Below are 72,089 nucleotides of genomic sequence, written 5' to 3'. Positions count from 1 at the left end.
CCAATTCTCAATTCCGACCTTTTGGTCAAATCAATTCTCAATTTCGACCGCCAGGTCATCCAAATTTGTGACCTTCGGGTCATTCAATTCTCAACAACCAATTTTCTAATTTCCAATTTCGACCTTCGGGTCAATCAATCTCAATATCCAATTTCAATCATTTCCTCTTGCGAAAGACCCTTTTTAGGGAGAGTTCGAGGGAGCTCGTTCTTTCGCATGCTATCCAATTTGTTCACTTAGCCCCTTTTCAGGGAGAGTTTGAAGGGACTCGCGTCTTTGTGAACCGTTTGCAAAACAATTTCCAATTTCACACAAGAAACCCTTTTTAAGGGAGAGACTCGACGGAGACTCGTTTCCTTGTGACCCCCCCCAATTTCATACTAGGCCATTTTTCGTCATGAAGGACCCTCTTTGCAGGGAGAGTGTGATGGACTCGTTCCTTTCATGACCCAATTTTCAGACCTCACTATTATCGGCCCCCTTTCCACAAGAGAAGCCTAATATTAGGGAGCTTTGACGAAAGCTCAATTTCTCTTCGAAAGTTTGTTTTGCAAACACCTCCTCTTTAGGGAAGAGAGGAGTATTTCCCATTTCCCATTCAGGTAAGGGCTAAGCCTGAGTCTCTCTTTTGGGGAAAAAGAGAGGAGAATTTTTGTCACGGATGTATTGAGCCGGATTTCAAATACTCACTTTCACCAAGGATTTCAAGAAAATTTTGTCAAATTTATGAATCAATTGTTGATTTCAGAATCTTTTATTGCACTAATCTCTATCTCAATTTACCTTCAGCATCACTTCCAAAAGAGTGAAGCTTTTGCGAAAAGGGATTCAAACTTCAAATTCTTTCTATTGGCCAACCAAAAGGAGGAAGGATAAGTCCTCGATATGGCCAGAAAAGAAGACTCAATGTTATTGAAAAGTCATAGATGATTGATATTGATCGCAGTTATGGCACATCTTTAAGGATTATTCTTGTAAAGACAAGGCAGTGGAAATATCCTGAGCGCTAGAAAAGAGAGCATTTACCCAAGCCCCGTTTCCTCAAAATCACCTAAACCGTAATTAAATATCCGCAAAAGGGACCTCTCACCTGTCGTCAAGATAAAGGCGAATTAGGCGAGTAGACCCCCGGGGCCAAAGAAGATTCGAAACATCTCTAAGATGACGGAGTTTGTGACGGATCCTTCCAGGGAAAGTCCAAAGCACTGTCGAGATGAAGGCAGATGCGATGAACCTCTCGATAATCCCTAAAAGATATTTAATTTCAGCTATCGCCCAAAGATCTCCGAACCCATCATCCAAGAAGGATCGAAACATCTCCAAGTTGAAGGAGTTTGTGACGTACCCTTCCCAAAAGAGAGAAAGAGAGGAAAAAGAAAGAGAGAAAAAGTAAGAGCATCTCCAAAATGAAGGAGAATATAGCCAAAAAAACTCACAGAGAGCCAAAAGAGTGCAGAAAGACTATCATGAGAGAAGCTCTCAGGATATCAAACTGCCAGATCTATCAAGAATCCTCCTTAATCTTGTGAAATTCTATTATCAATATTCTTTCATCAACTGCTTTCATAATATCAAATTTTCTTTCTTGTTCATATCAAGGAAATTGATAACCTCCTTGAAGAAGGTCAATCGCAAGCAATTTGGATGCTAAATCTTGATTCTACGAAGTGAACCTTATTTGGAGGTAATGCTTTGGGTAGAAAAGAAAGAATATCTTTGCAAAAATGTGCAACATTTTCAAATATTTTGAATCAACAGCAAAATTTCCAACATTTTGATAATATTTTCTAGCTATCCTGACATGAAGTGAGAGCTTGATGTCCACTTTCGATGCATCCTGACACCAATTCTAAATCCCTCCTAAGGACTTGATTCCTTCCCTTCTTTGAGAGCATGAACTCTCAGATTACACACTTCCCCGTGTCTCCACTGTCCCACCATAGACAGTCCCATTTCGGTTCGAGGTCGAACCACCAATCATTTCTCGCAAAAGGCAATTTCAAAAGCTGATTTTAGTCTCAGCAATGAGACGCCCAAAATCAATCCCTTTTCAAGCTTTAGGGACCCCATTTTCCTTCCTTTTGCAAAAACCCTATTGGATTTATTGTGCAAAATCCAAAGGTTCCATCATGGTCTCTTCCTTCGAGGATTCCATCCATTTTCCGTCCGATCAGGATAAGGGTATAAACCTGAGCCTCCATCAACGAGGTATTCCATTTTCCACCCGATCAGGATAAGGGTACAAACCTGAGCCTCAATCAAAGAGGTATTTCATTTTTCGCCCGATCAGGATAAGGGTATAAACCTGAGCCTCCTTTGATGAGGTATTCCATTTTCCACCCGATCAGGATAAGGGTACAAACCTGAGCCTCAATCAAAGAGGTATTTCATTTTCCGCCCGATCAGGATAAGGGTACAAACCTGAGCCTCAATCAAAGAGGTATTTCATCTTCCGTCCAATCAGGTTAAGGGTACAAACCTGAGTCTCATTTCGATGAGATATTCCATTCCCCAATCAGGTTAAGGGTCAAAACCTAAGCTTCGTTCCATGCGAGGTATTTTTGTCCCATCCAGGTCAAGGGCATAAACCTGAACTTTGCTCTCACAGAGCAAATCTTTCCTCTTCATTCTTCGCTTCATATCTACCATCTTCCTCGGGCTAATTTCTTCACACTCAGTCAGATCCTTCTGACTGGGACATTTTTTTATGTATAGCCCAAATTTGGTGTGTTTTCTTTGCCACTAAGCTCGGCCATGGTCCGGCTTAGCAGCAATGAGGGGCATCTGTAAACACCCCAAATTTTTACTCACCTCCCCGACATTTCCACCAAACACCATCATTCAACCTTTGAAATCGCCGGAGGGCAAAATGGTCATTTTCTGAGCCGGAACCTTGCAAAAGTCTAAATTGCATCTGCAACTCTCAAAATTTCTCTAATTTTAACTCAGATGTTCAAAATTTTATTCCTGACAGGAGACAGACAACTCCAAGTCTCGGTTCAAGATTCTATTGCATAAGACATGACATTGCATATCATTGCATGAGCATTTCAAATCACTGCACTGCACAGCATGTCATTTCGAGGTCCAGAACTCTTGATTTTAAAATTTTTAATCCAGATTAGAATTTCAACTCTTCTCAAAATTGATTTCAAAACCCTGGGTTTTCAAAATTATCAATTCTTCCTATTTTACCCCCAGGGCTCTGAATTTCAAAATATTTCCTCAAGAAAACAATCTGGATAGTTTTCAATATGGATTTCAGCCACTTTATCTCAGATTTTGCCATTTTGTCAACAATTTCAAATATCTTCTTTTTACAAAATTGCCCTACAGGGGCCAACTCTTTCCAAAAATTCCTGTTTTACCAATTAGTCTAGATTTTATGAAAATTCCAAAAAGAAGTTGTCATTTTATCCTTATTTCAGTAAAGAAGCAATGTGGGACCCACACTGAGGTGGTGTCACACAAGCTTTTCTTTTGAAAATTTGAATTTTGAAAAACCCAAAAATATAGGAGCCTTGTCCCCTGGATTGGTGCCACTTGTCCTTTCTCTCTCCTCTCATCTACATGCCAAGTGTCAATGTGGGGCTACCTTAAGAAGCCGCCACATGTCATCCCATTTATCTGCCATGTGTCACCCTATCCATCCTGCGCCATGTGTCATTCCAAGATTACCAGAAAATGCCAAGTGTCATAGGTTGTCCTGTCTAGAAAAAGTGGAGCTTGTCTTCTCTGAGGTGGCGCCACTTAAAGTGTGTCTCCTGCAGAGGACACGTGTCAACCTCTCCCTCCTTCTAGAAAAGTAACCTGACACATGTCTCTCCCTACTTTTCTCAGAAAAGTAGGAGACATGTGTCACTCCTAAACTCCTACAGAAAAGGTAGGCTTGTCTCCTCTGAGGTGGCGCCATCTGGAGTGTGTCTCCTGCAGAGGACACGTGGCAAGCTCTCATTTCCTCAGAAAAAGCAAGTGCCACGTGTCATTCTCTGCTTCTTTCAGAAAAAGTAGAGGACACATGTCTTCTCCCTACTTCTTTCAGAAAAGTAGGAGACACATGTCTTCTCCCTACTTCTTTCAGAAAAGTAGGAGACACATGTCACTCCTGGCTTTCTTCAGAAAAAGCAAACCATTCAAAAATTCAAACAGAGCCTAGGTGGGGCAAATCCTGAGCTCTGATTTTTCCAGATGGCCTGAGGTGGCGCCACATGTCCTTTCCCTCCCTCTTGCCACATGGCATTGTAGGAGCCACCCTGAGGTGGCACCACATGTCCACCCTCCATTCCTCCAGGGCCAACCTCCATTTGAATTTCAAACTTCCCCCTGAGGTGGCGCCATTTGAGAAAGCCTCTCCAGACAGCTGACACTTGTCCGCCACATGTCCAGATCTCCTTTCTCCAGAAAAGGTAGAATTCAAATTCCTCTGAGGTGGCGCCTTCTGAGCCCACTGCTCTGACCTTCTGACATGTGTCAAACACCTTTTGAGGTGGCACCATTCCAGGACTCCACTTGGCTCCATTTTTATTTTTTATTTTATTTTTAATAAAGGCACCCCACCATGAGGTGGTGCCACCTGAGGACTCCCTACAAAAGGTGAGTTTGAATTTCAAATTCCAAGAAAACACCCTCTGAGGTGGCGCCTTCTGGGAGTTCCCTGCAGAGAGAATCAAGCAAACTTTTGAAAAATTCCAAATTCCCCCTGCTGAGGTGTCTCACCCACAAAATCTCCATTTTTTTAATTTTCTCAAAAATTAAAACACCTTTTGAGGTGGCGCCACCTGAGGGCTCCCTGCAAAAGACAAATTCGAATTTCAAACCCCTCAGATGGCACCCCCTGAGATGGCGCCACATGGAGGGCTCAGATCGAGCCTGTTTGAATTTCAAAATTTTTCAGAAAATTTATAAAAACAAGGGTTCACGCCCAGCCTGAAGGAGATCATTTTTTTAGCTCTTGTGAACTTGGAAAATCTGACCTAGCCTTCCTAAAATCGGATTTTGAACTGTGGAAATCGTGCCCCCTTTGGCGCATTGAAGAAGGTGGAGTAAAGTTCGTGCAGTGGCTGATTCGATTCAAGCATAGGTCGATTTTTGTGAACCATCCGAAGCCCGGAACGAAGAACGAAGGAAGCTCGTGATAGCCGCCCCTCTCAAGAGCTCCTACGCTGCGTAACGAAGCAAGGTGCACTTCTTTTCCCCTTGATTTGATGCCATAATTCGATTCAGGAGTCGTTTGAAGAAAGAGCTCATCCGAGCGATGGATTGAGCTATTCTCATAAAACGACATATATAAAAATGCTTAATTATGCTTACTTGATGATTTTTAACCTTCATGCATTTAGCTAGGTTTAATTTGCATTTTATTTCATTCTTTTAGCATATTTCATGAATTAATTAGGATTAATTTAGCATCCATTTAAATTCTGCTTATTTTCAATAGGTCTCTATTTTTGTCAGTCAGTCCACACGTCATTTCATGCATTTAGTTTTTATTAAAAATCCCAAAAAAATCACGGAATGCGCCCTTAGGTGTCTCTGAAATTTTGCCAAACATTAGGAGGCATTTGAATTTGTTTACTGCGGTAAACATTCAAAATGGCAAGTCGGGTTTTGTTACCCGGGATGCGTTTTGAAAATCATTTGACGACTTATAAAATCAAGATATCCCTCATGGGAGATCCGATTTTCGATCCGAAAAATGTTATGAACTCGGGAGAATGTCTAGTTTTTAATATGATTTTTTCAGATTTTTCTGAGTTTTGTTTATATCTGACAGAAATCCGAGAGTTCGGGACACGTGTCAGAGCCTAATTTGGGCCTCTGAGATCTTGGATCGATTTAGGGCTATGGTTTCTCTTTGTGTGTTGCTTCAAATCCGAAACTATAAAAAGTGAAAGTGGTGTCCGAGATGTCCTCTGTTTTCATCTGAAAGCCTGTAATTTGTAGAACAGTGTTGAACCCTGCTTCAGATTTTTCTTGTCAGTCCCCTGTTTTGCTACATTTGTCTTTTCTGTTAGTTTAGGCAGAAATAGTTATATTTTTATCTGTGTTTCCGTTGATTAAATCCCCAAGTCATAAACATAAAAATTGTTCATGTAGGTGTCGTGCATAACTCGGATTAATTTCATAAATTTCCATGAATGTTTGATATTTTTTAGCGTTTTACATCATATTAGTGTGATTTTTACCTCTATCAGAACTAAATCCCTGTTATTGAACTCACCATGGCTCAAATCCCGAGGCTGTAAAAACCAAAAATGTTCCATTTCGGGTCTTTTAGCAGTCTGCAAAATATCAGAAGTTTCCATGGTGTAAATCTTGCATTATCATATTAGGCATTGCATTTGGTTCGGATCCATAGGCAAAATCCACCATTTTAGGACTTTCTTTGAATTTTGGCATTTAAATCATATCATTTCATGATTTTTAGCATTCTAGGCTGTTTATCAGAGTAAGTAGATGCTTCATACCGAATTTGGTGCAATTCGGAATCCATTTGAGGTTCGGATTAGCCATAATACCAAAATAGGGTCCCGCAGGACCCGGATCCAAGTGTAAAACAAGCGAAATTCGCTATTTTGGCTAAATTTCAAAATGTCAAATTCTGATTTTACAGTCATAATGTGTTAGCAGCATGTCATCATGCCTCATACTGCATTTTATCATCATTGGATTCAATTTGAATTTCGAAATCTCAATTTTACCTAATTTTCCTTCAAAAAAACCCTGATTTTAAAGGTGTAACTTTAATTTTAGGGGTATTTTGGTCATTTTGACCACCAAATCCGAATTTCAAACTGTTCTCTACTGAATTTCTATCATTTTCATCATTTCAAAATATCAAGGAAGCATGAGAATAGGGTTTATATCCAATTAAATCCAATAATTTCATAATATTATTGGAAAATCTTGGAAAAACCCACATATTTGAGCTAACCCAATTTCAAGTTTGGCAGGAACAATCAAAAGAAGGAGCTGAAGTCTGCAAATTTCTTTTATTTCCTTTATTTAGTGATGTAATGATGTAAATTTTGGAATAAGAGAGTTAATTTCCTGCTTAGACTAGGATGCATGTCATATAGTTTAAATTTATGCAATATCCTGCTTATATGATTCATGCATTTTATTTCAAAAGCACTATGGATGTTCACGAATGGCACGTGCACCAACTCTTAGGGAGTTGATGAACTCGGTGGAATCCATATTTACGGCCCTAGTCGGAGTATGGATGAGACCCAGATCCATCATCTTTCTACTAGTCACATTGAGCCTACACTCTTAGGCTATCTTAAAATGCACATCATATTTCCAATGTTTTCAAAGCTTTGTGCATTAAATCAATTAAACTCTGAACATATTCATGGCCACAGTCAGAATATGTGAAGGATTTATTTTGACTTAATGCACATTTTTCAAACCAATTCCTCAAAAAATCTTTTCAAAGTGCATTCATTTACCCATGTCATTCGCATCATGAAATCATTGGTTTTCCCATGATTTTCTCAAGAAAACTTCATTCTCAAGAAAATCGATTTCTCAAGAAACTCTTGAGGATCTTTCAAAATCGGTTTTCCCAAGTCAAGTTTTTCACAGTTTTCCCTGGAAAATGTTATTTTCTTAAGACTTTCAAAAGGAGTTTTCCAATCTTTCTCCAAGATCAAAATCAATTTCCAAGTATTTCGAGGTTAAGATTCTCAGGTTTTCAACTTCCCAAGTTTCAATTTTCCTTTTCCACAAGGGCTTTCTAACGAATTTCTATCATTTTCCTAAGAAAACTCTCAAAGTCCAGGTTTTCCTAAGAAGTGTTTCCCTTTTCAAAGGTTCATCCTTTTCTCAAGAATCACTTCTATTTTCCCAGGATTTTCAACTATTCCTGATTTTCCCGCACCTTTATGAACTTTCCCGTGATTTCAAAAACCCTTTTTCATCTGAGTTTCCTGAGAAATTGACTTTCCTCTTTTTCCTGAGAAATATCTTTCAACTCCAAATATTTTCCAAGCATACATCATGTTTTTCCCAAGCTGCATTTTCCAAAATCTCATAGCACATGCCTGAATTCTCTGTGCATTTAGGATAGAACATAACTTTGATAATTTAACTAAGTCAAGCACAATTTTGGTCCTTGGTTCGATTACCCCTGTTAAAGGCGGCAGGAACGGTCGAACCTCGTACCGACAGGTCGAGCCCCATCCCATGGATTTTCCCACAATTTTCAAAACAGAGGCGAGTATTTCAAAACAATTTTCCAAAATCCGGTCAAGTTTGAAGCGCGAAAGCGTTTCCTCTTTCTCTCTTCCGCAAGGAAGGGAAGACGGGGGAAAAATTTCGCGACGATAACAAAAACCCATATACATATCAACCCCTCTGTATATCATATGTATATTACCTTTACATTTGCATTTTGTCATAACATATCATATAGGCGTTGTAGGTATTTGTTCCATCATTTAAATATACTCTAATGTATATGCTTCCTCATTCATGACACATTAGGATTTCATTAGCTTGAAACATAGGCATGAGTATTCCATCATTTACATTTCAAACCCAATATGATATTTGTCTCTATATTTCCTTTACCTTGTCCTAACTTGAGTTTTTGCAGGAATTAGGTAGAAAAGGCCATTTTTCTGCTTAATTTAGGAACTTGTGGTGTCAATTCCCTTCAAATTGTAATAAATTAGATATGAATGAAATTTTTTACATTTCATGTCTTAGATTAGAATGTATGAGCATGCATATATCGTAGAAATTGCTTGTTTTCATATCATTTTTCCCTTTATTGCAAAATTTCACAAATGGGAACACGAATGACACGTGCACCATTTTATAAAAGGTGATTAAATCCTAAGTTGATGATTTGCATCAATGGCCATAGTCAAGGTGTGAACAAAACTTATGGTTTTCATCTTTTATGGAATAACATTGGATCCACACTGGGTCTCTTTTCAAAAGTCATCATATTTTCAAATAATTACTTCATTTATTAGAGTTTAACTTAAAATTAACTCAAGATATATATCAATGGCCATAGTCAGGATATATTGAGAGTTAATTTCATTTTAAACCCTATAAAGGCACCAAAATATGTTTTATTCTTCACTTGAATTTAGATATGATTATTATATAATACATTTTATGACCATAGTCAGAAATGTATTATATCTTCAATCTTATTTTAATTCACTTAAAGAATGAAATATGCTTTTCAAATTCAATTTCAAATTCTTTAATTCATTTCATCATTTAAGCTAGAATTACATCATATTTTCAAACGTTCTTTTTCAAAATCCAAGTGATTTTGAGATATATTTTCAAGTATCTTCTTCATTTCTCAAATCAATATTCAATTCCTATTTTAATTCATCCTTTTATCTTATTTCAAAAATTCAAACTTCAATTTCAAAGTCTAATTTGACTTTGAAATTTCAAATTCATTTCCATATTCAAAATCCAAATCCAATTTTAAAGTTCAATTCAACTTTGAAAATTCAAAATCAATTTTCATTTCCAGGATTCAACTTCAAATCCAATTTAACATCTTAGATCAAATTTCAAAGTTCAATTTAACTTTGAAATTCCTAGATTCATCTTCTGGTTTTTAAATTCAAGTTTAATATCAAATTTATTCTTTATTTTTCGAAACCTCCAAAGATTGAGTCTTGATTCTCAATTCAAAATCAAGGTTTTAAGATTGATTCTGAATCTCAAAAATTCAATTTTCTCTAAGTTTAAAGCCTACTTTTAAATTCAAATCTGGATTTCCAAAAATTCTGACTCATCCTCAAAGCCCCATTTGGATTTTCAAAATCCAATTCCACCATGGATTCAGATTTTCAAATCCAATTCCATCTTGGATTCCAGACTTTGGATTCAATTCCAATTAGGATTCTAGATTTCGGATTCAACTACATCTTGGATTCCAGACTTCGGATCCAATTCCATTTAGGATTCCAGATTTCGGATTCAACTCCATCTTGGATTCCAGACTTCGGATCCAATTCCATTCCAGATTTCGGATTCAACTCCATCTTGGATTCCGGACTTCGGATCCAATTCCATTTAGGATTCCAGATTTCGGATTCAACTCCATTTTGGATTCCAGACTTCAGATCCGATTCCATTTAGGATTCATATTTTGGATTCAAATCCATCTAGGATTCTAGATTTCAAATCAAATTCTATTCCAGATTTAAAATCCAGTTTCATTTCTAATTCTCATTTCCAAAGCCAATTTCAAATCTATTTCTCAAGTCTAAATTCAAATTCAATTCTTGTTTTAGGTTTTGAATTCAAAATTTTCTTTTTCAAAATCGATTCTTGAAAATCAATCCAAATTCAAAGTCCATTCTGACTTTAAAAATTCATTCTTATTTCAAAATTCTGACTCTAAATTCCTTTTCTCTTCATCTAAAAGGCTTATCTTTCCAAATTCTGATCATTCTGAGACTTGGGAATTTCAAGTCTCTTCTTTCAGATCTATTTCAAATTCTGAATTAGATTTAAAATCTAACTTTTTCAAATCAATTTCAACCCTTGGAATCATTTCTTCACTACATTCTTAAATTTATTTCAGAATCACTTGGAAAATCTCTAAACTATTTTCTCAAAAGCATACATTTCTGCATTTGCATTGCACAAACATGATTCTTTGTGCATTTAGATTTAGAATAAATTCTTAGATAATATTTAGGCAAAGCAAAAAGGCATAAATTCGATCCTTGGTTGGATTACCCCTGGTAAAGGCACCAGGAACGATCGAACCTCGTACCGACAAACAAATCCCGTCTCTCCATTTTCCCACAGATTTTTAAAACGGAGGCGAGTGATTTTCAAAACATTTCTTTGGTCAAATGAGACCTTGCAAAAGAATTCATCTCTCTTCTTTCTTTTCTTTTCTTTTCTCTCTTCTTTTCTCTCTTTTATTCCTCTTTAAAAAAGGGAATAGAGGATAGAAATGCAAAAAGAAGGAAAAGGATGAATGAGAGGAAAATGTTTTTGCATGATCACAACAAATGGTAGAATGTCGATTCAAAACCCAGGTTTTGAAATTGACTTTGAAAGAGAAGTTTTAAAAACTCGAGTCTGGATCAAATATTTTAAAAACAGGAGTGCTGGATCTTAATGATGAGATGCAATGACATGCAATGCAATGAAATGATATGTCAAATGCATGTCGTGACATGCAGTGACACATGAAATGTGAACACTGGATGAGGGTGAAAAGTTGGGGTGTTTACAGATGCCCCTCTTTGCCACTAAGCCGGTTGGAAGCAGAGCTTAGTGGCAAAGAAAAACACACCAAATTTGGACTATAAAAATGCTCCAGTTAGAAGAACCTGACTGGGTATGAAAGAATAGGCTCAAATGATAGATATGAAATGGAGGATAAAGAAGAAGATTCACCTCATCGAGATGAGGCTCAGGCTTAGCCCTTAACCTGGATGGGACAATACCTCATGGAAAAATAAGGTTCAGGTTTTGACCCTTAACTTGAAGGGGACGGTACCTCATGGAAAAACAAGGTTCAGGCTTCGCCCTTAACCTGAAATGGACAATACCTCATAGAAAAATGAGGTTCAGGCTTAACCCTTAACCTGAAAGGGGATGATACCTCATGGAAAAATGAGGTTCAAGCTTCGTCCTTAACCTGAAAGGGACAATACCTCATGGAAAAATGAGGTTCAGGCTTAACCCTTAACCTGAAAGGGGACAAAAAATGGAATCCTCAAATGAAGAAACCATGATGGGACCTTCGAATTTTGCATAATAAATCTGAGAGGGGTTTGCAAAAGGAAGAAAGGGGGTTCCCTAAAGCTTGAAAATGAATTGATCTTGGATGTCCCATTACTAAGACTAAATGACTTTTAAGACAGATGACTTTTTGTAGAAACAATTTAGGTTTAACCCTTACCTTGAACGGGAACTGTCTATGGTGGGATAGTGGGGAGCACAGAAAAGTGTATGAATCTGAGAGCCCAGGCGCTCAGATCAAAACAAGAAGAGAAGGATCTTGATCAACTCCCGTCATCCGATCCTAAAAAGGGATAAAGACAATACCTGGATACATCAAAATAGACATCAAGCTCTCACTTCATGTCAGGATAACTTGAAAAGATTGCCAATAAGATAAAAAATGTAGTTAATTCAAGAATGATTAAAAATAAGCACATATATATGAAAAATATTCCCTCTTTCTGCCTAGAGTATTACCTCCATCTAGACTTAACTTCATAGAATCAAGATTCGAATTCAAACTACTTGCAATTGACTTTCTTTAAAGGAGGCTATCAATTTCCTTGATATGAACGAAAAAGAAAAAATCCTCATTGTGAAAGCTATTGGTGAAAGGATATTGATAAAAGAATTTCACAAAATTTAAAGAAGATTCTTGGCAGATTCGGCAGTTTGATATCTTGAGATTCTTTTCCCATGCTGGTCTTTCTGCACTCTTTTTTTTTGACAAAATTGAAGCTCTCTTGGGTTTCTGGGGAGTTTATTACATCATCCTTCATTTTGAAGATGTCTTGACTTTTCTCTTTTTTGGAAAGATACATCACAAACTCCTTCATCTTGGAGATGTTTCGATCCTTCTTTGCCTCAAGGATTATATTGACGGTATTGGCTCATTGATGGTCTCTTGATGATAGCGAAAATTAGATATCTTTTAGGGCTTGGCGGGAGGTTTATCACATTCGCCTTCAACTTGGCAGTGATCTGAACTTTCCTTGGAAGGATCTGTCACAAACTCCTTCATCTTGGAGATGATTCAAATCTTCTTTGGCTCCGAGGGTCTAACTCATCCACCAGCCTTCAACTTGACGATGATTAAGAGATCTCTTTTGTAGATATTTAATTGCAGCTTGGGTGATTTGAGGAGATATGGATTGTGTGAATTTTTCTCTATCACCCAGAATATTTTGACTACCTTGTCTTTACAAGAATGATCTTTAAAAATGTGTCATAGCTTCGATCAATATCAATCACTTATGGCTTTGCGACAATATTGAATTTTCTTTGTTGGCCATATCGAGGATTTATTCTTTATCCCTTTGGTTGGTCAATAGAAAGAATTTGGATTTTAAATCCTTCTTCGCAAAAGCTTCGCTCTTTTAGAAGTAATACTGAATGTAACTTGAGGTAATTCTTTTGTATAATAAAAGATTTTTAGAATCAACAACTATTTTTCATGACAAATTGGCAAAATATTCTTGGAATCCTTGGTGAAAAAAATCGTTTGAGGTCTAAATGACACATTCGTGGCTAGATTCTCCTCTCCTTTCCCCAAAGGAGAGACTCAGCCTTGACCCTTACTTGAACGAGTAACAAAAAGATACTCCTCTATTCCCTAAAGAGGAGGTGTTTGCAAAATGATCTTTCAAAGAGAAATAAAGTTTTCATCAATACTCCTTATTTCTAGGCTTCTCTTATGGAAAGGGGGTCGCTAACAGAGGTTGGAAAGGATATCATAGAGAAGCGAGTCCATCACACTCTCCTTGGAAAAAGGGTCCTTGATGACGGGGTGGCCTAACAAAATATATTTAGGGTTACAAGAAGAATGAGCTTTCGTCGAAACTCTCCCTGGAAAAAGGGTTTCTTGTGTGACAATAAAGATTGTTTTGCAAACTGTTCATAAAGCACGAGTCCCTTCAAACTCTCCCTAGAAAAAGGGGTTCAATGAACCAACAATAAAGACATGCGAAAAGAACGAGCTCCCTCGAACTCTCCTTAGAAAAAGGGTCCCTCGCAAGAGAAATGATTGATAATTGATTTTGAGCTAGTTGGTGGACGAATTCAACACAAAGGTCGAATCTTAAAAGACCATAATTGTTAGATGTGACCCAAAGGTTGGAAAGATATGATTGACTTCGATAGAATATGTTAACCCAAACGTTTTTCTTGCTAAAAATTGATGACCGGAGGTCTGACTAACAAAATAGATGACCCGAAGGTATGATTGATAGACTGAACTGACTGTGATCATTGCAAAATTTTTTCCTTTTCCTCTTTCCTAATCTTTTTTCTTTTGAATGGAAAAAGAGAGAAAGAAAGAAAATAAAGGAACTCTTTTGCAAAGGTCTCACTTGACCTAAATTTTGAAAATGTTTTGAAATTACTCGCCTCCGTTTTGAAAATTTGTGAAAAAATGGAGAGACAAAATTCGCTCGTCGGTACGAGGTTTGACCGTTCCTTATGCCTTTACCAGGGGTAATCAAACCAATGATCGAATTTATGTCTTTTTCCTTTGCTAAAATATAATCTAAGAATTTATTCTAAGTCTAAATGCATAAAGAATCATGTTTGTGCAGTGTAAATGCAAAGATGTATGCTTTTGAGAAAATATTTTAGAAATTTTGAGATTTTCCAAGTGATTCTGAAAAAAATTTGATAATGGAATGAAGAAATGATTCAAAGGTTTGAAATTGGTCTGAAAAAGTTAGATTTTTGAATCTAACTTGGAATGTAAAATAGATCTAGAAGAAGAGACTTGAAATTCCAAGTCTTGGAATAATCAGAGTTTGGAAAATGGATTTTGATTTGAAGTAATAAGGAGAGAAGGAGGTTTTTGGAAATTGAGATAGAATTTTGAGAGAAATAAAATTTCAAAGTCAAAATTGGACTTTGAATTTGAATGAATCGATTTTGAAAAAGAAATTCTTAATTTCAGAACCTGAAGCAGGAATTGAATTTGGATTTAGACTTTGAGAAATAGTTTTGAAAATGGTTTTGAAAATAGGAATTGGAAATGGAACTGGATTTGAAGTCTGGAATCCAAGACAAAGTTGAATCTGAAATCTGGAATCCTAAATGGAATTGGATTCGAATTCTGGAATCCAAGATGGAGTTGAATCCGAAATATGAAATCCTAAATAGAATTGGATCCGAAGTCTGGAATCCAAGATAGAGTTGAATCCAAAATCTGGAATCCTAAATGGAATTGGATTCGAAGTCTGGAATCCTAAATGGAAATTGGATTCTAAATCTAGAATCCAAGGTGGAATTGGATTTTAAAAATCCAAATGGGATTTTGAAGATGGATTTGGATTTTGGCACTAATCTTAGAATTTTGATTCTTAATTTCAAAGTGATTTGAAGATTAAAAACTCAGGTGATTTTAAAAGAACTTGGGGATTTTGGGAATTTGAAGTGAAGAATAGGAGAATAGAACTTGGTTTTTGAAATCAGGAAATGAATTTGGGAATTTCAAAGTTGAATTGAACTTTGAAATATGATTTGAATTGGAAATTGAATTTTTGAATCCAGAAATGAATAATTTCAAAGTCGAATTGGACCTTGAAATTGGAGTTTTGAATTTGAAATAAGATGGAATTGAGGATAAAAAGATGAATTTGAATTTATAGATAAGAATTGAAGATTGATTTGAGAGGTGAAGAAGATATGTGAAGAATCATCTCAAAATCACTTGGATTTTGAAGAGAACTTGAAAATAATTTTAAAAAATATGATGTAATATTATCCTAAATGATGAAATGAATTAAAAAGAATCTGTATTGGGTTTTGAAAAGCATATTTCATTCTTTAAATGAATTGAAATAAGATTAAAGATATAATACATTTCTGACTATGGTCATAAAATGTATTATATAATAATCGTATTTAGATTCAAATGAAGAATAAAACACATCTTTGGTGCTTTTATAGAGTTTAAAATGAAATTAACTCTCAATATACCCTGACTATGGCCATTGATATATATTTTGAGTTAAACTCGGATAAAAGAAGGAAATATTTAAAAAAATATGATGATTTTTTAAAAAGATTCAGTGTGGATCCAATATTATTCCATAAAAAATGAAAACCATAAGTTTTGTCTACACCTTGACTATAGCCATTGATGCAAATCGTCAACTTAGGATTTAATCACCTTTTATTGGAATGGTGCACGTGCCATTCGTGTTCCCATTCATAAAATTTTAAGGCAAAAGAGAAAAATATTATGAAACAAGTAATTCTAGAAGATATGCATGCTCATACATTCTAATCTAAGCTAGAAAGAAAATATTGTCATTGATATCTAGCTATTACAAGTTTTGAATGTACTTGAAACTCAAATTCCTAAATTAATAAAGAAATAGCTCTTTCTGCCTAATTCCTGCAAAATTTCAAGTTAGCATAAGGTAAATGAAAGAGATCATATCAAAATGCAGATGCGTATGTCTATACTTATTGCACCGGAGGATGTGTATACAAATCATTATTCTTATGCCAAATCAGAAAATATATATGGGGTGTAATACATGAACTAATGGGAAAATGCACCTATAGTGCCTAAATGCAACATATGAGTTAATGGGAAAATGCATAGGTAACATTTGAGAATTATGCATGAGTTGATAAGAGATGCATAGGTAATCAACACCTATGTGTTGCATATAAACTAAAAATGCATGCATGATACTTGTAAATGGTTAATTGAGTGAATATGAATGATAATGAAGTAAAATGCAGTAAAATGAAAACAACAGATGAAAGTGCTGAATATGAATGATAATGAAGAGAGAGACTACAGTAAATGGTAATTAGGTGAAAGGCATAAATATTGATGAGAGATGCTGTTAGCTATAGTCAAATGGAAGTGTTTCGGCTATTGTGAGAGTGTTGGCAGTGCTTTGAAGCGGTGACAGTGAATGAGAATGTTGTGTGGAGGATGGATAATGCGTATGCTGAATGGGTGTAAGAGGTGACAGGTGTGAAGTATGACCAATGGGTGATCTCAGATGTGGCGGCAATGTTACGTGCATGTGAGTGCTTATAGGTGGGGAAGCAATATGTTTATTGTGACATGGTGACAACATGCTGAAGGTGGTGTATTGGTATGTGAATAGTGCATTTAGCAGAGAAGAGTTGAATATAAAGTTAATGTAATTATAACAGGTATGAAAATGTAGTGAAGAGGCAATGGAATGCATTTAACATGTGGTCGTCGGTGGTAGCTGTAGCAATGTGATGAATTGCAGTATGATGGAAATACAATGTGGTGCAACAGGGGGGAGATGCCAAGCATATTAATACCACAAGATAGATATGCTACAACTAAGTGACACAATAAATGGGATCAAATGCCAATAAGTTATTCAAGTCAGATGCAACATTCAATAATCTGTGAACTGATCTTGGCAAATGCAAGGCGATATTCCAGATGATTATCAGTTAATGACAGGGATTCAAGTTGATCTCTGCTCAGCAAGCTGCTGTGCGACAATACACTTTCAATGCTTTTCAATTTCTTCCACCATGCCTTCTAATTTTACTACCTACATCACCTCTCTTGGGAATCCACATCTAACCATTTTATTTTGAAAGTATCTTTGTGATCTTTCATTGATGTTCTCAAGAAATGGGGACAACCAATCATGGCTCCAACCAAATCATCCACATACTCGACAACTGCCATAATAACTTGCAGAATGTGTTCGAAGGCTCAAGTAAAAATCTTATGAATGCATTGTGATGGGGTATGAGGAATTTATATATGTATAACAGGAGTGAATGACATACAGATGTTCACATGCAACAAGGAATTAATGGTTTTCGCATAGCCAATAGCCTGGATTTCTGCAAAGTGAAATGATGGATCCGAACAATATCACCAAGGGGGTCTTGATGGGATGCAGCAAATGGATACAGAGGTGGGAACAAATATCCATGGAGGAATCCCTCAGATCCCATGACCTATCAGATTGGTTTTCAATAAAAGACATTTCCCTCGAGGTATTTTGCCAGGAGCTGATCTTCATTCTGTTTGTATCAAAATAGTTGAAGGTAGAGAGATCTTTCCTGCAAAAATGTGTTTGATAGGGATATGGTAGACAAATCAACCATGCATCCAACATTCAAACAAAGCATCGAAGTACCAGCCTAACGAAATTTCAGTTACCCATCCAGTATTGATAACAAAATAAAGGGAGCTTAGCACATTTCCATAATTACAACATAGTAAAACACATCGAGTAAAATAATGGCAGTCAGATTAGCAAGGGTTTCAGTGCAGAAAAGATACTATGGATCAAATTAATGTAGACATTAAATGATAAATGCTCATACCACGCACAAATGGCATTATCAAAAGTGGAAATGCTTCTAGAGATGAAATCAACAACAAAAAAAAAGAAAAAAAAAGAAAAAAGAAAAAAAAGAAAAAAGGATCCCAATTATATTCTAAGGTGAATAGAATGTTGGATCACATACAATGCTAAAAACTAGATGCCCCTGAAAACACACAGATGAAACACATCGCAGGGTTTTAGTAGAGATTAACATGATGTTGCAAAACTACTAACGTCGTACAAGTGGTGCTGATGCGTAAAATAGAACATGGAGTTCACAGTAACTTGGAAACAAGAATAAACATGAGAAATGAAGTAAAAAAAAAAAGAAACACTACAAGATGCATAATATGAAATATGTCGGGGACGGAAGTGAATCATTGGCACTGACCTGAAACTAGAAAGCTCGCAGGTCTGATGCTTAATCAATTGGCCACAATGGATGCAGGTGGGAGATCAGCATGAACCCAGGGAATTAAGACCCGACTTATAATGGGTGAACAAAACAGGGATTCAGAAATCAAAAGTGAAAAATAGAAAACCAAAATAAAAGAGAAATTAAGATACAAAATGGTCATCAGACATCAACCAAAAAATTGTAATAAGAAGAGGCAATCAAAGATAATATAGGAGCATATACATAGAAAAAGAGAGAAACGGTGTTAGTTATATCCAATGCAATATATAAAACGAAACAAAGAACCAAATTGAAGGGATTAAAAAAGGAAACATATTGGAATATGAAATCCCATTATTGTATCCTATAGGTGGATCGATCTTGCTATATGCAAGGCGATCATGCCTTTGAGGCTTTATGGTGAAGAGGAAATGAAGGGGAACAAAACTATAGATAGGGGAATGCAATAAAACGAAATTCTTACAGAGAATCAAAATAAAAGAGAAGGTGATAATTACTTACCAGGTTATTTGGAGTTCCTTCGACAGGATTGATTCCCTTTGGTCAATGGGGAAGAAGATCAGAGGAAGGACAGGAAGAAAGAAGGAGGAGAAGGTAATGCGCTGAGATGGCGATGGGATGATAGAGGCAATGGGGGTGAAGATGGGTGATCGGAAGAGACCCTACGCCTCCTGTTTTATAACAGGAGGTCGTTAGGCTCTCTTTTGATAAGGTCCTTATTCAGAAAAAATTTCAAAACAACGACTTTCTATGTTTTTTGAAATTTTCAAAAGGGGCTCCTCTACAAGTTCTTTTTTAAAAAGGGTGGTTTTAGAAGCTATTTTTTTCGATTTTTTTTCTATATATATTTTTGTTCTTTTTTTGTATTTTTTGTGTCTTTGAGATAAAAACTATAGAACTAAGGGAATTTTAAAACATTTTTGTAAAAATCAAAGACATTAATAAAAGAAAATATTTTCTGAGAATTTAGGGTTATTTTTGGAAATTTCTTCAGAAAATGGGTTTGGATCTGGATCCAAATTTGAGTCAGACATAGAAAATGGATTTGATTCCCGTAAATCCGGGAAATAAATGGAATTTTGATGGAGATTGGCTCAATTTTCTCAGAAAATGGAGGCTAGGGGTAAAAAGGGGAATATTTACAAATTTTTTTAAAAAATTTGGGGTGTTTACAGATGCCCTCTTTGCTACTAAGCTGGTTGAAAGCTGAGCTTAGTGACAAAGAAAACACTCCAAATTTTGAAAAATGCCCCAGTTAGAAAACCGAACTGGGTGTGCAAGAATTTATTTTGAAAGACATGATTTCTCAGGATTAGCACCTTATCCTGAATGGCTTTGGAGACAAAATCCTCGAGAATGATATGACTAAATAACAAAGAATGAGGAAATCATAATGGGACTTCGGGCGGAGATCCCAGAATGGTGAAAAATAGGAGTTTCATCAGGCCTCATTACTGAGACGTGATGAGCTTTTCGGCTTGATTCAGGTTTAGCCCTTAACCTGGATGGGATGAAGATATATCAAGATGAATTTCATGTTCTATCCTTACTTGAATGGAAAAGGAATACATGAGGACCTGATGGGATATTTTGAGAAAGATGCCATGTGATATGAAGCTCAAGTATGATCCTTTGCAGAATGGATATACAAAGCATGGATTCCTTGATGGGGAAAACCATGATGGGACTGGGAGGACACCTCGTTGAAACAAGATTCAGGTTTAACCCTAACCTAAACGAAAAAAACCCCGTGGAAAAATGAGGCTCATGCTTAACCCTTAACCTGAAGGGGATGACCATACGAAATCCTCGAACGAAGAAACCATGATGAGACCTTTAGAGTTTGGACCAACAAATCCGAGAAGGGTCTACAAAAGGAAGAAAATGGGGTCCTCTAAAGCTAGAAAAGGGATTGATCCCGACCAGTTATGAGAAACTGGATTTTGAAATCCTGTCCAATTATGAGAAACTGAATTTTGAAATCCCGACCAATTATGAGAAACTGGATTTTGAAATCCCGACCAGTGAAAACAATGGATTTTGAAATCCCAACCAGTTATAAGAAACTGGATTTTGAAATCCCGACCAGTTATAAGAAACTGGATTTTGAAATCCCGACTAGTGAAAACACTGTATTTTGAAATCCCGACCAGTTATAAGAAATCGTATTTTGAAATTCTGACCAGTTATGAGAAACTGGATTTTGAAATCCCGACCAGTTATGAGAAACTGGATTTTGAAATCTCGACCAGTGAAAACACTGGGTTTTGAAATCCCAACCAGTGAAAATACTAGATTTTGATAATCCCGACCAGTGAAAACACTGGATTTTGAAATCCCGACCAGTTATGAGAAACTGGATTTTGAAATCCCGACCAATGAAAACATTGGATTTTGAAATCCCAACCAGTTATAAGAAACTAGATTTTGAAATTTCGACCAGTTATAAGAAACTAGATTTTGAAATCCTGACCAGTTATAAGAAACCGGATTTTGAAATCCCGACCAGTTATAAAAAACTGGATTTTGAAATCCCGACCGGTGAAAACACTAGATTTTGAAATCCTGACCAGTTATGAGAAACTGGATTTTGAAATCCCGACTAGTGAAAACACTAAATTTTAAAATCTCGACCAGTGAAAATACTTGATTTTGATAATCCCGACCAGTGAAAACACTGGATTTTGAAATCCTGACCAGTTATAAGAAACTGGATTTTGAAATCCCAACCAGTTATAAAAAATTGGATTTTGAAATCCCGACCAGTTATAAGAAACTGGATTTTGAAATCCCGACCAGTGAAAATACTGGATTTTGATAATCCCGACCAATGAAAAATACTGGATTTTTGAAATCCTGACCAGTGAATACACTGGATTTGAAATCCCGACCAGTGAAAACACTGGATTTGATATGAAAGGTTTAATCCAACGGTTGAAAATGATTGAATTTGGGAGATTATAACCCGAGGGTTGAGAAAATGATGAAATTTTGAGAATATTTTAACCCAAAGGTTAGGAACTGATAGAATTGAAAAATTGAAACCCGAAGGTTAGGAACTGATAGAATTTAGAGATTTAAATCTGAAGGTTTGGAAATGATAGAATTGAGAAATTTAAACCCGAAGGTTTGGAAATGATAGAATTAAGAAATTGAAACCCAAAGGTTTGATTGTGAAGTAAACAATTGATTTGGGAGTTTGACCAGCGTAGGCTAGAACCTTTGAAATACATCGCCAGCGAGAGCTGAATCTTTTGAAATATATGACCAGCGAGAGCTGAATCTTTTGGAATACATGACCAGTGAGAGCTGGATCTTTTGAAATGCATGACCAACGAGGGATGAATCTTTTGGAATATATTACCAACGAGTGTTGGGTCTTTTGAAATATATGACCAACGAGAGTTGGATCTTTTGGAATACATGACCAATCGAGTGTTGGATCTCTTGAAATATATGACCAATGAGAGTTGGATCTTTTGAAATACATGACTAGCGAGAGCTGGATCCTTTGGAATGCATGATCAGCAAAAGCTGGATCTTTTGGAATACATGACCAATCGAGTGTTGGACCTTTTGAAATACATGACCAGCGAGAGCTGAATCCTTTAGAATGCATGATCAACAAAAGCTGGATCTTTTGGAATACATGACCAATCGAGTGTTGGATCTTTTGAAATAAGTCAAATTTGGGAGTTCAAGTCAGAACTAGAATTTTAGAAGAAACAAACTTTAATCAGAAGATTGAATTTTGAAAGTTCCCAGTGTGAGGACTGGGTTTTGCAAATGAGCTCGGTATATGATTGAAAATTCTGAGGAATACCTAGTGCGAGGATTGGGTTTTGCAAATGAGCTCGATTTTTAAACTGAATTTAGAAAATAGAGTTTTTTGATGAAAAAAAATCTGGATTCATTAGACCCTCATAGTTTACTGCATGTGGGCCACTTTCAGGATTATTCCCTTATCCTGAATGGGTATAGAAGAGAATTGATTATAGGAGAAATGATTTGGTTTTGCCTGCATATGGAAACTTTGAAGTAAGATGAATACATAAAAAATAAAAATGCCCCAGTATAATGGCAAAGAACGTCAGGATAATAGAAGATCATTTTTATTGAAAAAGCTCTTGGAAGAATACAAATGGTAGCATGGACACTTTTTAGGTGTAAAATTTCTTCAAATGTAGAGCATTGATAGGATCTGACAATTCCACCCCATTTGCATTGATCAAACGATATGCATTACGAGGAAGCACTTTCTTAACCACGTAGAGACCTTCCCAATTAGGTGTCCACTTGCTCTGCGGGCGATGCTTCATATGAGCTGTTGATCTGAGTACCAAATCATTAACTCAAAATCTTCTTTTAATGACTGACTTAGCATACTGCCGAGCGATTCTCTGTCGATAGGATTGGGCATGCTAGACTGCCTTGAGCTTCCTTTCATCTAGTAGATCAAGTTGCACCAATCTCTATTGTTGATATTGATCAAGTGACAATTCTATAAGTGAGGCAAATTTGAGGACAGGCTTCTGGACATGTAGAGGTAACACTACCTCGGTTTCGTAAACAAGTTCTAAAGGAGTGGCATTGGTCGGAGTCCGAATGGTAGTTCGGTATGCCCAAAGTGCATCATAAATTTTCTCATGCCAATCACGACCTGTTTTCACAGTCCTTTCCAAAATGCGGATCAAAATCTTATTGGTAGCCTCTGCCTGACCGTTCCCTTGAGGATAGTAGGGAGCTAAGAAATGATGGCAAATTCTGAATTTGGAACAAAAGGTTTTCATCATCTCATTTTTTAAATGACTTCCATTGTCTGAAACAATGTCATGTGGTATGCCGAAGCGGCAAAGAATGCTCTTATGAATGAAAGAAACCACATGGCGGCCTTCTATTGTGCGTAGAGTAACAACTTCAACCCATTTGGTGAAATACTCTGTAGCGGCGAGAAAATACTTGTGGCCGTTGGAATCAGAAGGAGTAATTGGGCCTACGATGTCGAAAGCCCACATATAAAAAGGCCAAGGATAAACCACTCATTGTAGATATGTGGCCGGTGCATGAATGGAAGGTGCATGCATTTGGCACTTAATGCACTTCTTCACGAATCGATGGCAGTTCTGTTGCATGGTTTTCTAGTAATACCCTGCCTAGATGATCTGTTTAACGAGAGTTTGATAGCCAACATGGCTACCACAAATCCCTTCATGTGCCGCTTGGATAATTTTCATAACTTCATCTTTGTCTAAGCATCTGGCATACTCAGAACTGAACCCACGGCGGTAGAAAATATTGGCAAAGATGAAATAACGGGGCGGACATGCGCTGAATTGCACGTTGCTCTCTTTTTGGCATTTCTGGTGGAAATTCACCAGTTTCAATAACATTTTTGATATCTTGATACCAAGGCTTCTCTTTCTGATTTACCTGGTTTATTTCCATGGTTGAAATGAAGGCAGATTGCTCAAGCCTACCAACTTCAAAAGAACAACATGATTCACTGCCCTTAAAGGATAAAATGGAGCCCAGGTTGGCTAAGCCATTAGCTATTTGATTGTGCTCCCTTCTGATGTGATTGAGCTGAAATTCTTCAAAGTCGTCCACGAGGGCTAGGATGATCTTCTGATATGGGATCAATTTTGAATCTTTCACCTGCCACTCAGTGTTAACTTGACTGACGACAAGTAATGAATCGCCAAAGGCATGCACTCTTTTTACATCAAAACTCTGCAGAACTTTGAGGCCTTGTATTAGGGCTTCATACTCGGCCATGTTATGAGTATATTGGAAACCAAGCTTGAGAGAATAAGGGACCATTTCTTTTTCTGAAGTGATTAACAGGATTCCAATCCCTATGCCAGACAGATTTTTAGAGCCATCGAAGAACATGTTTCAAACTGGAGATTGTTGGACATTGTAGATGTGCTCATCAGGAAAATCATCCTCTGCTTTTATTTCTTCTATCAGGGGAAAGTCTGCCAACTGATCTGCGATAGCTTGGCCTTTAATTGACTTTTTGAGAAACATACTCTAAGTCATATTGCATTAGAAGGACCTGCCATTTCGCAATCCGTCCAGTGAGAAATGATTGCTCAAGAATGTATTTGAGAGGATTAAGCTTTGACAAAATTTTGACCTCAGATGCCAACAAGTAATGTCTTAATTTCTGGCACATCCAAACCAGAGCTAGACAAGTCTTTTCTATCTGAGAGTACTTCTTTTCATAATCAATGAAAGTTTTGCTCACATAGTAGATGGCGTGCTCTATCAAACTGCCCTCTTCATACTGTACAAGGAATCCACCACAGGCATTCTGATTGATGGAGATATATAATAACAGAGGCTTCCCTAATTTTGGCAGCTTCAAAACTGGTGGGTTAAGGAGATACTGCTTGATGAGCTCAAGCGAGAGTTGACACTCCGATCTCCATTCAAATTTTACTCATTTTCTTAGCAAATGATTGAAAGGTTCACATCTTATGGCCAAATTGGAGATGAACCTGCGAATAGACTGAATGCGCCCCTGAAGGCTTCATAGTTCCTTGAGATTGGTTGGGGGTGGCATATCAATGATTGCTTTTGCTTTAGCAGGGTCCACCTCTATTCCTCTTTTGCTGATTATGAAACCTAACAATTTGCCAGACTCTACTCCGAAAACACATTTTTGAGAATTAAGTCTCAACTTGTAAAGAATGAGTCTTTCAAAGACTTGACCAAGAGCATCAAGGTGATCTTCCTCTTCTTTAGATTTGACCAGGATGTCATCTTCATAGGCATTCATGTTCTTGTGCATTTGATCCTGAAATATAACAACCATTGCTCTCTGATAGGTTGCTCCAGCATTCTTAGGCCCAAACGACATGATTGTATAACAAAAGGTTCCCTACGGTGTGGTAAAGGAAGTTTTTGACTGATCACAAGCGGCCAGCTTGATTTGATTGTATCCTAAATATTCATCCATAAAAGAAAACATGGCATGGCCTGCCGTGCTATCGAACAAAATATCAATATTGGGGAGTGGATAATCATCCTTCGGGGTAGATTTATTGAGATCTCTGAAATCAATGCAAATCCGAACTTTACCATTCTTTTTAGGAACTGCCACGATATTTGCCAACCAATCTGGATAATCAATGGCTCGGATGAAGCCTACCTTTAACAAATCTTCAAGCCCTTCCTTAACTTGCTGCTTAACTCGAGGGTCTAACTTCCTCAATTTCTGCTTGATTGGTCTGGAATCTGGTTTCAACTTGAGTCGATGCTCAACCAGCTTGGGATCCAATCCTGGCATATCCACATAAGTCCAGGCAAATACTTCTTGATGTTGTTTAAGGAACTGGATGAGTCTCACTTTCTCATCTGCATTTAGGCCCGAACCGATTTTAAGGATCTTCGGATCATCTTCTGAGCCAATGTTGATATCTTCAGTTGAATCTTGAACCAAAGACGATGGTTCATCCTGCTTTTCACTACAAGAAAATTGTTAATTAGCGACGGAAATTAGCGACGGATTTTTCCCGTCGCTACTTAGCGACAGATTAGCTAGAGATAGAATCTGTCGCTAATTTGCGACGGATTAGCGAGGAAACGATTTTTATCTCTAATCTGTCGCTACTTAGCGACTGCATGTTTTTGTCGCTACTTTTGATTACAAGAACACCATTTTAGCGACGGATTTAGAGAGGGAACTCTGTCGTCGCTACTCCGTCGCTAATTAGCGACGGAGTAGCGACAAAATATTTTCCGTCGCTTTTTTGGTATTTGGGTTTCGCGACGGCTTCGCGACGGAATTTTGCCGTCGCTAAGCCATCGCTAAATGTCGCGTAAATCCCTAATCCCATCCCTCTTTCTCTTTTCCCTGTTTCGCTGTATTGCTCCCTCCCGCCGCCCGTCGGCTCTCGCCACCGTCCGGCCACCGCCGCTCACCAGCCGCCGCTCCCCGTCCACCGCTCGCCAGCCGGCGCTCGCCAGCTGCCGCTCCCCGTCAACCTCCCGCCACCGTCCGGCGAAGCGCAGGTAATATTCTTCTTCTTCTTCTTCTTCTTCTTCTTCTTCTTCTTCTTCTTCTTCTTCTTCTTCTTCTTCTTCTTCTTCTTCTTCTTCTTCTTCTTCTTCTTCTAAACGCAGGGGGTACGCCCCTTCCCTGCCGGAAACGGAGGGGGTTTAACCCCCTGCCGTGCTTTCCGGCAGGGGGGGTCGACCCCCTGCGTTTCCGGCAAGGGGGGTCGACCCCCTGTCGGAAAGGCATGGGGGGTCGACCCCCTGCCGGAAACGCATGGGGGGTCGACCCCCTGCCGGAAATGCATGGGGGGTCGACCCCCCTGCCGTAAAGGCACGGCAGGGGGTCAACCCCCCATGCCGGAACTGCCTTTCCGGCAGGGGGTTTAACCCCCTTCCCTGTTTTGAAAAGAATTTTTGTCGGCTGGGCCGGCTATGGCCCTGTCATAGGCTCGCCTAGCACCCAGCCGACTGGGTGCTGGGCCTGGCGCACCTGCCAGCATGCTGGCAGTCAGCCGAGTGCTACTCGGCTGGCTGCCAGCCAGCCAACAGCCACCAACGTGAATAAAAAGATTTTTTTTTTTGAAATAAAGGGATCATACCCAGCCGATCACTCGGCTGGGCCAACAACGAGGGTTCACGGCTTGACTTCGGCTGGTCTGTCAGCCGACACCCATACCACATCGATCGTGCCATGGATTTCTTTTTGAAAAAAAAAATGAAAAACAAGGAAAAATATCAATATAACATAGTGGATTCGTAGATCCACTGATTCGCCATGGATTTCCATCAAAACATGCATGGAAATCCTACCTCTACCCGATTTCTCAAACGTTTCACATAAGAAAATACTCGTACCTTGAGAGAAAAACGCGAAAAGGGGCTATGGAAGGGAGCTTGGCTGAGCACAAGGCCTCCAACCTTCTTAGTCTATCTCTTTCTCTTCCACTCGGCTGGGTTTAACAAAAATTTGTTATGAGATACCTACGTTGCCTATGTGATCTGTTTTGAAAAGAATTTTTGTTATGGATACCTATGCTGCCCATGTGATCTCTTTTTAAAAAAAAAAAAAGTTATTATGTGATCCCTATGTTGTCCATGTGATTAGCTTGAAAAAAAAATTGTAATATGTGTATATAAGATGTCCATATGGTTTTAAGTGTAGTTTGCATATATGTTGTCCATATGGATTTTAAGTTGAAATTTTTTTTGTAATGTATATATACAAGTTGTCCATGTTGTTCAATTTGTTAGTTTGTTAATGTCTACTGGTAGTTAGTTTTACTTCAATTTGTTTTCTTGAAATCTGGTTAGTTAGAGTATTTCAATCTATTGGTCTTTTATAATTATATTTTTCTTAGATAGATTGGTATTTAATGTTCTCACAATCAGTTAGTTAGATTAGGGCTATTTGAATTCTTTATGATAGTGGTGGTTAAACGGAGTTCACATCTTTTCTAGTAAACTAATTGATTGATTTACTATTTTTTTGCTAAGTAGTTCAGATTAGAAATTGTCTATGACTTTATGTTAGTCGACTGGTTCAACATGTTATAGCTGGTTTGTTAAATTAGCATCTTCTAGTTAGATTTGGCTTAACATATATACTATTTTTCTTTTCTCTTCTTTCAATTAGTTAGAGTTGTTTTAATTTGTTTTAATTTTTTTAGTTAGTGTTTCATCTTGTTTCATGATTAGTTAGTTTGTTACTTAATTTGTTTTGTTTTTGTGCAGATTTTTCAACGGAACCAACTCGTGCTCGGCCACCTGTGGTAAGTAAATGACAAAAACAATGCAAATCGGGTAAATACCCGTGGTGAGTAAGTGATGCAAACGTATCACATGTTATTTAATTTATTGAATGCAGCACTTTATTGTTCACACACTCACTTAGTTGTTGATATCTAGGACTGCTTTGTTGGAGTTCGGAGATCATGCTGAGCATGATTTTAATGTAGAAATATGGAAGTGTTCTTATTTTTGGAGTACGGAGTCCATGCTAAGCATGGTAGTAGTTAGTGAGATATTGAAGTGTGTTTGCTGCAGGTACATGTTTGCCATTTATTTGATATGAATGATTATGATGTATTGCAATGTTTGATGTAATTGTATCCATGCTTGCATGTAGTTACTTTCAATTTGATTTTGACTTCCATGTGAAATTTTATAATAAAAGCATGCTTCAAATGATTCTATCATGTCATTAATAGTTTGCACATGAAAATATTAAGTTATCAAATGCATGCATCAAAATTCTTGTTATTGTTTGACATAGTATATTGCATGATAAATTTGATATTTTCTTCATCGTCGCATTCTGATTGTTTTTTTCTTAATTCGTTAGGATACTATTCGTAACATCATACGACAGAATGACTGCAAACCGTGAATGGATGTACCGTAGGATAGTGGACAATGAGTTATCGCATGAATATATGGATGGTGTCGATAGTTTTATTGAATTTGCAACGGCGAGTGTCAGTACGGTAGATCCCACAGGTCGGATTAGGTGTCCCTGCAAGATTTGTAAGAATAATCGATTTGTAGAACCTCATGGCGTTAGACATCACCTATACAGGAAGGGTTTTGTGAGTGATTATCAGAACTGGGCGTTTCATGGAGAAGAATTTAGAAACGATTTTGATGCACGGGTGAATGTGGTGCACGATAATCCATATACGAATTTGATATTTGATGCTGCAGGAACAGAACTGGGTTCTGCTATGAGTTCTAGTGATGTAAGAACTGTCGTAGATGAAGAATCACCAAACGATGCAGCTAGTAGATTTTATGATTTACTTAAAGATGCTGATGAGCCACTTTGGAACGGTTGTGAGAGTCACACTATCTTGTCTGCAGTTCTTCAACTAATGAATTTGAAGTCCGAGTATAATTTGAGTCAATCATGTTTTGACCGTTTGTGCATGATTGTGAAGAGTATGTTGCCTAAAGATGAGAAATTGCCACAAAATTTCTATCGTGCGAAAGTTATGGTCAACGCTCTAGGTATGGGTTACAAAAAGATTGATGCTTGTCCAAATCACTGCATGTTGTATTTCAAGGAGCAGGAAAACGACATATCATGCCCATCATGTGGGCATCCTCGGTTCAAGCCAAAGACAAGAGGCAATGGTAGCACGAGATCAAAGGAAGTTTCATACAAGTCGCTCCGCTACTTTCCTATCACTCCTAGATTGCAGCGATTGTATATGTCTTCAAAGACAGCTAAACACATGAGATGGCATGCAAATAAAGTTCGACACGATGAAAACAAGATCACGCATCCTGTTGACGCTGAAGCTTGGAAGCACTTTGATCGTACTCATCAGAACTTCGCAATGGAAGTGCGAAATGTTAGACTCGGTCTATGTACAGATGGATTTAATCCATTTGGGGGTAGATCAACTCCATACTCATGCTGGCCAGTATTTGTAACTCCATACAACCTTCCACCAAGCTTGTGTATGAAACGTCCAAATCTTTTCTTGTCTCTGTTGATCCCTGGTCCGACCTCACCTGGCCAAAATCTTGATGTATATCTAAGGCCATTGATTGATGAATTAAAAGTACTGTGGGATGACGGTGTTACCACGTATGATGCCCACAAAAAACAAAATTTCAACATGAAGGCCGCTGTTCTATGGACAATCAGTGACTTCCCTGCATATGGTATGTTATCTGGTTGGAGCACACATGGGAGGTTGGCTTGTCCGTACTGCATGGAGGATTCCAAAGCTTTTAGATTGAGGCATGGAAGGAAGCCTTGCTGGTTTGATTGCCATCGTCGATTTCTACCCAGCGATCATCCATTCCGACGTCAAAAGAATGCATTTACAGCAGGCACAACTGAAATGGAAGGTCCATCCTCAAGATTGTCTGGCATAGAGATTTTAAGAAGATTGCGATACTTTCCAGATGTATTAACAGATGCCCGCAGTCCTACACCCTTCCGTGGATTTGGGAAGGAACACAATTGGACGAAAAAATCTATTTTTTGGGAACTACCGTATTGGCCGACCCTATTGATACGACATAATTTGGATGTGATGCATGTAGAGAAAAATGTGTTTGATAATGTGTTCAATACAGTAATGAATATTAAAGGAAAAACGAAGGATAATCCGAAGGCCCGTATGGATTTAAAATTAATATGTAAAAGACCAGAATTGGAACTCAAAGAGTATAATGGCAAAGTACTGAAACCAAAGGCGAAGTACGTTCTCGGACCTGATCAAATAAAACATGTATGTCAATGGTTGAGACAACTGAGATTTCCAGATGGATATGTCTCTAATATTGCTCGGGCTGTGAAGATTGACGATGGACAGTTATATGGGTTGAAGAGCCATGATTGTCATATCTTTATGCAACGATTGATACCCCTAGCATTCCATGATATGTTAGACAAACCTATATGGGGGGTATTGTCTGAGTTGAGCGGATTTTTCAGAACATTGTGCGCATCGGAGGTCATTGTATCAGATGTAAAGAATCTCGAGGACTCTGTCATCACCACTGTTTGTCTGTTAGAAAAGATGTTTACGCCAGCATTTTTCGATGTTATGGAACATTTGATCATACATTTGCCATATGAACTAAGGGTTGGTGGCCCTGTGCAATATCGATGGATGTACCCATTTGAAAGGTATATGTTTTTTTATATTTGTCTCTTTAATGACAGATATTTAAAATTTGAAATGTATATTCTTGTCAGATGCATGCTCGACCTAAAAAAAAAGGTTCGTAATAAAGCAAGAGTAGAAGGCTCTATTTGTGAGGCGTACACTTTAGAAGAGATTTCAAATTTCTCATCTATGTACTTCGAACCTCATATTTCAACACGTTACACATGCCCGCCCCGTAACGATGATGGAGAACAAGTAACTGTAGCTGACAAGCTGTCGATATTTCAACGACTTGGGCATGCATTTGGTAGTTGCCGATCAAGGCTATTGACAGATCGAGAGCAAGATGCAGCACACATCTATATTCTTTTTAATTGTTCAGCGATCGACCCATACATCGAGTAAGTATATGTATATGCAACTCAATTATAAATCCTTTTATGTTCTATATGTGGATACATGGCTCGGTAATATAAGTATTTGTGGTTTGCAGACGATTTGATCTGGAGTTGCAAAGCAAAGTTTCACATCTCACTAATGCAGAAGTACAAAAAGAACGTGAAACTAAGTTTGTGGAGTGGTTGAAACAGTTGGTAAAGAAGCTAACATAAATTTTGTACTTATAAACAACACTAAGTTACTTAATTGATCGTGATCACAATAATTGTTTATGTCTGTGCGTAGGTTCGCCATGGTGATGTTAAAGATCAAGGAATATGTGATTTAGAAAATGGTCCGACCAAAGTTGTGCAATGCTACAACGGGTATATCGTAAATGGTTATCGATTCCATACAAAAGACTACGGTATAAACAAATCAACGATAAATAATGGCGTGTGTGTCAAGGGTAGCAGCTACGGTGAAAATGAACATGATTACTACGGTGTTATAGAGGAAATAATGGAGTTGACTTACTTAGGCATGAATAACAGGGTTACGGTATTCAAGTGTCATTGGTTTGATCCAACTGCAACAAGACTCGACAAAGTTTCAGGCATTGTGGAGGTGAATCATAAATCCAGGTTTGGAACATATGAACCATTCATATTAGCCTCGCAAGCTCAACAAGTTTATTATACTTCATATCCGAGTATAAAAAAGTCAGATAGAAATGAATGGTGGGCAGTTTGCAAGGTGAAATCCAAACTATACCCCGAGTATGATCAGTTACAAGAAGATGAGTTAGCTGAAGACAGTGATTACTATCAATCAGATGATGTCTGTGACTTCGCTTATGGTCACGATGTTGCGCATGATATGCATGTCATATCTCCATTGGCTGATGAAACATTCATAGAGGAATGTGATCCAAATGATGTACCAAGTGGATGGGCAAACAATGAAGAAGAAGAAGAAGAAGAAGAAGAAGAAGAAGAAGAAGAAGAAGAAGAAAGTCAAACTAGTGACGAGGAAGAATTCTCAAGCTAGTGAAAAAAATCTTATACTACAAACCTCTATTTAAATGCATTGTAATACTTGATGTGAGTTGTATTGCAATACTTGGTGTGAATGATTAAAAATTTTATTTCAATGTATTGTAATACTTGATACGAATGATTCGAATGCATTGTAATTTATCTGAATGTATTATAATTTATGCAATTAACGAATGATTTGAATTAGTGCAATACTTGATGTCAATGATTTGAATTATTTGAATGCATTGCAATGCTTGATGTGAATGACTTGAATGCATTGTAATACTTGATGTGAATTATTTGAATGTATTGTATGACATATGTTATTTGTTAGAATATGGTTCGTGGAGGTTATAGTGGTCGTTCATCCAGTAGTAGCCAGGCTCAACCTTCATCTTCACGGGCTCCTGTGATAGGTATATCATATAACTAATTAGATGCTTGATTAGTTCAAATGCACATTCTGAGAACTTGGTGTGTATTTTTTTACAGATGATGTTGCGCCTGTACACGACCCACCTACACCAGTTGATCGCACAAGTCAACAGCCAACACAGGAAACAGGGTCTTCACAGGCTGGCACAAGAAGACTCATTCGAATAGTGTATATCGATAATCGACCGTAAGTATTTTGTTTTCAATTATTGCATATCTTTTAAATATTTTATATTGATATTTACTGTGTAACAATTCATGTGCAGCACGAGGTTTGAGCCACAAGAAGTAGTACGGGAGATTAGGAATTCACTTCTTCAACATCTACCAGGACCAGTTGCTCAATGGAAAGAGTACCCAAAGGAGGTATTAGACAGATTGTGGTCCTCATTCATGGTATACAGTTGTTCCTCATAGTTAATGTGTTTCATATTTAATTTATTTAAGCAATGTCTACTAACTTTCTGAAAATATTTGTAGGCTTCGAATCGCTTTGCAACTACGGTGGAAGAAAATGATGCAAGGAAGGTGTGGCAGAAGGTGGCTGCCAATCGATTTGCAGACATGCTGCACACTATGAAGACTGCAGCAAAAAAAGCATCTGGCGTAGTAGATGATCCATTACTGTGGAAGGGCCATGATCCTATTACTATCAGGAGAGATTACTGGGATGAAATGTGCGATATGTGGGCGGGAGATGCATTTAAAAATCGCTCTGCGAAGGCTTCACAAAATCGATCGAAGATGCCCGAAGCCCATCTACACACAGGTGGATCTAAGACATTTGGGAGCCACCTAAAGAAAATGGTAACTCATAAATATATAATATTAATTTTATAAGTATAGTTGCAAATTTGTGTACTAAATCTTTTGTCATTTAACTTCGCAGGAAGCAGAAAAAGGAGGCAGTGTACCATATAAGGATGTGTTTGTAGAAACACATAAACGGAAGACCACGGGAGTCTTCGTATCAGAGAAGGCGAGAACGACAACGGTATGTATTAATTCTATTAATAATCATTGCAATATATATGCAAGTCATCATAATGTTATCATTAATTATTAATGAATACTTTAAACATTATTTTGTAGGAGGCATATGAGCAACAAATGGTAGAGCGATATGGTGAAGACGCTACTCAGCATCCATCATTTGATCCTACAGCATGGGTGACTGCAGCAGGTGAACCCAAAAAAGGTCGCGTGTTCGGGTTTGGGAGTAATATGAACACTTCACCAGTTATTGGTTCTTCCAGTTACGGCTCACCAACTTCTTGCGCCGACATAAGCTCCAAGCAGCCGACTATTCTTTCCGGTGATGATGTACGCGAGATCATTAATGAATCACTGAATAACTACTTCCAATACACCGTCGCCCCCTTTCTCCGAAATGAGATCAAGGCCGCTGTTCAGGATAGGGGATATTCGATTCCAGGTCCCTCTCAGGTATAATCACATATATAGTTTTTTTGACTATCTTAAAGCACATCTGAGCATGGTAGAATCACATATAGAGTTTTTCTAGATGCCTTAGAACACATATGAACATGCTATAATCACATATTCAATTTTTTTACTGCCTTAGCACACATATGAGCATGATAGAATCACATATATATATATTTAACTTTTTGTCTGTCTTAGAGCACATATGAGCATGATAGAATCACATATAAAGTTTTTTTGATTGCATTAGAACACATAAGCATGCTATAATCACATATTCAGTTTTTTTACTGCCTAAGAACACATATGAGCATATTATAATCACATATTCTGTTTTTTGACTGCCTTAGCACACATATGAACATGCTATAATAACATATAGAGTTTTTTAACTGCCTTAGAACACATATGAACATGTTATATATCATTTATGATAGAATCACATATAAAATTTTTGGCTTTGCCTGCCTTAGAGCACATATGAGCATGCTATATTCACATATTCAATTTTTTTACTGCCTTAGCACACATACGAGCATGATCGAATCACATATATAGTTTTTTGCCTGCCTTAAAGCACATCTGAGCATGGTAGAATCACATATAGAGTTTTTTTATATGCCTTAGAACACATATGAACATGCTATAATCACATATTCAATTTTTTGACTGCCTTAGCACACATATGAGCATGATAGAATCACATATAGAGTTTTTTTATTGCCTTAGATCACACATGAGCACATGATAGAATCACATATAGTGTGTAATTTATTTCATTATATTTTGTTTATCAATACTGACTGTTCTTTTCTTGTGTAGGCTGCTAGCGATAATCAGGGTAGTGGAGCTGAAGGGACAGATAAAGACAATGAACAAGAAGACGCACAAAATCTTGGCGATGATTAGAGGACTGTGTTGAAGAAGTTCTATTTTTTTTATTTTTCCTAATTGTAATTGTTGAATTGTAAATAATTAAACTTCTTAGTTTTAAGGTGGAACGATTAATTATTATAGATACTTGTTATATGAATTTTTTTGTGTGGTTTGTTTTTTATTTACAGGAAATATAAATTGTACAGGAAATATAAATTGTACAGTTCTCCGTAATTAATTTTTAAATAAATTTTTTTTTATTTTTTTTCGTTTTTGCGACGGATGATTCCGTCGCTATTCATATTAATCTAGCGACGGCTTAGCGACGGAATTAAATCCGTCGCCACGCCGTGGTCGCCGTTTAGTACCGGCGGATTGGCGACGGAATATAGCGCTCGTTATTCCGTCGCAATTAGCGACGGACTTGGCGACGGAATTATTCCGTCGCCAGTTAGCGTCGAAATATTCGCGACGTAAGCATACTGTCGCCGCGTTGTCGCTAATCCGTCGCTAACATGGTTAGCGACGGATTAGCGACGGAAGGTGGTCGTCGCTAATCTACTGCTCTGTTGTAGTGTTTGGATATGAGCAAATTCTGGCAATTCTTGAATAGTTGAATCAAACTTTGCTAGCTCTTCGGTCTGTTTTGTTGCCTTGTTGACCCCTGCTCTTGCCTTTATCTTATAATTTTTTGCCGGGTTTGAATTATTTTAGGAGAATTTAGGATTGATAATAAACATTTTTATCGATTCAGGAGCCATGTTTTGACGGTCCTAAAAATGCCAAAAAGGTTTTTTTTTAAGGGAAAATACAAGCCGAAAACAAACTTTTGTACAAAAGTAAAGAGTAATGGCATAAACAAAATATAAGCAAGAATGAAAAACACTCAAATATGAAAAGATCAAGCTTTCATTGATTTTAATAAAGTCATGAACAACGGCCAAATATTTACAAGTCTGACAAAGGACACCAAAGATTGGGACTGTGTTGTCCCTACAAGATTGACTGAAAAGCAAGAATAGAAAGCATGAAAACTAAGTCATTATCCTTCTCATTTAGTTCATTTGTCAAATACAGTTTCCTCACTGGAGGCTTTGCTGGTGAACCCCAACCCTGAACTGGCTGAATGTCGAGCAGGAATGATCGACTCTACTATGTCGTCTTTATTCTTTCCCATGCCTCGCAATGGCTGGTACCCGTGTTTTATCAGAAGATCAAATCCCCTTTTGGCCTTAAAACTGAGGGTACAAGGGATGATATTTGAAAAAAGCACAATTGATATATCCTCCTAATTTAAAGAAATGAGGTTCTCGCCATTAGACCATGGCTGCAACATTTTCATCTACCTGAACATCCTTTAGTTTCAACATCTCTAAACTTTCACTGAGGTTGATTTCATCACTTTCTCGGATGCTCGGAATGTCTGCTGTAAATGTCGGACGGGGGATCATAGGCTGTGGCAACCTCTCTTCGGGATCTTCTCTCAGAATGGTGGTGATTATCCCTCCCTTAGACCATTTTATGCATTGGTGGAGGGTCGATGGAACAACATTGGCATTATGGATCCATGTTCGTCCCAATAGAAGATTGTAGGTTGGTAGCACATTCACAACATGGAATAGGACCGTATGAACTGAGTAGTTGATGAAGATTTTTAAAAAGATTTTTTCCTTTGTAGTATGCCCATGGTTATCGAAGTCGTAGATCGGATCGGATCAGAGACATATTCTTCTTCTTTCAATCCCAAGGCTTTTGTTGTCATCTCTGGGCAGATATTGAGGTTGTTGCCTCCATCAACGGCACATGTGGGACAGTCATGCCCCTGGTTCTTACCACAATATACAACGCATTGTTATGAAAAGAATGAGGTTTTGGCAAATCCTCATCAGAAAAGGTGATAGGCGCATTGGTCATCGCCTGATTTACAATCTTTGCCATATCCTCCGGGGTGGTGCCTGGCTTCACCTTGATCTTTCTCAATAGATCATCTAGCATCTCTTGATGTTTTGGGGAATCATGAGTCAGTTCCAAGATTGAAATATTGGAGAGTGTTGTGACTGGCTTCTGGAGTAGATTGGCTTGTTCTTCAGCTGCTTTGGAGGTTTCTGCTTCTTCTGTAGGGATTTGTTTTTTAATAAACTTCTTAAGGAAACTAGGGACTCTTTTGTTCTCAGCTGATGAGTTCATTTGACTCAGGATTGAGATGATGTTCATTTTTTTGGGTGTAGTCTGGTCCCGATGCAAAACCATGACCTGATGCTGGAGACTTATGTCCTCACTGGAGCATGGGCATATATGGTTTTGTGGTAAAAAGGAGCACTCTGAGATGGTTGCCGCTGAATGATTTGGGAATGGAGCTGACAGGATTTTCATATTTCCTTCCTCTTCGTCTTCTATGAGGATATTCTTATCTATGCAGTCTTGTATCAAATGCTTGAGGATGAAGCAATACTCTGTATCATGCCCCGTTGTCTTGTGGAATTTGCAAAATTGGTCTTTGAACCTTCCCATGATCACTGGAGGATCTGCAATTTTGGGAAGCTTAACCATTCTTTGGTACAATAGGTATTCCAAGACTTTCTCTAAAGGCTGATCCAAAGGAGTAAATTTGCGATCCCTACTCAAATTGATGTGCTTGGGTTTTTCCTGAAGATCCCCTTTTTGTTGGGAACCGTTCGAAAGAGGCTTGTCATTGTTCTTGAAGAATTTTTCTTTCCTTCATTTGTTCTGATCAGACTTTATGCCACTGTTGTTACCGTTCTTGCTGCCACTGCCATGACTGTTGCCTGAGGTATTGGCTGAGTAAGTGAAATGTGCCTTTTTCTTCGGATCCTGGGTATTTTTGACCAGAGTAATGCCCTCATATACTCCATTTTCCATTCCCATTTCGAGCCATTCTGCTCGTTCTGTCAGCTTAATGAATGATTTTGATGGGTACGTGAAAATGAGGCTTCTCAAAGGCTGAGAGAAGTTGTTGAGGATAATTTGGAGGGCATGTTCATCAAAGATGGGATTTCTCATTTTATTGCAAATACTTCTCCATTTGTGGATGAAATCTCCAGCCTTTTCATTGCTTTCTTGCTTGAGGTTGTATAAATGATTGAGCATGGGGAGAGCTTCTGTGTTAAACAAAAATCGCTCAATGAACATGTTAACGACCTTGTCAAAATCTCGCAACCCAATGGAGTTGATATGCTCTGCATACCACTTAGCAGCTATACCTTCCAAATTGCGAGGAAAGCACAAAAAAATAGCATGGTTGTCTTCGCTGAATCTGGCACATTCCGTGAAAAACATTGCAAGATGGGCATTGGGATCACCAGATCCATCAAACTTAATGAACTTCCTTGGGAGGTTTTCTAGACTATTTTCCCCATCCAATCCAAGGTAGAAGTTCTGCCTGGTATATACTTTCTTTCTTTTGTCTTGGATTTGTAAATCCTTGACTATCTTGGTCAGTGCCTGGATTGAGTCTTCGGTGGGGGGCCCATATTTAGGTTTGTTCACTGATACAGGCTCTTCAACCACCCTCTTAGACTGTCGTAGATGCTTTGGGATAAACATCTACCGCTCTTCTTCTTCAGAATCTGTTATTGTCGCAAAATTTTTCCTATCTTCCCTTCCTTGCAGAAGAGAGACGAAAATGTTTTCGCGATTCAAACTTGACCGGATTTTGGAAAATGTTTTGAAATACTCGCCTCCGTTTTGAAAATTGCGAGAAAATCCAAGGGATGGGGCTCGACCTGTCGGTACGAGGTTCAACCGTTCTTGCCGCCTTTAACAGGGGTAATCAAACCAAGGACCAAAATTGTGCTTGACATAGTTAAATCATCGAAATTGTGTTCTATCCTAAATGCACAGAGAATTCAGGCATATGCTATGAGGTTTTGTAAAATGCAAGTTGGAAAAATATGATGTATGCTTAGAAAACATTTGGAGTTGAAAAGCATTTCTCAGGAAAAAGAATGAAAATCAACCTCTTAGGAAACTCAGATGAAAGAATTGGGAATCACCCGAAAGTTTATGAAGTTTTGGGGAAATTGTGAATGGATGATAGTCTTGGGAAAATGGAGAATTGAGAAAAGATGAATATTTGAAAAAAATATTTATCAGGAAAACTCTGACTTTGAAAATTTTCTTAGGAAAATGTAAACACCCCAAATTTTTCAAAGTCTTGTAAAAATGACCCTTTTGCCCCTAACCCCGTTTTCTGAGAAAATCAAGTCATTTCTTCAGATTCTCTGAATTAAAATCCATATTGATACAACAACAACAACAACAACTACGCCTTCATCCCAAAACAATTGGGGTCAGCGATATGAACCAAAAAAGAAATTCATTTTGGGTCTTCCACATGAATCCTTTTCCTCCAATCATTTCTATCCAACGCCATGTCCTCGGTGAGGTTCAAAGCATTCATATCCTTTCCTATCATCTCCATCCAAGTCTTCCTAGGCCTACCCCGACCTCTTTTAACTAATATATTTTCCCATTTCTCCAACCTTCTAACTGGAGCATCATTAGGCCTTCGCCGAATATGTCCAAACCACCGTAAACGATTCTCTCGCATCTTATTTTCAATGGGTGCAACACCTACCTTCTTACGTATCTCTTTGTTCTGAATCTTATCTTTTATTGTATTTCCACACATCCATCTAAGCATCCGCATCTCAGCTACACTCATTTTTTGAATATGATGTCTCTTGGCAGCCCAATAAAATCCATATTGATATATTCAAAATAAACTTCGGATCCGAATCCAGCACTTTAAATCCATATTTCCTCAAAATCCGGATCAAAACCCATTTTTGAAGAAATTTTCTCAAAATAGTTTTTAAATTCTCAGAAAATGTCCTTTTTGTAAATATTTTTGCAAAAACACAAAAAAATTAACTTTTATCTTTGTTTCCTCACAAACTTTAGGATTTCATTCTAAAAATACAAAAAAATTTGAGAAATAACACAAAAAACCAAAAAAAAAAAAAAATGGAAAATTTCGAGAAAAATGAATGAGTTTAAACTTTTTAAAATCGATTTTGCTAAAAAAATCATTTTTAAACCATGTTTATGAAAATTTTTGTTAAGGGAGCCTCTTTTTGGAAAAACCAATTTTTTTTACAAATAACCCTTCTAAACCCTCCCTTTTTCCTCAATCGCCCGATTTCTCTCAGGGCTCTCCCTCAGAAACCCTAATCGCCTCTCTCCACCCTCCATCTCCAAACCCTTTTTTTTCTCCGCCATCGATGCCTAACGGCACCTCCCATCTCTAACCAACCCTTCTTCTCGAAACTTCCCCTTCTCCTCTTTAAAAGGAGATCACACAGGAGAAGCACCCATCCTTGACCCCCGGCATCCTCTTCATTTCTCACGCCTCTTCTTCCTTCCCCATTTTCCTTTTTTTTTTGTATCTTCACCGATCTTCCACCCAAATCAACCAAAGGGGACGAATCCAACAACAGAACCTCGCATTTCTGTGAAGGCAGTGCATGATTTGTCCAGATCTCATTATGAATCAAAGGCCTTTATGAGGAGATGATTACATATGTTCATTCCCCTTTGTGGTATATATAAGAAATCTTTCTTTCTTTTTTTTTACTTTTTTTTTATGTATACATGATTTCACAGTGAGAACTCTGAATTTTCTATTGGGATCAAAACCATATGCTATTGTATATATCTACCACTCACATTTTGTTGGATGGCCGGAATGGCTATTTTGGCAACAAGAGGAAAATGGATTTTGGATTGCAGAAGTTTGCTTAGATTTGAGATAGCCCAGCTGAGTCAATCTTGAATTCAGCACTTATGAAAGTGAAAATGCCTGGCTGGGTAATTCTTCTGTCAATAGTGCCCCCTCCTCAAAAGATTGAGTTTGAATCTGGACTGCCCACTATTGTTTGACTTCACCAAGTTGATTCAGTGTATTTTAGCACATGCTAAGCATCAATGTATTTTAGTTACGGCATATACCATCTCAGCATCATTGCATTTACACTTGCATTCAGCACATTCACATAAGTCACTTCACTTTTGCCCTCTTTGTCTGATGTTTTGCTTTCAAAGGAAGATGAATCTGTATTGATTGAAGCTCTTACTGAGTTTCTCGACAAGGCATTTGATGGTAAATGGATTTCTGAAATTGCCATGATGGAGGTCGGATCCAATGTCATTGCTTTTAAATCCAGATCAGAGTTGGAGTAGCATCCAACGTATGACCAAGACTCTCTACAGAGGTGAGCTCTGTGCTGATTTGTATTCCCCTTTAAAATCATGGTTCAGCAGGTTGAAATCGGCATGTACCAAACAAGAAATTGACTCATTGTACCTCCAGGTAACAGAGAGGTGAATTTATTGCTTTGAATCTCGAATCCCATACCTAAAATTGAATTGATAATTAGTGTATTGTATTAAGTCTGAAGGATCTGTGTATGCATCGGTTCTAATATAAGTTCTCTCATTTGCTATGAATTCTTATTTCTTGCTATCAGCATTTATCATGAACTGCTGTGAAAACCTCATTCCATTTTCTGTAAAGGCTTGCCAAATGATTATCATGAACACTAATCTTGTTGTAGGGTTAGGTTTAAATATTTTATGAGATCAGTCAATATCAAGTTCTTGACTGGCAGCTTGTAGTTGCAAAGATTGGGACGCAGCGATGAGCTGCATCATCCCAGTTGCTGCGCGAATGGATCTTCCTAGCTGGATACACACATGTAACACTGAAAAACTTCAAACATGATTGCCTTTTGTTTGCTACCGGTGTTTTCTTTTCTAAGGTATTGCATGATTCATAGCAGATTCTCTGGGTATCTGATCGTGGTATCCCAGATCTTGGAAGCCTATTTGAGGAAGATTTAAAAGCTTTGTGGATAAGATCCAACAACTAATTATCATATGTCCTGGAGCATACAAAAAGTGGCAGTTGAGTTAAAGATTCATCACCTTACTGCTAATTCTCTTCTGAGGAGCAACCAAATTGATGAAATAGAAGGAGGAATTTCGTTAGGATGTAACCCAGATCCGCTGCACAACACCATCCACATTTTGCATTGATGCTTCACTTGCTTACAATATCTCGCACCATTACACATCCCTTCCTGTATACTTGATGTATTGTTATAGCCCACTGCTACAGTGTCATTCACAGTAGCTACACTGCATTTATAAAACCATCACCTATATACATTTACTTTTATTACCACTGCAGCCTTGCTGCATTTGTCCATATAGGCTAGTATCTGTGTTTGCCACTTCTATTACACTTGCTGTTATTTGCAGTAGCCAACAGTGCACTCACCATGCACCTCCCATTACAGCTAAGTCATCACTTGTTGCGTGTTCATCCAACCCACAACACCTTTTACATAACCCTTTCAATTTTCATAACACTTACACTACTGCTGCACCATATATTATACTTGTTGCCTAGCATACAACATCCCCTTCCTTTATGTGATTTAACTGCGCACTCACCCATTATGTTTGCACGGCCTCTCCACTGTTGCGCAGTAATGGACACGCCACCCACTTCATCAATATATGTATGCACAACAATCACACCTATCACTTTCATCCACCTATATTGAATATATATATGTGACATATATATATATATATATATATATATATATATATATATATATATAACTCTTATATATATATAGGAATGTATCTATACATAGGTATGCATACATGTATATATCATTTTCCATCTTTCCCATCATTTGTATCTCGGTACATGAGCACTTCATCATTAAACATTTACATGATCTGGGCGATTTCTCTTCTATTTTTCATACTAACTAAAGTGTTTTGCAGTGAATGTGTGAAAAATGTCGTTACTTGGAGTTGTAAATTCGATCTTACATGTTGTAATAGTTAGATTTTAAAATGAGAATTTACATTTCCTGCTTTAGGTAGAATGGATGAGCATTGTAAACATCATAAAATTGCATGTTCTCATGCATTTTTGCCTTTATTTCTCAAATTCTCACAATGGTGAAACACGAATGGCACGTGCACCATTTCTTAAGAGGTAATTGATACTAAGTTGATGATCCACATCAATGGCCATAGTCAGGGTGTGGACAAAACTTAGCATTTTTATTTTTTACAAAATAACACTGGATCCACACTGGATCCACTTTCCAAATTCATCATATTTTCCTTAAATATTTTCTTCTTTTATCAGAATTTAACTTAAAATTAACTCAAAATATATACCAATGGCCATAGTCAGGGTATATTGAGAGTTCATTTCATTTTAAATTCTATAAAAGCACCAAATGGGTTTCATTCTTCTCCTGAATTTAAATATGGATTATTATATAATACATTCAATGACCATAGTCAAGGATGTATTATATCTTCAATCTTGTTTTAATTCATTTGAAAAATGGAATAGCTTTTCAAAAATCCAATTTCAAAATTCTTTAAATGCATTCATCATTTAGGATAGAACTGCATCATATTTTCAAATTTTTTTTTTCAAAAACTCCAAGTGATATTAATATCTTCTTCAATCAATCTTCAATTCTTGTAAAATCCAAATTCATCCTTTCATTTTTCAAAGTTCTATTTTTCAATCTCAAAGTTCAAATTAAACTTTGAGATTTTTCAATTCATTTTATATTCAAATTCAAATCAGATTTCAAAGTTCAATTTGGCTTTGAAATTCCAAGTTCATTTTTATATTCAAAACTCCAATCAAACTCAAAATTCAATTTAAACTTTGAGATTCTTGATTCATTTTTAAATTCCAAATTCAAATCCCAAATTCAAGTCCCATTTGACTTTGAAATTCATTCTCAAATCAATTTTTGAAATTCCAAAATTCCAATTCAATTCAAAATTCAATTTCAAAGTTCCATTTAAACTTTGAAATTCTTGATTCATTCTCAAAATCCAGTTCACCCTCTTATCTTCAATCAAGGTTTGGATTTGAATCTCAAAACTTAAATTTAAATTCGGGTTTCTAAAACCCAGATCCATCTTTAAAGGTCCTATTTGGACTTTTCATAACCCAAATCCAAAATTAAATCCTAGTCTCAACTTGGATCCAGATTTCCAAGTATCAACTCAATTCCCCTTTTAGGATCTCAGATTACAGATCTGAATTCCATTTAGGATCCAGATCCTCATTCCACTTTGGATCTCCAATTATAGATCCAAATTCCATTTAGGATCCAGATCCTCATTCCACTTTGGATCTTAGATTACATATCCAAATTCTATTTTAGGATCCAGAATCCAATTCTACTTTGGATCTCAGATTACAGATCCAAATTCCATATAGGATCCAGAACCCCATTCTATTTTGGATCTCATACTTCAGATCCAATTCCATTTAAGATCCAAAATCCAGACTTTTACTTTGGATCTCAGATTACATATCTAAATTCCATTTAGGATCCAAAACCCAATGCTACTTTGGATCTCAGACTTCAGATCCAAATCCATTCTAGGATCCAGAACCCAATTCACTTTGGATCTCAGACTTTAGATCCAAATCCATTTTAGGATCCAGAATCCAATTCTACTTTGGATCTCAGACTTCAGATCCAACTTCCATCTTCCAACCCTATCTTGGATCCCAGATTTTAGATCTAAATACCTTCTTGGATTCTAAATCTTGAATCCAATTCCATTCAAAATTTCAAATCCAAATTCCACTTTAATTCCAATTCTTAAAACCAATTCCATTTCATTCCAAATTTCAAATCAAGTTTCCATTTCAGATCCTAAATTCAAAAATTCAACTTTGAACTCTATTCAGAATCCAGATATTGGATTCGGATTTCATCTTGAAAATCCAACTTTTAAATCAATTCCATTTCTCAATTTTATTCAAATTTCCCAATTCTATCTTTCCTTCTGATTCAATTTCATTTCCATTTCTATTCTGATTCAAAGTCCATTTATGACTTTGAAAATTCCTTTTATCTCAAAACTTCAAAATCATTTTCCAAAATCCAGATTTATTTTCCCAAGCTCTTGATTATTCTAAAAACTTAGAGCTTTAATCTTAAGTTCTAAGTTAGAAATCATTTCTTCACTTTATCAGATTCACTTGGAAATTCTTCAAAACATTTTCAAAAAGAGCATACATCTTTGCATTTGCACCAGCATGATTCTTTGTGCATTAGACTTAGAATAATTTCTTAGATAATTTCTTAGCAAAGCAAAAGGCATTAATTCGACCCTTGGTTCGATTACCCCTGGTAAAGGCGCCAGAAACGGTCAAACCTCGTACCGACGAGCGGATCCCGTCTCCCAGTTTTCCCGCAAATATTTCAAAAACGGAGGTGAGTTATTTCAAAATTCTTCAAAATTAAGGTAAAGTGAGACCCGCAAAAGAATTCCTCTTCCCTCTTCTTTTCTTTTCTCTTCTCTTTTCTCTTTCCGTCTTCTATTTTCTCCCTTCAAAAGGAGGACATAGAGGTAGGAAAGGAAGAGGAAGAGGAAGAGGAAGAGAGAGAACATTACAAGATGAAATTTTTTGCGATGATCACAGTTTTGGCGACCTTGATGGGACTCGTCTTCGTCCGGTCGAATTTAATGCCTTTTTACTTTGCTTTGAAATTATCTAAATCTTTATTCTTTTCAATGTCAACTACATTTTTTATGCAAAACCTTAGGAGCCTAGACTCTGTCCTAAGCTGACATTATTGCATATAGGATTTAAGTATGGTTTGGTAGGACCATATTGAGGAGATTATTCCATGCTCACATTAGACTTAGGTATGAAATACAACTCTCCTCAATTCTAGGGATTGAATGCAAAACAATGTATGCAAGTGTATGCTTCTCTTCATTTTAATCTATCTCTTTAGGACTTGCATTAGAGACATCTGATTTCTTGCATGTTGAGCATATTTTGAAAACCTCCTTACCTACATTGTCCCGGTCTTCACGTTGCTGGGCTGTCTCACTGAACCATAGTTCGGGAGAGAGCCTCACAACTGGACCACTTATTTGGGTTCGCGCCCCCCTACCACGTACCTAAGGGCCATAGTCCGAGGTATATCGATAGGTGCTCAAGGATGTTGGGAAGCCATTACCTTAGAACCGGAGGAATATTTTTATGCCACGTACTTCGAGCTTCGGCTTGGGTATATCAGCGTATCTTGATTGAAATCAGATGACCTGAACCCTAGAGTTAGGATTAAGGTCCTACAAGCCATTTCAAATTATTGCATTTAGGGTCAGCCTCTAGGGAATGCTGTTTGTGCATCTTTGTTTGTATATCTATGATTGTATGATATTTTTCTTACATTTTTCAAAACCCTGGGTATATATTGTTCAAAATTTCCTCTTTATTTTAAAACCCAGGTGTATTTTCCTTTTTTTCTCATAATTTTTTCTAATTCTTTTTTTATCCTGCCTGCAATTCTTCAAAATTTTTCTTCTTTCTATATTCTATTCCTTACCTTCATTTACAATAAAACATCTTTTTGTCAGGATATGTCCTTTTCAAAATTTATCTTTATTCACATTTTACTTGTCTATCCTTTTCCAAAAAAACAATGCGGTTGTCACAAATTTTGGTGACAACCCAATCCCTCGTAATGGGATGTTTTCATATTCAAATTATGATTTCCTCATTTATTAAAATTTCTTCCTAGATCTTTTCTAAAAGACCCATTTATAATCCACAGAGAGCATCAACACTATCAGTTAAGTCGGGTAAAGCTCAGAGATCACACTGCTCTAACATCCCAGTTACAAGCAGAGAGAGTAAGGAATGGATTCTCAAAAATCTGTCAAAAAGGGGGTTCAGGACAGCAAAAGTGAGATCGATCCTGCAATATACCAATTATCCAAAAAGATGATGGTTGAGATCTTGTCTGAACAAGCTGAAGCCAATTGCGGAAAAGCTCCCACAGAAGGAAAGGCACCTGTCACCTTCCCCATGACTGAACACAGCCACATTAGTGCAGGAAACTCTAAAGCCAATAGGGGCAGCAATCAAGGCAACCAGGGCAGCAACTTGAGAGAGCATAAAAGCCAAATTGGGAAACATTGTGAAAACCATGATAGACCTCTTCAATACAGTCCTCAGCAAAAAGGCAAGAAGCAAGAAGAACCAAAGCGCAAGGATTGGAGCAGGGATCGAGATTTCACTCCTTTGGATGAACCGCTCGACAAAATCCTCGAATACATGATGTCTAACGGATTACTCAGGCTCCCAAAAGCCGCCAGCCCTTCCATAGTCATGGGAAAATATATAGACCAGTTCTGCAGATACCATCAAGTAACAGGGCATGACACTGAGCATTGCTTCATCTTCAAGAATATCGTTCAGGATTGCCTTGATAAAAATCTCTTTGTCCAAAATGAAGGAGAAAAGCATCCGGATCTCCTAAACATGCAAGCTCAGTCTAGTCGCCAGATAGGGGTCAGTGCTCAGCGGAAGCCAAACAAGCCGAAGAAAGCAAAGCATGAAGGTTGGGGTTATGATCGTCAACTTACCCCTCTAGGTCAGCCGATCGAAGAAGTTCTCCAATACCTGCTCGAGAAAGAAATGATCAAGCTCCCAAAGCAGGATGATCCCTCTGTCACTAAAGGGAAATAGAAGAATCGCTTTTGCAAGTTTCATCGAGCGAGGGGGCATGACACGGAGCGTTGCTTCATCCTCAAAAACATTGTGCAGGACTACATTGACAAGGAGCTTCTAGTGCCAGAGGAAGGAGAAGAGCAGACTGCAGTTCCGCCCGAACCATTTCCATACTACTCAGAGAGTTGAAAATACCAAGAGTTATCGCTTTCATTCCCTTTCTGTTAGTCGTTTTGTAGGGGCAAGTCAGCTCAGTTTTTGTGACTCTTTTAGTTATAATACTTGTAAATATTCAGCTTTGTTATCAACTTTTGCTTATCAATGAAATGTCGATTTTCTTTTTATCTTTGATATTCAATACTTCCTTCTTTTTGCTATATTGGGGCATTAAATTTCTTTTTCAAAAAAATACGGGACAATCCTGACATCATTCATGAGAGAAATGATATTACCTATGAGGGTCTTTCAAAAATCATGAAAATTTTAGTTCAAATATTTTATTACAACCTTTCTTTCAAAAAGATCAACCCTTGTGTTGATCATATTTTTCTAAACAAAATTGATTTTCAAATCATTGCATTTCAAAGATCAACCCTTGCGTTGATCATATTTTCTGAAAATTGATCTCGAATTATCGCATTTCAAAAATCAACCCTTGTGTTGATCATATTTTCCAAAAAATTGACTTCAAATCATTTCATTCAAAGATCAACCCTTGTGTTGATCATATTTTAAAAAATTGACTTTGAATCATTACATTCAAAGATCAACCCTTGTGTTGATCATATTTTCTAAAAATTGGTTTCAAACCACTACATTCAAAGATCAACCCTTGTGTTAATCTCATTTTCCAAAATTTGATTTCATTACATTCAAACATCAACTCTTGTGTTGATCATATTTTCCTAAAAATTGATTTCAAATCATTTGCATTCAAAGATCAACCCTTGTGTTGATCTCATTTTCCAAAATTTGATTTCATTACATTCAAACATCAACCCTTGTGTTGATCATATTTTCAAAAATTGACTTTGAATCATTACATTCAAAGATCAACCCTTGTGTTGATCATATTTTCTAAAAATTGGTTTCAAACCACTACATTCAAAGATCAACCCTTGTGTTAATCTCATTTTCCAAAATTTGATTTCATTACATTCAAACATCAACTCTTGTGTTGATCATATTTTCCTAAAAATCGATTTCAAATCATTTGCATTCAAAGATCAACCCTTGTGTTGATCTCATTTTCCAAAATTTGATTTCATTACATTCAAACATCAACCCTTGTGTTGATCATATTTTCTAAAAATTGGTTTCGAACCATTACATTCAAAGATCAACCCTTGTGTTAATCTCATTTTCCAAAATTTGATTTCATTACATTCAAACATCAACTCTTGTGTTGATCATATTTTCCTAAAAATTGATTTCAAATCATTTGCATTCAAAGATCAACCCTGGTGCTGATTTCATTTTTCCAAAAATTTGGTTTTATTGCATTCAAAGATCAATCCTAGTGTTGATTATGTTTTCTAAAATATTGATTTCAAATCATTGCATTCAAAGATCAACCCCTGTGTTGATCATATTTTCTAAAAATTGATTTTGAATCATTGCATTCCAATATCAACCCTCGGGTTGATCATATTTTCTACAAATTGATTTTCAAATCATTGCTTCAAAAAATTAACCCTCATGATGATCTCTCATGAATGATCCCCTTTCAAAGATTAGCTCTCGTGGTTAATCCTTCCTTCCAAAAATAACTTTCTCATCATCTTCTCTCATTTTAAAAGATCCCACATGCAGGCAGGATCAAACTCTTTTTTTCAACTTTTATCAATCTTTTGTTTATCCATCTTTATCAGTTTTATCAATTTTTATTCATTTTTTATTATCCATTTTATTAATTCTTCTTGATTCTTATTTTTAAAAGATTACCCTTTCAGGTTAAGGGATAAACCTGATGCCTCTTTCCCATGAGGTATTTTTTTTCCTTTTTTGCCCCTCCCCATTCAGGTTAAGGGATAAACCTGAAACCTCATCCTACGAGGTCCTTCTTCGGGATGAGGGATAGCCCTGAATGTCTTTTTCTTTTAAAGCTAAACCCTTTTCTTCATTCAATTTTATCAGTTTTATTTCTTAATTAAGTTTCAATTCTTCCAATTCTTTATTAAAGCTTTTCACCAACTTTTTGCCTAAATTTTATTCCTTTCCCATTCAGGATAAGGGATAATCCTGAAACCCCTCATAGGAACAACAATGCTACCTGTGAGAATTCTTTTACAAAGATTCTTTTCCATAAAATTTCCTTGATTCTTCTCTTTTGTCAAAACTTCCATCAATTTCTATCTCTTCTTGTCAGTTCCTTCTCAAAATTTTATTCCTCCCCAATCAAGATAAAGAGGCAATCAGATCACATGCAAATAAATTTAGTCGTCTAAATGGTCATTCTCAATCCCAGGTCCGGTCCTCGCACTGGCAAATTTTTCAAAACTCAATCTTTTGATTAAAAACTTTCTGTCAAAAACCCGAGTTCTCACTTGGGCTTCTCCCTCTATTCTTTCATTTTGAAGTTCCGAGTTTCGACTCGGACTTCCTTTTGAATCCAATCTTCGCATTGGAAATCCTTCATTCCTTTGGAAATCCGAGTTCCAGCTCGGGTTTTTCTTCTATTATTTTCAGTCGAAGTTCTGAGTTCCGACCAGGACTTCCTTTTGAATCCAATCCTCGCATTAGAAATCCTTCATTCCTTTGGAAATCCTAGTTCCAACTCGGGTTTTTCTTCTATTATTTTCAGTCGAAGTTCTGAGTTCCGACCAGGACTTCCTTTTGAATCCAATCATCGCATTGGAAATCCTTCATTCCTTTGGAAATCCGAGTTCCAGCTCGGGTTTTTCTTTTATTATTTTCAGTCGAAGTTCTGAGTTCCGACCAGGACTTCCTTTTGAATCCAATCCTCGCATTGGAAATCCATTATTTCTTTGGAAATCCGAGTTCCAGCTCGGGTTTTCCTTCTATTATTTTCAGTCGAAGTTCTGAGTTCCGACCAGGACTTCCTTCTGAATCCAATCCTCATATTGGAAATCCTTCATTTCTTTGGAAATCCGAGTTCCAGCTCGGGTTTTACTTCTATTATTTTTCAGTCGAAGTTCTGAGTTCCGACCAGGACTTCCTTTTGAATCCAATCCTCGCATTGGAAATCCTTCATTTCTTTGGAAATCCGAGTTCTAGCTCGGGTTTTCCTTCTATTATTTTCAGTCGAAGTTCTGAGTTCCGACCAGGACTTCCTTCTGAATCCAATCCTCGCATTGAAAATCCTTCATTTCTTTGGAAATCCGAGTTCTAGCTCGGGTTTTACTTCTATTATTTTTCAGTCGAAGTTCTGAGTTCCGACCAGGACTTCCTTCTGAATCCAATCCTCGCATTGGAAATCCTTCATTCCTTTGAAAATCCGAGTTCCAGCTCGGGTTTTTCTTCTATTGTTTTCAGTCGAAGTTCTGAGTTCTGACCAGGATTTTCTTTTGAATCCAATCCTCGCATTGGAAATCCTTCATTCCTTTGGAAATCCTAGTTTCAGCTCGGGTTTTTCTTCTATTATTTTCAGTCGAAGTTCTGAGTTCCGACCAGGACTTCCTTTTGAATCCAATCCTCGCATTGGAAATCCTTCATTCCTTCAGAAATCCGAGTTCCAGCTCGGGTTTTTCTTCTATTATTTTCAGTCGAAGTTCTGAGTTCCGACCAGGACTTCCTTTTGAATCCAATCCTCGCATTGGAAATCCATCATTTATTCTTCCCCTTCAGGTTAAGGGATAAACCTGATGCCTCCTGATAACGAGGTATTTCTTTCCTTCTTCCCCGGTTCAGGATAAGAGGATAAATCCTGCAGACAGACCACACGCAGTTAGGATGTGATGGTCCATTGAATTCAGAATTTTTCATCAAAGTTTTCCAAATCTAGCTCATCTTCCCAACCCAGTCCTCGCACTGACTATTTCTCAATTTTTTTAATCATATGTTGAGCTCATTTAGAAAATCCGGTCCTCGCATCGGTAACCTTCCAAATTCAGTGTTCTGATCAAATTCTTTCCTTTTTACAAAATTCAAGTTTTGACCTAAATCTGATGTATTTCCAAAAGATCCAGCATCTCGCTGGTCATGTATTTCCAAAAGATCCAACTTTTGTTGGTCATGTATTTCCAAAAGATCCAGATTTTTCTAGTCATGTATTTCAAACGTTCCAGCTTTCTGCTGGTCATGTATTTCAAACGTTCCAGCTTCTGCTGGTCATGTATTTTAAAGGTTCCAGCTTTTGCTGGTCATGTATTTCCAAAATCAAAAGATTGCAACTCAAGGTCTCATCAAAATCTATATTGAGTGATTATTTCACAAAGAATTCATGAAAACTTTGCCAATTTGCTAAAAGCATTTGTTGATTCTAAATATTCTTACTGTACAAAAAGAATTTTCTTAGATTACCTCCTGTATTTCCTTCCAAAAAGTGAAATTTTTTGCGAAAAAGAGGTAAAATTCAAATCTTTTCCTGTTGATCAACCAAAAGGATGTAAGAAATGTCCTCGATATGATCAATGAAAGAAATCTTCAATGATGTTGAAAAGCCAGAAGCGAATTGATATTGATCGTGGCTATGGCGCATGTTTTAAAAATGACTTTCTGGCAATCAGGCAGTGGAAATATCTCGAGCTATAGAAAGAATCCACTCGACCCATATCTTATCATTCATTTAAGAGTTGCAATCAAATATCCGCAAAAAGGATCTCTCAACTGTCGTCAAGATGAAGATGAATATACGAGCAGACCCCCGGGGCCAAAGAAGATTTGGATCATCTCCGAGATGAAGGAGTTTGTGACGGATCCTTCCAGGGAAAGTTCAGATCACCGTCGAGATGAAGGCGAGTGTGGTGAACCTACCGACAAACCCTAAAAATCATTTTTAAACCATGTTTATGAAAATTTTTGTTAAGGGAGCCTCTTTTTGGAAAAACCAATTTTTTTTACAAATAACCCTTCTAAACCCTCCCTTTTTCCTCTCTCGCCCGATTTCTCTCAGGGCTCTCCCTCAGAAACCCTAATCGCCTCTCTCCACCCTCCATCTCCAAACCCTTTTTTTTCTTCGCCATCGATGCCTAACGGCACCTCCCATCTCTAACCAACCCTTCTTCCCGAAACTTCCCCTTCTCCTCTTTAAAAGGAGATCACACAGGAGAAGCACCCATCCTTGACCCCCGGCATCCTCTTCATTTCTCACGCCTCTTCTTCCTTCCCCATTTTCCTTTTTTTTTTGTATCTTCACCGATCTTCCACCCAAATCAACCAAAGGGGACGAATCCAACAACAGAACCTCGCATTTCTGTGAAGGCAGAGCATGATTTGTCCAGATCTCATTATGAATCAAAGGCCTTTATGAGGAGATGATTACATATGTTCATTCCCTTTTGTGGTATATATAAGAAATCTCTTTCTTTCTTTTTTTTTACTTTTTTTTTATGTATACATGATTTCACAGTGAGAACTCTGAATTTTCTATTGGGATCAAAACCATATGCTATTGTATATATCTACCACTCACATTTTGTTGGATGGCCGGAATGGCTATTTTGGCAACAAGAGGAAAATGGATTTTGGATTGCAGGAGTTTGCTTAGATTTGAGATAGCCCAGCTGAGTCAATCTTGAATTCAGCACTTATGAAAGTGAAAATGCCTGGCTGGGTAATTCTTCTGTCAATAGTGCCCCCTCCTCAAAAGATTGAGTTTGAATCTGGACTGCCCACTATTGTTTGACTTCACCAAGTTGATTCAGTGTATTTTAGCACATGCTAAGCATCAATGTATTTTAGTTACGACATATACCATCTCAGCATCATTGCATTTACACTTGCATTCAGCACATTCACACAAGTCACTTCACTTTTGCCCTCTTTGTCTGATGTTTTGCTTTCAAAGGAAGATGAATCTGTATTGATTGAAGCTCTTACTGAGTTTCTCGACAAGGCATTTGATGGTAAATGGATTTCTGAAATTGCCATGATGGAGGTCGGATCCAATGTCATTGCTTTTAAATCCAGATCAGAGTTGGAGTAGCATCCAACGTATGACCAGGACTCTCTACAGAGGTGAGCTCTGTGCTGATTTGTATTCCCCTTTAAAATCATGGTTCAGCAGGTTGAAATCGGCATGTACCAAACAAGAAATTGACTCATTGTACCTCCAGGTAACAAAGAGATGAATTTATTGCTTTGAATCTCGAATCCCATACCTAAAATTGAATTTATAATTAGTGTATTGTATTAAGTCTGAAGGATCTGTGTATGCATCGGTTCTAATATAAGTTCTCTCATTTGCTATGAATTCTTATTTCTTGCTATCAGCATTTATCATGAACTGCTGTGAAAACCTCATTCTATTTTCTGTAAAGGCTTGCCAAATGATTATCATGAACACTAATCTTGTTGTAGGGTTAGGTTTAAATATTTTATGAGATCAGTCAATATCAAGTTCTTGACTGGCAGCTTGTAGTTGCAAAGATTGGGACGCAGCGATGAGCTGCATCATCCCAGTTGTTGCGCGAATGGATCTTCCTGGCTGGATACACACATGTACCACTGAAAAACTTCAAACATGATTGCCTTTTGTTTGCTACCGGTGTTTTCTTTTCTAAGGTATTGCATGATTCATAGCAGATTCTCTGGGTATCTGATCGTGGTATCCCAGATCTTGGAAGCCTATTTGAGGAAGATTTAAAAGCTTTGTGGATAAGATCCAACAACTAATTATCATATGTCCTAGAGCATACAAAAAGTGGCAGTTGAGTTAAAGATTCATCACCTTACTGCTAATTCTCTTCTGAGGAGCAACCAAATTGATGAAATAGAAGGAGGAATTTCGTTAGGATGTAACCCAGATCCGCTGCACAACACCATTTACATTTTGCATTGATGCTTCACTTGCTTACAATATCTCGCACCATTACACATCCCTTCCTGTATACTTGATGTATTGTTATAGCCCACTGCTACAGTGTCATTCACAGTAGCTACACTGCATTTATAAAACCATCACCTATATACATTTACTTTCATTACCACTGCAGCCTTGCTGCATTTGTCCATATAGGCTAGTATCTGTGTCTGCCACTTCTATTACACTTGCTGTTATTTGCAGTAGCCAACAGTGCACTCACCATGCACCTCCCAGTACAGCTAAGTCATCACTTGTTGTGTGTTCATCCAACCCACAACACCTTTTACATAACCCTTTCAATTTTCATAACACTTACACTACTGTTGCACCATATATTATACTTGTTGCCTAGCATACAACATCCCCTTCCTTTATGTGATTTAACTGCGCACTCACCCATTATGTTTGCACGGCCTCTCCACTGTTGCGCAGTAATGGACACGCCACCCACTTCATCAATATATGTATGCACAACAATCACACCTATCACTTTCATCCACCTACATTGAATATATATATGTGACATATATATATATATAACTCTTAAATATATATAGGCATGTATCTATACATAGGTATGCATACATGTATATATCATTTTCCATCTTTCCCATCATTTGTATCTCGGTACATGAGCACTTCATCATTAAACATTTACATGATCTGGGCGATTTCTCTTCTATTTTTCATACTAACTAAAGTGTTTTGCAGTGAATGTGTGAAAAATGTCGTTACTTGGAGTTGTAAATTCGATCTTACATGTTGTAATAGTTAGATTTTAAAATGAGAATTTACATTTTCTGCTTTAGGTAGAATGGATGAGCATTGTAAACATCATAAAATTGCTTGTTCTCATGCATTTTTGCCTTTATTTCTCAAATTCTCACAATGGTGAAACACGAATGGCACGTGCACCATTTCGTAAGAGGTAATTGATACTAAGTTGATGATCCACATCAATGGCCATAGTCAGAGTGTGGACAAAACTTAGCATTTTTATCTTTTACAAAATAACACTGGATCCACACTGAATCCACTTTCCAAATTCATCATATTTTCCTTAAATATTTTCTTCTTTTATCAGAATTTAACTTAAAATTAACTCAAAATATATACCAATGGCCATAGTCAGGGTATATTGAGAGTTTATTTCATTTTAAATTCTATAAAAGCACCAAATGGGTTTCATTCTTCTCCTGAATTTAAATATGGATTATTATATAATACATTCAATGACCATAGTCAAGGATGTATTATATCTTCAATCTTGTTTTAATTCATTTGAAAAATGGAATAGCTTTTCAAAAATCCAATTTCAAAAATTCTTTAAATGCATTCATCATTTAGGATAGAACTGCATCATATTTTCAAAATTTCTTTTTCAAAAACTCCAAGTGATATTAATATCTTCTTCAATCAATCTTCAATTCTTGTAAAATCCAAATTCATCCTTTCATTTTTCAAAGTTCTATTTTTCAATCTCAAAGTTCAAATTAAACTTTGAGATTTTTCAATTCATTTTATATTCAAATTCAAATCAGATTTCAAAGTTCAATTTGGCTTTGAAATTCCAAGTTCATTTTTATATTCAAAACTCCAATCAAACTCAAAATTCAATTTAAACTTTGAGATTCTTGATTCATTTTTAAATTCCAAATTCAAATCCCAAATTCAAGTCCCATTTGACTTTGAAATTCATTCTCAAATCAATTTTTGAAATTCCAAAATTCCAATTCAATTCAAAATTCAATTTCAAAGTTCCATTTAAACTTTGAAATTCTTGATTCATTCTCAAAATCCAGTTCACCCCCTTATCTTCAATCAAGGTTTGGATTTGAATCTCAAAACTTAAATTTAAATCCGGGTTTCTAAAACCCAGATCCATCTTTAAAGGTCCTATTTGGACTTTTCATAACCCAAATCCAAAATTAAATCCTAGTCTCAACTTGGACCCAGATTTCCAAGTATCAACTCAATTCCCCTTTTAGGATCTCAGATTACAGATCCGAATTCCATTTAGGATCCAGATCCTCATTCCACTTTGGATCTCCAATTACAGATCCAAATTCCATTTAGGATCCAGATCCTCATTCCACTTTGGATCTCAGATTACAAATCCAATTTCTATTTTAGGATCCAGAATCCAATTCTACTTTGGATCTCAGATTACAAATCCAAATTCCATATAGGATCCAGAACCCCATTCTATTTTGGATCTCAGACTTTAGATCCAATTCCATTTAAGATCCAAAATCCAGACTTTTACTTTGGATCTCAGATTACAGATCCAAATTCCATTTAGGATCCAAAACCCAATGCTACTTTGGATCTCAGACTTCAGATCCAAATCCATTTTAGGATCCAGAACCCAATTCACTTTGGATCTTAGACTTTAGATCCAAATCCATTTTAGGATCCAGAATCCAATTCTACTTTGGATCTCAGACTTCAGATCCAACTTCCATCTTCCAACCCTATCTTGGATCCCAGATTTTAGATCTAAATACCTTCTTGGATTCTAAATCTTAAATCCAATTCCATTCAAAATTCCGAATCCAAATTCCACTTTAATTCCAATTCTTAAAACCAATTCCATTTCATTCCAGATTTCAAATCAAGTTTCCATTTCAGATCCTAAATTCAAAAATTCAACTTTGAACTCTATTCAGAATCCAGATATTGGATTCAGATTTCATCTTGAAAATCCAACTTTTAAATCAATTCCATTTCTCAATTTTATTCAAATTTCCCAATTCTATCTTTCCTTCTGATTCAATTTCATTTCCATTTCTATTCTGATTCAAAGTCCATTTATGACTTTGAAAATTTCTCATTTTCCAAAATCCAGATTTATTTTCCCAAGCTCTTGATTATTCTAAAAACTTAGAGCTTTAATCTTAAGTTCTAAGTTAGAAATCATTTCTTCACTTTATCAGATTCACTTGGAAATTCTTCAAAACATTTTCAAAAAGAGCATATATCTTTGCATTTGCACCAGCATGATTCTTTGAGCATTAGACTTAGAATAATTTCTTAGATAATTTCTTAGCAAAGCAAATGGCATTAATTCACCCTTGGTTCGATTACCCCTGGTAAAGGCGCCAGGAACGGTCGAACCTCGTACCGACGAGCGGATCCCGTCTCCCAGTTTTCCCGCAAATATTTCAAAAACGGAGGCGAGTTATTTCAAAATTCTTCAAAATTAAGGTCAAGTGAGACCCGCAAAAGAATTCCTCTTCCCTCTTCTTTTCTTTTCTCTTCTCTTTTCTCTTTCCGTCTTCTATTTTCTCCCTTCAAAAGGAGGACATAGAGGTAGAAAAGGAAGAGGAAGAGAGAGAACATTATGAGAGGAAAAATTTTGCGATGATCACAGAAAACGATTGAAATTCATTGAAAAACTCTTTGGAGAAGGAAATTCAAAACTTGGGAAACAGAAATCCTGAGAATATTGTCTTCGCAGTATCTGGAAATCGATTTTTGATTCTTGAGAAAGATGAGAAATTCTCTTTTGAAAAGAATCTTAAGAAAATAACATTTTCAGGGAAAAACACGGGAAAACTTTACTTGAGAAATTTAACTTCGGGAATCTTCATAGTTTCTTGAGGAATTGATTTCCAAAGAGTGAAAATTTCTTGAGAAAAGCAAATGATGCCATGATGCAGATGATTTGAATGAATGAATGCACTTTGAAAAGATTTTTTTATTGAGAAATTTGTTGGAAAAATGTGTATTAAGTCAAAATAAATCCTTTACATATTCTGACTGTGGCCATGAACATGTTCAGAGTTTAATTGATTTAATTCACAATATTTTGAAAAATTGGAAATATGATGTGCATTTTTAAGATAACCTAAGAGTGTAGGCTCAGTGTGACTAGTAGAAAGATAATGGATTTGTGTCTCGTCCATATTCCAACTAGGGCCTTAAATATGGACTCCACCGAGTCCATCAACTCTCTAAGAGTTGGTGCATGTGCCATTCGTGTTCATCCACAGTGAATTTTTGAAAATTGAGATATATGAATCATAGAATCAGGATATTGCAGGAATCAAACTACATGAGATGCATCCTAATCTAAGCAGTAAAGTAAATATTATTCCAAGTTTGATTATTACATCTCTGACGTGAGTCAAAATAAATGAAATAAAAATACATAGTGAAAAAGAATCAGCATCCTCCAGATTTTCCTGCAAAATGAGAATTAGTACAAGGAAGGGATATACAAGATACCCAAGGAAATGGGCAAATATAGAATATGTACAACGAAGATATATATATATATATATATATATATATATATATATATATATATATATATATATATATATCAAAATACTAAAATTTGTGCTAAATGACATGTAACAATGGAGGTGTGTTTACATGAGAAAATAGCTACATGGATGCTCATATATGGAAACAAGTATACATGAAGAGATACACATGTAAATATAAGTATATATATATGTATATATATATATGTAGATATACATATATATATATATATATACATATATATATATATACATATATATGTATATATATATGTAGATATACATATATATATATATATATATAGCTATATATACATATAATGAGAAAATACACATATTAATTGAAATTCCATATATAATGGGTAAAATAAAAAAATACAGGGTATATACAGTTTCTGTAGGTGATTTGACACAGTCGTAATTCCCAAATTATAATATATTTCTCAGTAAAATTGGGTATGGAGCTTTTCTATATATCAATAACAAAGCATGTAAAAGATGGTCAATAAATCATGAATGGATATTAAAATATTCATCCATGAACAAGGCCGATTATCAAGAATGGGTACCTGCAGCAGAAAAAGGGACAACTTGACAAATTATTTACAAGGGGTTGATGGATTTCCCCTTTTGTGGATATCAATGAATAGTTATATTTACCAATCAACCTATGCATAGATCGAGGTATATCTTCTTGAGCATGCGTATATTGGCCAGACTTAGACTTCAAAGGAAATGCTTCACTAGAAAAAAAAAATTCCATAGCTCATTGAAACAGATTTTGCAGCAACTTAAACAACTTTTTGTTAAGACAAGATAGAATGGCAGCAGCTATACCTATACGGTGGGTAATATCTAAGGATAACATGAGATGAGATTTAAATATCAAGATAGCCTTTCAAACAGTATAATTAATCCATATTGTAAAATTAAATCATGGGAAACTCAGTGAATAAAAAAAAAATGTGTTGTGTAAAATTTTAGTGAATACAAAGGATGTGAAACTCAGTGAATACAAAAGAAATATGTTGTGTAAAATTTCAGTGAATACAACTGTTGGGAAACTAAGTGAATACAAAAAAAAATTCCCCTTTTTTTTTATTAAATATAATACATAAGGATTATACTTAGAACATAACACACTCACGTTGAGACAGGGTAAATTGTCATAAGCTACAAAAATATGATGCAAAACATGAAAATCTGTGGTCCATAACTTTTTTTTTTTTATATTTTGCAGAAAGCACTAGATGATTAATATAATATCTACAGAGGTGGGCTGCATCTAGATATAGCCAATATATACACTAAAAGCAAGACAAAATCAGGTAATCCTATAAACTCAACTTGAATATATAAAATTCAAAATGCAGGAATATAAAACATAGCATGATAAGGTGCTGGAATCATCTGCAGCAAAGATGTTGTCATAACCATTGGCAGCAACAGGAAATAATGCAGAAAATTAATAGAATACAAAAGTATACAGAAAGAACTGAAATTCAAAACCTCTGAGACAGGGTTGTTTCACTTGTTACTCATGAATGATATTGCCTAAACAAAGAGATCGGATTCATAAAATGAACCAAATATGCATTTAAATCATACTTTGCAAATGATATATGAGGAACAAAACGTAAATCCTATGATAAGTGTTGGCTTTAGAGGTAATAGCCAACGCTTGTTATTGCAAATAAATGGCATTGATGCTGCTATGGACAACTCAAACTACTTGCCATGCTTTAGGATATACAACGAAATGTGCAGGGAAAGGGTAAACAGGGAAGATAAAATGAAGAAGAAAAGAAATGAGGGCAACAATTAAAGAAAGTAAGGGGTTTTGCTTGAGTTTTTATAGGGATCACGTTAAAAATCCATATTCTTTATGATCAATACCTTGGATTGATATATGCTTAAAGAAGATGGATGCTCTTTCTGGATGGTATGCTGGCAGGAAAGGGATTTTATGCACTAATGGATCTGTTGGCTCTTCTGATGATGATCTGAAGAAAGGGTAGATGGTGAAAATGCTGGCTGGAGTTTCCTCTGTTGGTGGGCTGAAATGGATGAAAACATTGGTTCTCCTGCGGCTGGGCTAAAGTGGATGAAAACGCTGGGCTGGACAGCGGTAGGCTGGGCTGAAGATGGATGTGTGGCAGCCTCTTGGACTTTCAGCTGATGGGCTGAAAGAAAAATGGATAGCAGCTGGATGGGTTGAAGGAAATGGACTAGAAATTCCTCTTCACGCTGGGTGGAGATGCTTGTAAACTTTTGCTGATGGGCTGAAGAAGATGCAGCAACCGGCGTCTTGCTGGATGGTCTTCACGCTGGATGGCATTTTCTGCGAAAACCAAAAGACCAGAAAATCAAATTTCCCTCCTTCTTTTCAATCGGCTAGGCTCTCCCTATTTTAAAGAGATTTTCAGCTTCCTTTCAAAAAAAAAAATCGCAATCCTTTCAAAGCTTCCGTTACATCTCTTTGAAGATTTTCGAAACTGAAATATTCAATGTAGCCGTTTTCAAAAGGGGCGCCTCTTGTGTTTTTCAAAATTTTTATTTCATTTACCTAAGTTTTAGGTAAAATGAAATTTATTTATTTTTAGGGAAGTTCGGCTGTGCCATTTAAGATTGCTTCCTTTAAAAAAAAAATTATGTAAGCAAATCAATAAAAAGAAATAAAAAAACTGAATAGTGAAATAAATGAGAGGCTTTTATGGAAATGCCACCTCAACCCACTTTTAAAATCCTTTTGCAAAATAAAGTTTTATTTTTTTTTGCAAATCTTTTATTTTCAATTGGGGTGCCACATGTGTGTGGGCCCACTAACTAAAAATAAATAAATAAATAAATAACATTAAGAAATTAAAAAGAAGAATTTGCCAATTGGTGCAATCTTCGGGTGGGTCCCGCAATATTTATTTGAAAATAAAAAGCAGAAGAAATAACTTCTTTTTTTTTGTATTTTTATAATATGAGATAAAACTTTGTTTGTTTTCAAGAATTTGGAAAAACTGAATTTTCAGGGCAAAAATATGGATAAAGGAGATACAAAATTTTTGTAAAGAGACTTAAAATCTTTTTGCAAAAAGTTTTGAGATAAAATCTTTAAAATCAATATTCAAATATCCAGATTATTTTCCTCAGAAAAACTTTTGTAATTAAAAAGTCCTGGGGGTAAAAAGGGAAAGATTGGCGATTTTGAAGACCCAGGGTTTTAAAATCAATTTTGAAAAGAGTTAAAACTCGAATCTGGATTGAAAATTTTAAAAATCGAGAGTTTCTGGACCTCGAAATGACATGATATGAAATGTTCATGCAATGCTATGCAAAGACATGTTCTATGAAATGTCATTCTGAATCTAGAATTGGAAATTCTAACTTTTTTGTCACGAATAGGATTTTGAAAATTTGTAGTTTGAAGATGTCTCAGAACCTAAATATAGAAATTTTGAGGCTCAAGAATGAAATTTTAGACTTTCTGCAAGGTTCAATCTCAGAAAATGACCATTTTTCCCTTCATTGATCATGGAGAACTGAAATGTGTCGATTGAGGGAGATTTCAAGGAGGTGAGTGAAAATTTGGGGTGTTTACAGATGTCCCTCTTTGCTACTAAGCCGACTTATGGCCGAGCTTAGTGGTAAAGAAAAACACTCCAAATTTGGGCTATATAAAAAAATGCCCCAGTTAGAAGGATCTAACTGGGTATGAAGAAATTAGCCCAAGGAAGATGGTAGATATGAAATGGAGAATAAAGAGAAAATATTTGTTATGGTGAGAGTGAAATTCAGGTTTTTGCCCTTAACCTGGATGAGACAGAAAATGCTTCGTATGGAACGAAGCTCAGGTTTGACCCTTAACCTGATTGGGGAGTGAAACATCTCATTGAAATGAGATTCAGGTTTGTACCCTGAACCTGATCGGGTGGAAAATGGGATACCTCATCAAAGGAGGCTCAGGTTTGTACCCTTATCCTGATTGGGCGGAAAATAAAATACCTCATCAAGTGAGGCTCAGGTTTATACCCTTATCCTGATTGGGCAGATGATGAAATAGTATGATGGAACCTTCGGATTTTGCACAATAAATCCAACAGGGGTTTTGCAAAAGGAAGGAAAATGGGATCCCTAAAGCTTGAAAAGAGGTTGATCTTGGGCGTCTCATTGCTGTGACTAAATAGCTTTTGAAATTGCCTTTTACGAGAAAATGATTGGTGGTTCGACCTCGAACCGAAATGGGACTGTCTATGGTGGGACAGTGGGGACACAAGGAAGTGTGCGAATCTGAGAGCTCATGCTCTCGAAGAATGGAAGGAATCAAGTTCTTAAGAGGGATTATAAAATTGGTGTCAGGATGTATCAAAACGGACATCAAGCTCTCGCCTCGTGTCAGGATAGCTAGAAAATATTGTCAAAATGCTTGAGACTTTTGTTGTTGATTCAAAGTGTTTGAAATTGATGCACATTGTTGCAAAAATATTCCTTCTTTTCTACCTGAAGCATTACCTCCAAACAAGGTTCACTTCGTAGAATCAAGATTAGAATCCAAATTACTTGTGATTGACCATCTTCAAGGAAGTTATTAATTTCTTTGATATGAACAGGAACGAGAATTTGATATTATGAAAGCAAATGATGATAGGATATTGATAATAGAATTTCACAAATTTAAAGAAGATTCTTGATAGATTTGGCAGTTTTATATCCTGGGTGCTCCTCTCATGATAATTTTTCTGCACTCTTTTGGCTTTCTTGGGTATCGGTTATATTCTCCTTCATTTTGGAGATGTTCTGACTTTTTCCTCTCTTTCTCTCTTTTGGGAAGGGTACGTCACAAACTCCTTCAACTTGGAGATGTTTCGATCCTTCTTTGCTCCAGGGTTAGATATCTTTGGATGATAGTTGAAATTAAATATCTTTTAGGGATTGTCGGGAGGTTCATCGCATCTGCCTTCATCTCGACAGTGCTTTAGACTTTCCTTGGAAGGATTCGTCACAAACTCTGTCATCTTGGAGATGTTTCCAATCTTCTTTGGCTCTGAGGGTCTACTCGCTTAATTCATCTTCATCTTGGCGACAATTGAGATATCCCTTTTGCGGATATTTAATTGCAGCTTAGGTGATTTTGAGGAGTCAGGGTTTTGATGAACGCTCTTTTTTTCTAGCGCTCGGGATATTTCCACTGCCTTATCTTTATAAGAATGATCTTTAGAGATGTGTCATTGACTGCGATGAATATCAATCATTTATGGCTTTGCAATAACGTTGAATCTTCTTTTCTGGCCATATTGAGGATTTATCCTTCATCCTTTTGGTTGGCCAATAAAAAGAATTTGAATTCTGAATCTCTTTTCGCAAAAGCTTCACTCTTTTGGAAGTAATGCTAAAGGTAAATTGAGGTAAAGATTCATGTAATAAAGATTCTAAAATCAACAAATAATTTGATTGACAAATTGACAAAGTTTTCTTGAAATCCTGGGTGAAAGAGAGCATTTGAGGTCCGGCTCAACACATCCGTGACAAAAATTCTCCTCTCTTTTTCCCCAAAAAGAGAGACTCAGACTTAGCCCTTACCTGAATGGGAAATGGGAAATACTCCTATCTTCCTTGCAGAGGAGGTGTTTGCAAAACGAACTTTCGAAGAGAAATTAAGCTTTCGTCAAAGCTCCTTAATATTAGGCTTCTCTTATGGAAAGGGGGCCGATAATAGTGAGGTCAGAAAATTGGGTCATGAAAGGAATGAGTCCATCACACTCTCCCTAAAAAAAGGGTCCTTCATAACGAAAATGGCCTAGTATGAAGATTGGGAGGCCACAAGAAAAGTGAGTCTCCGTCGAGCCTCTCCCTATAGAAGGGTTCCTTGTGTGAAATTGGAAATTGTTTTGCAAACGGTTCACGAAGACGCGAGTTACTTCAAACTCTCCCTGAAAAGGGGCTAAGTGAACGAATTGGATAACATGCAAAAAGAACGATCTTCCTCGAACTCTCCCTAAAAAGGGTCTCTCAAAAGAGAAAATGATTGAAATTGGATATTTGAGATTGATTGACCCAAAGGTCAAAATTGGAAATTCGAAATTTGATTGTTGGAAATTTGAATGACTCGGAGGTCGAAATTGGATGACCTGGCAGTCGAAATTTGGAATTGGTTGACCGAAAGGTCGAAATTGTGTGACCCAAAGGTCGAAATTGAGAATTTGAGTGACCCGAAGGTCAAAATTGTGTGACCCGAAGGTCGAAATTGAGAATTGAATGACCTGAAGGTCGAAAATTGGAATTTGAATGACCTGGAGGTCAAAATTGAGAATTTGGTAATTTGGAATTGAGAATTGGAATTTGAAATTGGAAATTGGAAATTGGGTGACCCAGGGGTCAAGATTAGAGAATTGAATGATCTGAAGATTTGAATTGAAAATTGGTGGGCAAAATATCAAATTTGAGCAATTGACAGACCCTGAGTATCGAAATGATATGGATCAACAAAGGAGAATGATGAGTTCGAGTCAGAGCTCGAATAAAATACAGAGATCACAAGTCAGAACCCGGATCAACAAAAGAGAATAAAGAGCTAGGGTCAGAGCTCGAACAGAGCAAAGAGATCATGAGTCGGAACCCGGATCAAAAAAAAAAAAAGAGAATGAAGAGCTCGGGTTAGAGCTCGACTAAGGTAAATAGATCACGAGTCAGAACTCGGATCAACAAAGGAAAATACTTTGAAGAGAAAACCCAAGTCGGAACTCGGTTTTTCAAAAGGAAAAATAATTTGAAGGGAAACCCAAGTCGGAATTCGGTTTTTAAAGAAAATAATTTGAAACAAACCCGAGTCGGAACTCGGATCTTCAAAGGAAGATAATTTGAATAAAAACTCGAGTCAGAACTCAGTTTTCAAAGACCGACTTAAAAGTTGGATTTTGCAAATGTACCAGTTTGAGCATTGGATTTTGACATAATATCAGTTCGAGCGCTAGGTTTTGGTTCAGTACTGGTGATTATCTTCCAACTTTAAATCATTAGAAATTGTGATGGGACTGTTTGTTGAAATCCCAATACTGACCAGATTTTTGTTAATGCAGTTGAATGCAACTGAATGCAAATTGATGCACATGAATGCATAAGTGTGTAAAACGAGAGATTTGTTTATCCTGCCTGCACACAGAAAAAAAAATTTAAAATGCCCCAGTGTAACTGGGAAAAGAAAGTTTGATCATTATTAAAGAGAATAGGAGGATTACAAGGGAAGAATAGGTTTCAAGTATAGAACTTTTTCAAGTGTCGAGCATTAATGGGATCTGGTAATTCCACCCCATCGGCGTTGATGAGCCGATATGAGTTGCGGGGTAATGCTTCTTTGATGACATAGGGACCTTCCCAATTTGGCAACCATTTCCTGCCAGGATGATGCTTGAGATAAGTTGTGAATCGAAGTACTAAATCATTGACTTTGAATCTCCTTTCGATGACAGACTTCGCATACTGCCTGGCTATTCTTTGGCGATAAGATTAAGCATGCTCTGCTGTTTTTAACCTTCTCTCGTCGAGCAAGTCTAACTGCACCAGTCGTTGCTGTTGGTATTGATCAAGGGGTAATTGCAGAAGTGAAGCAAATTTCAAAGCGGGCTTCTGAACATGTAGCGGCAATACTACTTCTATTCCATAGACCAGTTCTGATGGGGTAGCATTCGTTGGAGTGCGAATAGTGGTCCGATAGGCCCATAGTGCATCGTGGATCTTATCATGCCAGTCACGACCTGTTTCTACAGTTCGCTCCAAGATACGAATTAGAATTTTGTTGGTAGCTTCTGCCTGACCGTTCCCTTGAGGGTAGTATGGAACGGAGAAATGATGATAGATTTTGAACCTTGAGCAGAATGTCTTCATCTTTTCATTCTTAAAATGACTGCCATTATCTGACACAATGTCATGCGGGATGCCGAAACGGCAAAGGATGCTCTTATGGATGAAAGAGACCACGTGTCGACCTTCTACTGTGCAAAGAGTAATAGCTTCTACCCACTTGGTGAAATATTCTGTTGCGGCAAGGAAGTATTTGTAGCCATTTGAAGCTGAAGGAGTGATGGGACCTATGACATCGAAGACCCACATAGAGAACAACCATGGAGAGACAACAGATTGCAGATATGTTGTTGGAGCATGAATAGAAGGTGCATGTATCTGGCATTGGACACACTTCTTCACAAAATTATAATAGTCTTGCTGCATAGTCTTCCAATAGTAACCTGTTTTGATGATTTGCTTGACAAGGGTTTGGTAGCCGACGTGGCCACCACAAATGCCTTCATGTGCTTCTCGCACGACTTCTTTGGCTTCGTCTTCGTCTAAGCATCTGGAATACTCTGAACTGAATCCTCGACGATAAAGGACATTGGCCAAAATGAAATATCGAGTGGACATACGTTGGATTGCTCGCTGCTCTTTCTTCGAGAGTTTTGGAGGAAATTCACCAGTTTCTATGAAAGTTTTGATATTGTAATACCAAGGCTTCTTCCTTTGCTCAACCTGGTTTACTTGTTCTGTTGGTAGGAAGGCAGGTTGGTCAAGTCTGCCAATTTCGAAGGAGAGACAAGATTCTCCATTCTTGAATGCCATAATGAACCTAAACTGGCTAGACTATCGGCCACTTGATTAAAATCTCTCTTGATATGAAAGAGCTGAAATTCTTCAAACTTGCTGACAAGAGCTGAAACAATTTTTTGATAGGGAAATAACTTTTGATCTTTGACCTGCCATTCAGCTCAGACTTGATTGACAACGAGTAATGAGTTGTCGTAAGCATGCACTCTTTTGACATTAAAGTCTAGTAGAATTTTTAGACCTTGAATCAGGGCTTCATACTCAACCATATTGTGGGTGCATTGAAAATCTAATTTGAGAGAAAATGGAATCATCTTCTTCTCAGGAGTGATTAATAAGATTCCAATGCCTATTCCAGCCATATTCTTGGAACCATCGAAAAATAAATTACAGACTGGGTATTGTTGGATATTGCATATTTGCTCATCAGGGAAGTCATCTTCGGCTTTCACTTCTTCTGCCAAAGGAAAATCTACCAATTGATCTGCAATTACTTGTCCTTTAATTGATTGTTGCGAAACGTATTCCAAGTCATACTGCATTAGTAAGACTTGTCAGTTGGCGACCCGTCTGCTGAGGAAAGGTTGCTCCAAAATGTATTTGAGAGGATTGAGTTTAGACAAGATTTTGACTTCAGATGCTAGCAGATAGTGTCTTAGCTTCTGACATATCTATACTAGAGCTAGGCAGGTCTTCTCTATTTGAGAGTATTTCTTTTCGTAGTCTATGAAAGTCTTACTCACATAATAAATGGCGTGCTCTATCAGGCTGCCTTCTTTGTACTGCGCCAAGAATCCGCCGCATGCGACTTGATTGACTGAGATGTATAACATAAGAGGTTTTCCCAATTCTGACGGCTTTAAGATAGGAGGATTGAGGAGATACTTCTTGATCCAATCGAATGATTGCTGACACTCTGGTCCCTATTCAAACTTCACTCCTTTTCTGAGCAAGTGATTGAAAGGTTCGCATCTCATTGCCAAATTGGAGATAAATCGCCGAATTGATTGCATGTGTCCCTGAAGGCTACGCAGTTCTTTGAGATTCTTTGGGGGTGGCATATCAATGATAGCCTTTGTTTTAGCTGGGTCAACTTAAATTCTTTTTTTACTAACCAGAAAACCCAACAATTTGCCTGATTCAACTCCAAAGACACACTTTTGCGAGTTAAGCCTTAACTTATAAAGAATGAGTCGCTTAAAGACTTGATCAAGGGCTTCGAGGTGATCTTCTTCCTCTTTAGATTTCACGAGGATATCATCAACATACGCATCCATGATTTTGCGCATCTGATCGTGAAAGATAACAGCCATTGCTCGTTGATACGTTGCTCCAGCATTCTTGATCCCAAAAGGCATAACTGTATAGCAGAAAGTGCCCCAAGGTGTAGTGAAGGAAGTTTTTGACTGACCGCGGGCGGCCAACTTAATTTGATTATAGCCAGAATATCCATCCATAAATAAGAACATGGCATGTCCTGTCGTGTTGTGGATTAGAAGATCAATGCTTGGAAGTGGATAGTCATCTTTCGGAGTTGCTTTGTTGAGGTCTCTAAAGTCTATGCAAATCCTCACTTTGTCGCTTTTCTTTGGAATAACGACAATATTGGCTAACCAATCTGGGTAGTCAATAGTTCGGATAAATCCTGCTTTGAGCAAATCTTCAAGTCCTTCCTTGATTTTTTGTTCTATTCTGGGATCCATTTTTCTCAGCTTCTGCTTAACTGGCTTAACATCTGGCTTCAAAACGAGTCGGTGTTCGACCAATTTGGGATCTAAGCCCGTCATATCTTCATATGTCCATGCGAACACTTCTTCATGTTGCTTGAGAAAATTTGTGAGCCTTTCTTTCTCTTCCTGGCTCAGACTGGTACCGATCTAGAGAATCTTGGGATTGTCCTCTGAACCGATATTGACATCTTCAGTCGGATCTTGAACTAGAACAGATGGTTCATCCTGCTTCTGAACTGAGGTGAACTCTGGTAATTCCTGAAGAGACTGATCAAATTCTGCATAATCATTTGACTGCTTTGCAACCTTGCCTTCTTCGGTGCTTGCTTTGACTCTATGAATTGCTGTCGACTTCTGAAAAGCCTTTGGATTGAGAACGAGCTTCTTAATTGCTTGGGAAGACATTCTGAAATTTTGGATAACAAATTGGATTCAGAAAACTCGTCTATCATACGACAAATAATCATTTGAAAAGAATCATGCATAAAATGACATTGAATTATAAAATGAGGATAAAGAGAAGGAAGATAGATGACACCCAGATAGACAAAGAAACTTGACATTTTATTGATTTGATTTGATAAAAAACACTGAGACATTTATTTTGAAAGAAATAGAAAGGAAATGTAACAACGATTCTCAATGTGCCCTTTTAACGAAAATAGTCTTCTTTGGTGAGCTTTCGCCGGAAAACCCCAATTCTGCTCTATGGGGACGATGCTTCTGGATCATTGGCTCGATGCGGCCGTCTTCATTTTTGCCCAGTCCTTTAAAGGGTTGATAACCATGCTTTAGAAGTAAATAAAATCCCTTTCTTGCTTTCATGAACTGTGGGAACAACGGATGATCATTGATAGTGCTATAGTTGATCCGTCCTCCAATCTTAAAGAATTTGGGACCTCTCCATCGGGTCATAGCTACAGTGTGCAGAGATAATTCCGAGGATGTCTGGAGTATTTCCTGACTTTCTCTGAGACTAATTTGTTCGCTCTCTCTGATGTTGGGGATATCCATAATGAATGATGGTCGAGGGATCATGGGTTGTGGGAGCCTTTCTTCTGGATCTTCTCCCAATACTGTTGTAATCATTCCACCTTTGGACCATTTTACACATTGATGAAGGGTGAAAGGTACCGCATTCGCATTATGGATCCATGTCCTTCCGAGCAGCAGATTGTAGGTGGGTGGTACATTGACCACATGAAAGAGCATTGAATGCACATAATAGTTGATGAACACCTCCAGAAATATCTTGCCTTTGGCCGTTTGACCATGGTTGTCAAATCCGTAGACGGTGATAGGATCTGGAATGTATTCTTCATTCTTGATCACTAATGCTTTTGTTGTCATTTCGGGACAAATATTGAGGCTGCTACCTCCATCAACTAGCACATGGGGTACTGTCATCCCTCTTACCCGCACGACAATGTACAAAGCATTATTATGAAAGGAATGAGGTTTTGGAAGGTCCTCATCCTAGAAAGTGATCGGCGCATTGGTCATGGCTGAATTTACTATTTATGCCATGTCTTCAGGTGTGGTACTGAGTTTGACTTTGATTTTTCCGAGCAAATCATCCAGTACTTGTTGATGTTTGCAGGAACTCTTGGCTAAGTCCAAAATTGAGACATTGGACAGAGCAATCAAAGGTTTCTGACTTTCTTTTTCCGACATAGGCTTGATGAACTGATTAAGAAAATCAAAAATTCCTTTTAACTTGGGGGTTGACTTTACAGGTGCTTCAAAAACTTTCATCTTGCCGAATGCTGAGATTAGGTCCATCTTCTTAGAAGCTGGAGTTGCTTGTCGTAGCACTGACACCTGATGCTGAACTTGTAGATCTTGTATGGAATACGGTTTGATGTGTTCATGAGGTAGGAAGGGTTGTTCTGATACTACTGTTGTGGTGTGTGAAGGAAAAGGCTGCTTTAAAATATCCATTTTTTCTTCTTCTTCTCCTTCTACTAATAAATTCTTGTCAATAAGATCATGCACAATGTTCTTGAGAACGAAACAGTTCTCAGTGTTGTGTCCCACTGTTCTATGGAACTTGCAGAATTGATCTTTCCATTTCCCCATAGGCACAGGGGGATCAGCCAGTCTAGGCAACTTGACCATTTCCTTTGACAGCATATACTCGAGCACATCTTCGAGTGATTGGTCTAAAGGAGTGAATTTTCGGTCATAGATCCATCCTTCATGTTTAACTTTTTTACGCAGTTTCGGCCCTTGATCCTGCTGAGAAGGTTTGTTGTATTGAGGAGTAGGCTTCATTTTCTGATCTCCTTTATTGTTGGAATTGCCTGTGCCGTAGCAGTAATCTTTCTTCTGCCCTTTATACTAATTTCAGCTGTTGTTGTTGTTGTTGTTGGCAGAGATGGTGAAGTGAGCTTTCTTCTTCTGCTCACCTTGGGGGTTATTCTTGGAAAAAGTGAAGCCTTCATAGACTCCATTTTCCACACTCAGATCGAGTCATTCTGCTTGTTCAGTTAATTCAATGAAGGTCCTGGACGGTACAGTAGAGATTAATCCTCTTAATGGTTGAGAAAAGTTGTTGAGGATTAGGGACAGGGCATGCCTTTCTGAAATGGGATCTCTCATTTTGTTGCAGGCTGACCTCCATCTGTGAATGAAATCCCGTGCTTTCTCATTCTCTTTCTGCCTCAAATTGGAG

At 37.1% G+C, this 72,089-nt stretch overlaps 1 long non-coding RNA gene across 1 annotated transcript; it reads left to right on the top strand.

Annotated features, from left to right (window-relative positions):
• Positions 1–28,011: 28,011 nt before the first annotated feature.
• On the top strand, positions 28,012–35,489 carry LOC149843141 (uncharacterized). Its single transcript, XR_016431115.1, has 2 exons — positions 28,012–28,256; positions 35,231–35,489. It is a non-coding gene; the product is annotated as an uncharacterized LOC149843141 (long non-coding RNA).
• Positions 35,490–72,089: the final 36,600 nt, after the last annotated feature.

The sequence above is a fragment of the Nuphar pumila genome, chromosome 3, assembly GCF_984573655.1.
Source record: "Nuphar pumila chromosome 3, dmNupPumi1.hap1.1, whole genome shotgun sequence".
NCBI classification, from domain to species: domain Eukaryota; kingdom Viridiplantae; phylum Streptophyta; class Magnoliopsida; order Nymphaeales; family Nymphaeaceae; genus Nuphar; species Nuphar pumila.
This window is presented reverse-complemented; position numbering and strand designations above follow the sequence as displayed.